Below are 60,948 nucleotides of genomic sequence, written 5' to 3'. Positions count from 1 at the left end.
TGGTATTAGCGTGATAGCTAGCGGTATAGGCGAACCTCTGCATACGGAACACTCGAGGCTCGATCCGTACCACTTTGGTGACACGAAGGTTAAAGTGGATATTGACTTGGAAGTTCCTCCTCCAGGATTTATTGAAGTTAGAGACGCAGTTGGTCACTCAATAAGGATTAGAGCTCAATATCTGAGATTACCCCCGAAGTGTTGCAATTGTGGACGCTTCAGACACTTTCTGAACCGCTGTCCTGAACCCATTCAGAAGAAGAAGCATTCAGGATATCTTTCTCAGCCTAGAACTAGCTCTCAGGTAGCGGCAGTTAAAACTAAGGTTATGCTAGCTGATGTTCAGTCGGAACAGGAAGTTGAATCATCGCCATCCTTCAGAAACAACTCAGGTCCAAGTAGAGACACTCTTCGGAGGAGGAAGTCTCGCTCCAGGTCGAGAGCCAGAGCTAGAGCTAGAAGTCTTGATGCTCATGCCTCTCAGATAGAAGGAGTATCAAGAGATTCTTAAATTACGCAGTCAAGAGACTACAGTGACCTCGCATGATCTCACTCAGGTTGCAGTGGTTACTCAGAAGAATGAGGACTCTATCACAATGCCCATCGATACTCCTGTTGGAATCAAGAATACTCCAGTCATTGGATCCCTTCATGAAAAAGAAGCTCCAGAAAGTCACCATCCTCCTATCTTGGAAGATCCTGCCAAGATCTCTCACCCGTTGGACGATGGAGGTCCGTGGCAAACAAACATATGGAAGAAGACTAAGAGGGCATTGAAACAAGGAGAATTGTGGTGATCTCCTGCCGCCTTCTCAACTAAAGCTCTAAGGTTCAGGGTTCGAGCTCAAGGTCTATCCTTGGGTAAGAAACCCCCCAGCTCTGAAAGCTCAGCTTCCCCCCCCCCCCCCCCTCCTCCTTGTATATATATGAAGATATTTTTCTGGAATATAAGAGGATTAAATAATTTAGATCGTCAGCAGGTGGTTAGAAGATGGGTTAACTAAAATCAGCTTTTAGCATGCGCCTTTTTGGAAACTCATATAAGAAAAGAGAATGCCAGCTCCATAATTCAATCAGTCGTACTCGGTTGGAGATCAGATGACAACTATCTTCACTCTGAAGGTGGTCGAGTTTGGGTAGTACGAGATCCGACTGTTTCTCTTATTGTCTATGCCAAGTCAGCTCAGTCAGTCACCTGTGGAGTTTTTATCGTGTTTCAAATGTGGCTTTCACAGCCATTTTCGTCTATGCTTATAATGATGCAGTTCAACGAAGAGAGTTATGGGCCGAGCTGAAAAAGTATTGTACTTTCCCAGTGGTTAAGAACCTTCCAGCCATAGTAATGGGCGACTTCAATCAGATTCTTACCGCCGATGAACTCTACTCCATCAATCCGTCCACTCTCCCTCTCAGCGGTATGGAATATTTTCAGGCGTGTTTGTTTGACAGCGAACTAGTCGACCTCGAATCTAGAGGCACTCTGTTCACATGGAATAATGGCCGGCTAAAAGACCCTATTCTTCGCAAGCTGGACCGGGTTCTGATTAACTAGAGATGGAGAGACCAGTTTCCTAAAGTCTTCGCTCAGTTTGATTCCCCCGGCGATTCTGATCATTCTTCTATCTTGGTGGACTTGAATGTGAAGCTAAGAAGTAGGAAGACCAGCTTCAAGTATTTCCCGTTCTTAGCTATGCACTCAAGGTTCTTGGAAGTTATCAGAGCAGCCTGAGATTCTGACATACTAGTGGGCTCCAAAATTTTCTCTCTGGGTTAGCGGTTAAATCTTGAAAAAAAAACGTGTATGAAGCTAAATAAAGAGGGCATCAGGAATATTCAATAAAAGAGGGCTTCAGGAATATTTAGATATCATAATTTTGATTCATTAAAGATACATATCATAATTTTGATTCATTAAAGATACATATGTAACTGACTATTATAAAAATTAACATTACTGCAACATGTAAGAAATTGACATTTTAAACAATATTATGGAGATATAGGATAAAGTTGTATATATTACTTTTCCTCTACATTATTGTTTGTTGTTTCAGTTTTTCTAAATTTTTGCTTATGTTTTTCATTTTTTCTCTATATTTTTGCTTATCTTTTTGTTTTTTATTTATATATTGTTTTTAAATAACAATAAAAATCAGTTTACTATTCAAATTGTTAGTAAACGTATATGTATATATATAAAGGAGAAAATACTAGCCACGTCATCAGGGACAAAGAACCACATCTCGCCACGTCAGCACCAACTTTCCTCTACTTTTTGCTTATGTTTAAGGGTCTTTCTGATTACGGGCCATCACATCATTTTGGTCAATTAATCGTTTTTAATATTTGAAATCTGGGTCTATAAAGGGGCCAGGAACCGGTGGGCTCTATTAATCCACCCTCTCTCTTGAGTGTTTTACGTTTCCTTTACCCAAATTTATTTATGTTGCAATCATTTCGCTTCGGTACAAACTCAACTAATCTGCATTTGTATGTAGTCTCGATAACCTTAATCTCGAATTCTTCATAAGAAAAGATCATTGTAACGCTTGCGATTATCATTAAGATCCACTACGCCTCATTAATTTTCCACCACACCGCCTTCTTTAGCGGTCTTCACAATCTGTCAACTATAAAAAGGCATTTATGGAGGGATGACTCTCACAAATTCATATCGCTTCTCCTATACACAAAAAAAATTTAAGCTCAACTAACCATGGCCACCTCCCAGCTTTCGCTTTCCGAATTGAAGTGTGGGCGTTGTAGTTAGATCGAAATCACACGCCTCTCCGTTTGGGAAGTTAGGAATGTGAAGAAAGGTGATGAACTTATGAGCTTCGACATGCTGCTATTGGATGATAAGGTAGTACCTTTGCTGATTGTGTTTCGTGATTATCATTGATTCATTATTCATTACGTACTACCCTTCCTTACTTTCCGTCTCAGATTAACATTTATATCTCTTACGCCAACAGGCAACTCTCAGACATACAAGCCTTTGTAACCATCATCAACCAAATGTTTCGAGGGTTCAGCATAATCAATACATGCTCTTCCTCAAAATCCATTAGAAAATAACTTCTCAGTTTCAAGTTCCTATCCACAAATCGCAGGGGATACAAAGCCTAGCATGCATATTGAGACAGTTCTCTAAGTTTCCGGGCAATATCGGCAAAGCTTACTTGGAAGTATCAGATGGCAAAGGCACACTTCACAGAAAGGATCAAGCAAATTACCCACTACAAGAACCCTTACATTGGCATCTGCCACCTACAGAAATCAGTCGACACCAGAACTTATATTGATGGTGTTTTAATGTAATGCAGAGGGGATATGGAGGTTGGAAAGACGTACTTGGATGGCCTCCAGTGGGAGACTGTAAAAAAAGAATCGATCGCTCCTGGAGCAATAATAAGAAAGATCTACACTATATTAACGTTGTGATGAAGAGTTGGTACCGAAGAAACGTATGGAAGCACAGCTGCCATGTGAAAGACATGGCAAACAGTTGTAAAATGCTAGTTAATAAGTTCATAACCTGTTGTACAAGAAAAAAAAATTCATAACCTTTATCTGAAACTGCTTAATCGACCACAACGACCGTAGCTACCTTCTTTTTTATACCTTGACAGTCAAGCTTTCATCCGAATCCAAACCCAAATTACGGTCTTAATTAAAAAACATAAAATAATAGCCCCAAACCCCTGTTCGGGAACGCGCTGGGCGCTAGTCGGACGGTTGGGTTGGGTTGGGCCTAGCGCATAGAGAGAAAATCGGAGAGTAATCGGAGCCTAGTTTTTTAATATTATTTTATAACAAATATAGATATATAAACAAAATATAGATATGAACATCAAAATACAGTTGTAAACAGTATAAAATGCCGTGGTGTAGTGGGTTGTGATAATGCTGTGTCAGTTTGAGGTCGCTGGTTCGATCCCTAGTATTAGCATTTTAAAATTTAAAATCACGTGGAATACAAGGAGATACAAGATGTGCAAGGTGTGGTGATCCGGAAGAATCAATAAATCATGTGTTTTTTGAATGTCCTCCGGCACGACAAGTGTGGGCACTATCTAAGATTCCATCGAACCCAAATATTTTCCCTTTGGGCTCGATATTTGCTAATATGGATCATCTGTTTTGGAGAGTTAATCCAAAAATGGAGGATCATCAGTTTGCATGGATTCTATGGTACATTTGGAAGGGTCGGAATAATAAAGTTTTTAGTAATATTGATGTTGACCCGAGAGAAACGCTAAACTTAGCTGAATTGGAATCAACACTTTGGGCGGAGGCACAAATTGTTAATGATTCCAGGATGGCCCCTGAAGCGCAGTTCAGAGTTAACTCACAGACTACAGGAAGATGGTGTTTCATTGACGGTTCTTGGAAAGACAAGGATTATTTCTCAGGACAAGGCTGGTTCAGCACGCTTCCGGAGTTTGAGGGTTTGTTAGGGGCAAGAAATGTAAGGGCAAGTCTTTCACCTCTTCATGCGGAGTTGGAGGCTCTAATTTGGGCAATGGAGTGTATGAAGAACTTACGACAGTACCGGGTCACGTTTGCAACGGATTGTTCTCAATTGGTGAAGATGGTTTCTGAACCAGAAGAATGGCCGGCATTTGAAAGCTACCTGGATGACATTAAGTTTTTGAGAAGAAGCTTTACCAACTCAGAGATTGTTCATGTTCCAAGGACGGAAAACATAAAGGCGGATCGCTTGGCACGTAGTGCTCGGACACAACCGTCTTTCGTCGTACACATGGATGCGGAGTTACCACATTGGTTTACAGAGTCTATATGAGTCTGTAAATTTTCTTGCTGTCAAAAAAAAAAAAAAAAAAATTTTACGCAAAAAAAAAATTAAAAAACACATAACAGAACATCCCACGTCGTTAAATCATAACAAGGAAAAAGGTTAAAGACATCTATAAATAATCACCACACAGTTTGAGTCTTCACTTGCAATTGGGCTTTGCATTTTAAGCCCACATTTAGCCATACAGACAAAATTACTTGGATATTAGGCGGATAAAATCGGTTTTCAAACCGATTAATCGCTAAACCGACCGGTTATCTGGTCAGCCGATTAGTTAAGGCGATTTGGCCTTAGTCGCGGCGTTTGCTTGCCGCCGAGCGCCTAGGCGGCCGGTTACGCGGCTAGGCGTCCGCGTTTTCGAACAGGGCGCAAACCATTGAAATAAAAGGCTTTTGTTACGAGGCTAAAATAATTTTCTACTAATGATATAACTTATAAGTTAGAAGCGGCCCACACCACCAGGCAAACCCAACACACTATACTGAATTGAATTTTGTTGTACAACTAAACTATACAGTTATATACAAAACAACAATTAAAAAAAAAAATCCCCAAAGGCGTATAACAAAAACGAACGCAGCAGATAAAATATTCTTGACAATACAAGCTTATTGCACTAAAACCAACAAACAGAATCAACAAATTTATTATCAATTTTTTTTAACATTTGTACCCGAGAAAAACAAATAGTAATAAGAGGTGCACATTTTGATTATGACTCAGGATGCACTACCCGTTCCAACAACAACTTCAGAATCGTTGGTACACTCTACAGGTAGAGCAAAACATGCAACCAAAACATAGGCCCAACAATACTATAAATTCAATCATCCATCAAAAAATTGACCCGCTAAATATCCAGAAAGAAGCAGGACTAAGTTACTATGTCCGTAAATGAAGGGTGCACAACACAACCGGCCTTCCTTATATTCAAAAGAGTAATGTCAAGCACAGTTGTGACAAGATATGAACCACGACAACTTTTCTTAGACATTACATATACAAACACATACTTGAAATCTATAACCCCGCGCAGAGCGCGGGCAACCCCTTAGTACATAATAAAATTGATGAAAATCACTAAAAACTGTTTTAGACTACTAAAACATTACTTATACATACTCGCTCTTTATAGAATAAAAAATTGTGGTGCATTTCTTCTTTTAAAATACTTTATGTGAAGCTGTGTACAATATAATAAAATTTCGAGTAATAATAATATATAAATAATATTATCCAGAGCATAGTTATTTTCCTTGTTTACAAATTATTGGGAGCAAGAATTTTGTCAAGCGGAAACAAAATGAACGCCCAAGAAATTCAGGCTCATTTATAAGATACACGGCCATATCCCTCTGTCCAAAAAAACCTCTCTATTATTTATTTTTATTTTTGGTTCACAAAACGCTCCCTACCGGATCTGAGCCGGAAGCGTGTCTTCTCTCTTCGTCTCCAGTTGGTTTCGCAAGAAAGATTATATTTCCATCGTTATATTATTTAGTATCGTATTTACATATATTTATTTTAATGATCATATATGAATTATTATCGTATTCTATGTAATTATCTATGTCAGATTTACCCATAAACCATGCCATCATTTATAGTATATTATCTCCTACTTTTTAGTAAAAATGATTGTAAAAAGAACATATGTCAAATCACTTTGCAAATAATATCTAGAAGATGTCTTTTCTATTTGTGAACAAAATCTCTTGGCGTTTTAGGTAGCTGTTCTTTTGACCAAATCTGATTCTTAGCTGTTGTTATTATCTAATATCTTATAAATTATCAAATAAATGCTTCAAGAGTTAATTAAAAAGGACAAAATACACTACCTAAAACGCCAGCCTACTATTTCAAACTTTATTCGAGTCTCATCTATATAATAGCTTCACCATCAAGACCTTAAAATCAACATCTCAAACAATTTTCAAGAGAAAAATTAATTAGAACTAGTTTAAAAGAAGTCACTAAGGTCATAAAACATGAAGTTCACACGAGCAATATGCATCGCACTTGTGATAGTCCTGGTGTCGTCTTTGGATCTGACCAGTGCAGCCGTGGAAGAGGAGATAAAAGTGGCGTGTGTCCAAACAGAACTTATCCCATGTTTCGTAGCAGCATTTATCGGAAGTCAGCCGTCAGCAGAATGTTGTGGAAAACTGAAAGAACAACAATCGTGTCTATGTGGTTACATACAAAATCCAACATTTGGTCAGTTTATTAAAAATTCTCAAAATGTCTTCACGGCTTGTGGTGTACCTTACCCTACTTGTTAAAGTTTTAAATATTTATAAAATAATTATTTAATATTAATAATATCAAGATCTTATGTAATAATATTGTTCACTAAGTCATGGTTTAACATGATTCAGTAATCAAAATCATGATATTCATTTTGTTATATAGATCGTTTTAAATTGAAATGTCAAAAAGGGTCACACACTTATACTAAACCCAATATGTCCCATCATAAGGACTGAGGAGGAGGATCTTGAGTTTTAAAATCAAGCATAGTTTTGTTAAACTCAGTTAGAATCCTAATAGCAAATGGCTATATTTGTTTATCTGTCGATTTTTTTTCTTTTTTTAAATCAACCAGTTAAACCGGAACTCAGTTTCGGTTACAAGTTTGATTCAACCAAAAGTTTCCTAATTCAAACATTACAAGTCTAAATTCGCTCGCCCACTTAACCAATGCAATCTGCTAGAATACTCCGGAATCTTTAGAAAATCATTCCCTGTTCTCAACCTTGATGTTTACCACATGAACGTGGAGTTTACCTTGTTGCTTCAGATGTCGGACTTCTCTTGACATCACAGGAGTATCTAGGTATTGATAATATCTTCAAACTTGTAACTTGACTGATCATGAAACTCTAGACTCGATGATTAGAGGAAGAGAGATAGTGAACCTTGCGGGAGTCTCCTGAACCATACTAATCGAGGGACATAGAGGAACGGACACCATAAACTGCAGGCAACACAGAAGCCACACAACCTCCGACAAGGCGAAATAATAGTTCCCGTCTAACATTTAACGTGAAAGTTCCGTTGCGAAAAATTGTTTTGCAAAATAATAGTATAGATATAGGTATTATCCTTTTCCTTCAAATCGTTGACATTTTTTAGTTGATTGATAGTTAGATCTTTAAAAGGTATTAAATAAAAAGGATCGGTGTATTTTGGTAGATACTAAAAGATTTGGGGTAGTATGTAGTTAATTAGTAAAAGATATTTAGGTTTGCGATATTTTAGTAAATATCGAACTGGACTTTTATTGTAAATACTCTTGAGGCAATTTTGTCTATCCTGTTACGAAAGTCAAAAAAAGGAGGAGCCGTAATGTTTGAAAATATAAAAAGATGTGGGGTCCGTTGCACTATTTGCACAGTAAATTTCTTTCTATTTATATGAACGTTTTTCGTTCATTGTAATGCATCCCTCAACCTTCTCTTCTTTCTATAATAAACTCTTTCTATCAGTGTTAAAAATTCTACGGGTATAAATTTTGCTCTTATTCAAATTCCCGCGATACAATAAAATTCCAGTTCTTTTTATAACACGTTATCAGCACGATCACTCTGCGATTTGGTAAAATTTATTTGTATCATTTATACCCTGGTATAATAGTCGGTACACCGCCTCTACTATTATTTATATCATGTTATAATGGCCGGAATACCGCCTATATTATTTACTAGTAATTTAATTTATTTATTGGCCGGCCGAGCCGCCTTATATTCTGTTTATTATTTATTGGTCGGCCGAGCCGCCTTATATCCTGTTTATTATTTATTGGTCGGCCGAGCCGCCTTATATTTTGTTTATTATTAATTGGTCGGCCGAGCCGCCGTATAATTTATTTATTACTCTGCATTGATCGGCTGAGCCGTCGCATGATTTGTTGTCATAACATAAATATTTCAATGTCATAATTTTTTACTTTTATGAAATTTTATAGATTTGATTGACCGTTTAATACGATATTTTCAGACTAATTTTTGGTGCACTCGATTTAACCCCAACGGTCACAAAGAAAATTTTTCAAAAATTTTTCCTTTCTCCAACGGTCATGAACAGTGATTTTTATCTATAAATACAACTCATTTTCACTCCATTTCATCATCCAAAACATTTCATCTTCTCTCAAAAATTTCAAATCGCTCTCCTCCGATTTTTCATTTCAAGAAAGATGATTCGCGCACTTTTGTTTTTATGTGCCATTTTTATTTGTGTTTCTATTTATGGTTTATTCGTTGGAGAATTTACTCCGAGTGAATTTAAGATGAATATCAGTTTAATTTTCTTTACATCGCTTCTCCTTGTAATTGCTTGCATGATTAATGTAAACGGTTCCTTTTAATATGAATAATATTCTAATAATTTTTATTTATGTGCTTTAGAAATACAAATGGCAAACATCGAGAAACTCCAGTTCCCGGCTCTGAAAGTAACCAGCGAAAACTATGTCAGATGGGTCACAAATGTGAAACCTTATCTTGTAATAAAAAAGATAACTGAAGCGATAAAAGTCGGTAACAAATCGCCACCCGAGCATATAGCCGAAGCGATAATCTTCCTGAAGAAGCACTTAAATGAGAATCTAACTCACGACTATGGAAACGTTGAGGACCCAGCCGTACTATGGCAAGCCTTGAAAGACAGATTCGATAATCAAAAGGAAATCAATCTCCCTCACGCTCTTGAAGAGTGGAAAACCCTGAGGTTTCAGGATTTCCAAAGGGTTAGAGATTACAATTCCACTATCTTGAGGATAGTTGCACAATTAAAATATTGTGGTAACCCTGTCACCGAAGCAGAAATGCTTGACAAGACATACAATACTTTCCACAAAGAACACAACGTCTTATCCCGAATTTACAGAAAATGTGGGTACACCAAATTTTCTGAATTGATGGTAACACTCATGTTGGCTGAAAAGAACGATGAGTTACTAATCAAAAACCATAATTCCCGACCTACGGGAGCCAAGGCATTTCCGAAGTGAATGCTACGACGGTAGAATATTCGGGAAGGAGAAACTAGACCAACCGAGGTCGTGGTCGGCGTTTCAACAACAAACGTGAAAAGCCTTACTATCCTAAAAGTATTAGATCTAACAAATGGGTTAGATCTGAACAACCTCCTAAAGGCAAAGAAAAGTGAGACTGTATGTTACAGATGTGGATGTAAAGGACATTGGTCCCGTACCTGTCGTACTCCCCTACATTTGTGCAAGTTATATCAAGAATCCATAAAAGGAAAGGCTAAAGAGGTGAATCTCACGGAAAACGTTGAAGGGACCTCATACCTTGAATCCTCTGATTTCGCAAATGAGCTGGACTAGAATACTCTTGAAGAGTACGAAAATGTTTCTAATAAGACTACTGAATAGTCCTCATTTGTAATGTATAATAATTATGTTTTTCAAAGAATAATGTTGTTTTAACAACAATATATGTATAATTATTGTGTGTTTTCTTTATATAATCAATGAATAAATTTCACGTTTCACTGTTGTTTAATGTTTATGATAATTTCAGAAATGGATCAAAACGCAAATGGAACAAAATCTAAGAAAGAGATTCAAGAGATATGTATACTAGATAGTGGAACAACGCACACTATCTTGAGAAAAAAATATATTTCTCAGATATAAAACCAAAAAGAATTATTGTCAATACAATATCAGGTCCTGCAGACGTGATTGAAGGAAATGGTAAAACAAACTTTACATTGCCAAATGGAACAAAAATTTCCATAAATAATGCACTATATGCTCCAAATTCCAGAAGAAATTTGTTGAGTTTTAAAGACATATATCGTCAAGGATATGATACTCAGTCTGTAACTGAAAATGGAAAGAAGTGTATATATATAACTTCTGATAAATTTGGCAAAAGACACATATTGGAAAAGTTTCCAGAACTTCCTTCGGGATTACACCATACTTATATCAATGCAATCGAATCAAATTTTATGGTAAAACAAAATCCAGAAGATTTTAATTTATGGCATGATCGCCTCGGTCACCCGGGCACCACAATGATGCGTAGAATCATAGAGAGCTCACATGGTCATTCACTGAAAATCCAGGAGATTTCTCAAGGGAATAAAATGACATGTGTTGCATGTTCTCTAGGAAAATTGATCGTAAGGCCATCGCCAACCAAAATCGATAAAGAATCACCAAAGTTCCTTGAAAGAATTCAAGGTGATATATGTGGACCGATACATCCACCATGTGGACCATTCCACTATTTTATGGTATTAATTGACGCATCCAGTAGATGGTCACACGTTTGTCTATTATCATCTCGAAACATGGCATTTGCGAGATTTCTAAATCAGATAATCAAACTGCGGACACAGTTCCCTGATTATAATATTAAAAAAGTTAGATTAGACAACGCTGGTGAATTCACATCCCAAGCATTCAATGATTATTGTATGGTAATGGGAATTGAAGTTGAACATTCGGTGGCTCATGTTCATATGCAAAATTGTTTGGCTGAATCTTTAATTAAGCGTCTGCAACTGATTGCAAGACCATTGATTATGAGATCAAAACTTCCAACCTCTGTATGGGGACATGCTATTTTGCACGCAGAAACACTCATTCGAATCAGACCGAGTGCATACCACAAGTATTCCCCACTACAATTAGCGTTTGGTCGAGAACCAAATATTTCCCATTTAAGAATCTTTGGTTGTGCAGTATATGTGCCTGTAGCACCACCACAACGAACAAAGATGGGACCACAAAGAAGGTTGGGAATATATGTTGGTTGTGACTCTCCATCAATTATAAGATACCTAGAACCACAGACTGGTGACGTCTTTACAACATGTTTTGCTGATTGTCATTTTGACGAAAATGTATTCCCAGTTCTAGGGGGAGAAAACAAAAATGTTGGAAGTGATATAAAATGGAGTGTACCATCATTGTTATATCTTGATCCTCCTACTAAAGAGTCAGAACTAGAAGTTCGACGAATTATGCATTTACAGAGTATAGCTAACCAGCTACCTGATGCATTTGCAGATACCAAGACGGTAACTAAATCTCATATACCAGCTGCAAATGCTCCTGCTCGTATCAAAATGCCAAATGAACAAGAAAAGGAGGATGACACATGAGAGCCAAAAACACGCCTGAAGCGTGGTAGACCTGTTGGTTCTAAGGATAAGAATCCTAGGAAACAGAAGAAAGCTGAAATATATGATGCACCCAAAATAGCAGAAAATATTTTGGAAGAAATAAATGATAAGGACTCTGATGAATCAGAGCATCATGAATCGAAAGATAATCATGAGATTTCTATTAATTACATCCATAATAAAAAGATATGGAAAATGAATGAAAATGATGACATTGGTGATGTTTTCTCATATCATATGTCAAATGAGGTAAATGAAGATACCGATGATCCAGAACTGAAATCCATATATGAATGTCAAAAGAGACATGATTGGAATAAATGGAAAGAAGCAATACAAATCGAACTTGATTCACTTAACAAACGAAAAGTGTTTGGATCTATTGTACTCACACCTGAAGATGTGAGACCAGTTGGGTACAGATGGATTTTCGTTCGAAAACGAAATGAGAAAAATGAGATTACAAGGTATAAAGCTCGCCTTGTAGCCCAAAGATTTTCTCAAAGACCTGGTATTGATTATGAGGAAACATATTCTCCTGTAATGGATGCGATCACATTTAGATTCCTGATGAGTCTAGCCGCTGATAAAAATCTTGAGATGCGTCTCATGGATGTTGTTACACCTTATCTATATGGATCATTAGATACTGATATCTACATGAAAGTTCCTGATGGATTTAAAATGCCAGAAGCATTAAGTTCCAAACCTAAAGAGTTATGTGCAATAAAATTGCAAAGATCATTATATGGGTTAAAGCAATCTGGACGTATGTGGTATAATCGTCTCAGTGATCATTTAATAGAAGAAGGATATGTGAATGACCCTATATGCCCATGTGTTTTCATTAAGAAAACAATATCCGGATTTGTAATAATCGCGGTATATGTTGATGATCTTAACATCATCGGAACTCAAAAGAAAATACAAAAGGCATCAGACTATCTCAAAGGAGAATTTGAGATGAAAGACCTAGGACCGACACATTATTGTCTTGGCGTACAAATAGAACATTCACAAAATGGTATATTTGTGCATCAATCCACATACACTAAAAGAGTGTTGAAACGATTTAACATGGATAAATCAACTCCTCTTAGCACTCCGATGGTCGTTAGGTCATTTAATATTGAAAGTGATCCATTTCGACCACCTGAGGAGAAAGAAGAGATACTTGGTCCGGAAGTACCATATCTAAGTGCAATTGGAGTGCTGATGTACCTTGCAAATTGTACACGGCCTGATATATCATTTGCTGTGAATCTTTTGGCAAGATTCAGCTCATCTCCAACTCGAAGACATTGGAATGGGATTAAACATGTTTTTCGTTACCTCCAAGGGACCATTGATTTAGGCTTGTTTTATCCTAAAAGTTCAAAAGGTCAGATGGTTGGTTTTGCAGATGCAGGATATCTTTCAGATCCACACAAAGCCCGATCGCAAACAGGATACATTTTTACGATCGGAGGCACTGCTATATCTTGGCGTTCCCAGAAACAAACGCTCGTGGCTACTTCTTCAAATCATGTTGAGATCATTGCATTCCATGAAGCAATTAGAGAATGTGTATGGCTGAGATCAATGAGCCGACACATCTGTTCAAGCAGCGGGATTGACAAAAATACAGAGCCAACTATTATATATGAAGATAACGCGGCATGTGTTGCTCAAACGAAGGAAGGATATATCAAAAGCGATAGAACCAAACATATACCTCCGAAGTTCTTCTCATACACTCAAGAGCTCGAGAAGAATAAAGAGATCGAAGTAAAATATGTTCGATCATGCGACAATGCAGCCGACCTTTTCATAAAATCACTACCTACCTCGGTATTCACAAAACACATCCATAACATTGGAATGCGTCATCAGAAGGATCTATGACTGCTTATTCGAGGGGGAGCTTATGTGGTTGTACTCTTTTTACCTTACTATAGTTTTTTCCATTGGGTTTTACGAGAAAAGTTTTTAACGAGGCAACAAAGACGTTGAGCGAGAGCGGATAGTGACACCGGTCCACAAGGGGGAGTGTTACGAAAGTCAAAAAAAGGAGGAGCCGTAATGTTTGAAAATATAAAAAAATGTGGGGCCTATTGTATTATTTGCACAGTAAATTTCTTTCTATATATACGAACGTTTTTCGTTCATTGTAATGCATCCATCAACCTTCTCTTCTTTCTATAATAAACTCTTTCTATCAGTGTTAAAAATGCTACGGATATAAATTTTGCTATTCAAATTTCCGCTATACATATTCCAGTTCTTTTTATAACATATCCCAATTTTTCGAATCGAAGAATAAATTTTACGAAAACGAAAATAAAACTGGTAACACATCTCTCTCTCTCTCTCCATCACCGCGCCCTCAGATCTGAGCCTCTGCCGGGTTCCGATATGGCGTCCTCCTCCGCCGTCCCTTCCCTCTTATCCATCGTCGCATGCGTCTTACTTCTTCTCTCTCCAGCTTCGGCCTCCGAGTCAGATCACAAGGTTAGATTTGAATCTCTGCCGTCTTTCTTTCTTAGCTTGTAGCTCGATTCGAGCTCGATCTCGCTGCTGCATGTTTGTTTTTTGGCTTGGATCTGTTGTGGAGGCAGGAGCCAGCTGGTTCTACACTGTGTTGTTTTAGCAGTAGCATTATGGATTAGGTTGATATGAAATGGTTTTGTTTTGGTGATGATCATTGTTCTCTGGTGTGATTGTTTGTTCAATTCGACAAGTGAGACCAGAGAGTGGAGTGTGCTCCTTCAGTTCCTTGTTAGGTTTAGCTTTTTTTTATGTTAATTAGATCTAATAGAGAGAGAACTAAGCGTCAAATGTTCCTATATTAATCTATGCTGTGATTTCCTGATCACATATCTAAGTTTTGGATTTAAAAAGAGAATGCTATGGTTTCTTGTTATAGTTTTAAATTTAGAGATCTGGATATGCAAAGGTGGTTGGTTGCATTGCGTCTTTCCCTTTGAGATTTTTTTTACTCTTAGCATAAATATTTAGTTCAACTCTTAACTGCAGTTTCCATATTTTTTCTGATTGATGTGACTTTTTGATTAAGCAGGTCAAGCAGTTAACATTGGGAATCTTGTTGTCTATTGTCTAATAACAAGGCAATATAGTCTTGTTAAATAACAACAGTCTTATATATTCTGAGGAAATGATTGTGTTGCAGTGACAAGTTTTGCAATGGTTTCCCTTTTAGTTTTTTCTTGGTGTCTTCGCTCTTTTGTATCCGCATTTTATGCCGATTTACCCACTATTTTTTCCCAACTTATAAGATGTTGCACTACAAGATCTCCAATATATGTTTACGCTTGATATTTGACTCTTTATTCTTTCTGGGTTTTGATTTACTCCTCTTCTTTGATCCGTTATGTTTTTTCCATGTGCAAGTGATGAAATTTGGTCTTCTGCTTTCTTTTTTCCAGTATCAAGCTAATGAGCAGGTTACTCTGTGGGTGAACAAAGTTGGCCCATATAATAATCCTCAAGAAACGTACAACTACTATAGCCTCCCGTTTTGCCGCAAAAATGAAAACAGCATTCACAAATGGGGTGGTCTTGGTGAGGTTCTTGGTGGAAATGAGCTCATCGACAGCCAGATAGACATAAAGTTCTTGAGTACGTTAGTCTTTATGCTAGTTTCTTATTTAAAAAATTTCGCTTTGTTGGGCAACAGTTATATTGACTTCGTCTGTTTTACTCCCAGAAAATGTTGACAGAAGCGTGATCTGTCATTTGGAACTTGATGAAGCTAAGGTCAAGCATTTCAAAGATGCCATCGAAAATAGCTACTGGTTTGAATTATTTATGGGTATGTATCACATTTACTTGTACATTCTACTGATTAATAAATGTCATAGGAAAAAATTGATTCGCTCATTGTAGAAGATTTTCTGTTTGTTATATTTGAAATTGAAAGTCTTCTTAACTTATCAAAGGAACTTAACTTGGTGTGCAATGAGCTAATGCTACAATATCACCACATATCCATTATTCTTACCTCAGTGTAAGTCAAACTTTTAGCGTCCTTAGTTTGCTAATATTTTGTCTTGTTTTTTTTGTAACAAATGATGTTTATGGCGTACGTGGATGCAAGTTCAGATGATCTGCCTCTGTGGGGTATGATATTTTCTTATATTCACTTTGAACAATCAAAATTTCAATTTTAGTTCTTGACATAAACTTTTAACTGTCTCATTCTTGTTATAGGCTTTGTGGGCGAGTTGGCACCTGGAAAAAATGGTGAAAACGGCAAGCATGTTCTTTATACTCATAAGAGTATTAATGTCAAATACAACAAAGACCAGGTGGGTTGTTTCTTTGCCACTAAGCAGTATTAATGATCTCATATGAATTTTTCTGTGATCTGATTTTTTTTGTTATTTGCATAGATTATTCATGTGAATCTCACACAAGACAACCCAATGCCGTTAGAAGCAGGGAGGACGGTTGATTTGACATATTCTGTGAATTGGATCCCAACCGACATCACATTTGCTCGTCGTTTTGATGTTTATCTAGACTATCCTTTCTTCGAACACCAGGTAAATCATAGCATGTTATGTCTTACTGTTTTCATCCTTCTGCTATCAGACATTATTTCATTCGCTTCATAATTAGATACCTATTACACTTAATGCTCCGTTAATGGATTCATTAATGATGCAGATCCATTGGTTCTCCATCTTTAACTCGTTCATGATGGTTATCTTCCTCACTGGTTTGGTCTCAATGATATTAATGAGGACTCTCAGAAATGATTATGCTAAATATGCTCGAGAAGACGACGACCTTGAGAGCCTGGTGATTTTCCTCAATCTATTATCTAGAATAATATCTGCAGAAGTTCTCTTAGTGTTACGACGATGTTGTCAATTTTGTCTTCATCGTTAGCGCAAGAGTGTGGAGCAACTTCTGACAGTTGGTATGCATTGATAACAGGAACGGGATGTAAATGAGGAATCTGGATGGAAACTCGTGCACGGAGATGTGTTCCGACCACCACGTGGTCTGGTTCTTCTCTCAGCTGTTGTTGGTACGGGTGCACAGTTGGCTTTGCTTGTTCTTCTTGTCATACTAATGGCAATCATTGGGACACTTTATGTTGGGTATGTATTACACTCCTACTTTCAATCAACTTCTCATGTTGTTATTTCTCACGGAGTAAGTGATTAGCTTTTGTCTGAAAATCATTCTGGTTTAACCTTGTTCAGGAGAGGAGCGATCGTCACAACTTTCATAGTTTGCTACGCTCTGACGTCATTTATCTCTGGTTATGTGAGCGGTGGAATGTATTCAAGAAGTGGGGGTATGTTGTTTCCATCTTTGTTGAAAACAGCAAGCAAACTCTCCAATAACACACCTTCCTTCGACTCATTCTCAAATTTCTCTTCGTACTTCTTTTTGTTCAGGTAAACATTGGATCAAGTGCATGATCCTCACGGCTTCTCTCTTCCCATTCTTGTGCTTTGGGATTGGATTCATCCTAAACACAATCGCTATATTCTACGGTTCTCTTGCCGCTATTCCCTTTGGAACGATGGTGGTTGTGTTCGTTATTTGGGGCTTCATCTCATTCCCTCTCGCCCTCCTTGGGACAGTCGTTGGTAGAAACTGGAGCGGTGCTCCTAACAATCCATGCCGTGTGAAGACAATCCCACGTCCAATCCCTGAGAAAAAGTGGTACTTGACTCCATCAGTAGTCTCTCTTATGGGAGGTCTCTTACCCTTTGGCAGCATCTTCATCGAAATGTACTTTGTCTTCACATCCTTCTGGAACTACAAGGTAAAAAGATCTCTTACACAGCTTACAACTTCAGTTAGAAAGAGCAAAACTCACCGTACATTTCTTGGCAGGTATACTACGTGTACGGATTCATGCTGCTTGTCTTTTTGATTCTTGTTGTGGTGACGGTCTGTGTGACGATCGTGGGAACATACTTTTTACTGAATGCGGAAAACTATCACTGGCAATGGACGTCGTTCTTCTCAGCTGCTTCGACTGCGGTTTATGTCTACTTATACTCGATCTATTACTACTACGTAAAGACAAAGATGTTTGGGTTTTTCCAGACCAGTTTCTACTTCGGATACACCTTGATGTTCTGTCTTGGCCTCGGAATCCTTTGCGGTTAGTTATCTTTTCACTCTCTCGTTCTCACTTTCAAAACTGGCATTTGGTTTGGTCTGAAGATTGGTTGGTAATTGAATGTGCAGGAGCTGTTGGGTTCTTAGGATCGAATCTGTTTGTTAGGAGGATCTACAGAAACATCAAGTGCGATTAGAGAGAGAGAGAGAGAGTTAGTGAAGCAAAAGCGTAAAGCAAACGCGGGAGAGAAGAATGTTGGTTGGTGGTGGCAGTTAAGTCTGTTAGAAAGAAGCTTCTTACGGGTTTAGATTATTACAAAACAAGGGAAAATGTGGAATGAGTGGAGGGAGGAAGACAAATTGTGTATGATTTGAGAATCCAATTTATATTCTTATTGAAATCCTCTCTTTTTTTTTGCTAGGGAGAGCTTTTTCTCCCCTTTTTGGTAAAGCAAAGCAGGATCTGCTCTCATTTAGTCTGAGATACACTTGTTGCCTGTTGGTTCGTTCATCTCTGTAGAGAGGTAGGCGGAAAATCCCGTTTCTAAATTGATTAAAAAAATTAAGGGCAAATCTCCAAAATAGCACGTTTCTAAGTTTATGTCATAAAAATGACCAAAATAATATTTTATCTTTTGAAAAATTTAATTTTTTTTTATTTTTCAAAATTTGAAATCTTATCCCTAAACTCCACTCCCCAACTCTAAACCCTAAAACCTAAACTCTAAATCCTAAACCCTAAATCGTAAATCCTAAACCCTAAATCTTAAATCCTAAACCTCACCTCTTAACTCTAAACCCTAAACTCTAAACGTTAGACCCTAAACTCTAAACCCTAAACCCTAAACCCTAAATCCTAAATCCCACCCGTTAACTCTAAACTCACTTGTCTAAATTAATTTACCATTGGGGTATTAGTATATATTTATCTCTTTTGGTAAAACATTAAGTGCTATTTTGGTCATTTTTATTTTTAAAGACTATATTTGTGATAAAAACTTTTTTAGTGCTATTCTATTCATTTTCTCATCAATTAAACCCATCCGCTCCAAAATATTTTGCCGATGCCGACTGAACCGAATACATTTTTGGTTTGGTACAGTTAAAAAAGCAACAAACTGGTGTATTAAAATGAAATTTTTTATTTTTGGTTTAAACTTTTGGATAAATGAATATCTTAAAATCTGCTGTTCGCTTCAGAATTTATAACCGGACCTGTACCAAGAATTTCAGTTTGGTCCGTCTAATCTACTGTGAGTTGTCCCAAGTAACACCACGTACAGCTCACATCAACAAGATAGTGTCAAGTGTGTCAAACACAATCACACACAAAAAGGAAACAAATCACAATTCACCAAAACATGAAGATGATAAGCCACCAACCCACAAGATAAACGCCACGTGGAAGATAGGATTCCACAACAGTCTCACCTTTTAATCTCTTCATGCCATTTCCACAAGCCATAACCCACAGAGAAACCAAGAAACCTTCTCAAATCCTCTAAAGAAAAGAAATGGCCTCCACAGCTCTCTCAAGCGCCATCGTCGGAACATCCTTCCTCCGCCGTCAAACATCTCCCATCAGTCTCCGTTCCCTCCCCTTAGCCAACACTCAGACCCTCTTCGGTCTCAAGTCAGGAACCGCACGTGGTGGACGCGTCACAGCCATGGCTACATACAAGGTCAAGTTCATCACACCAGAGGGAGAGCAAGAGGTTGAGTGCGACGACGACGTTTACGTCCTCGACGCTGCGGAGGAAGCAGGGATCGACTTGCCTTACTCTTGCCGTGCCGGTTCTTGCTCGAGCTGTGCAGGTAAAGTTGTGTCTGGTTCTGTTGACCAGTCTGACCAGAGTTTCCTCGATGATGACCAGATTGCTGAAGGGTTTGTTCTCACTTGTGCGGCTTATCCAACTTCTGATGTTACCATTGAGACCCACAGAGAAGATGACATTGTTTAAGACAGAAAGCTCCATAACATGCTGCTTTTGATGGTTTCACAATCATTCTTGTCTTTACATTTTGGGTTGAGTTTGTTGTTACTTTAGTATAATCTATATTGTTGTCTGTTGTAATTGTTCTTGGTTTGGACCATCTTTTGGTTAGATCAATGGATAACTGTTTAAAACTTATGGTAATGCAATTTCTGAAGAACTTTTGATGAGAATCTAAACCTTATCTTTGAACACTGGAAGTGCAGTTTCTTTGAAGACTATGATTGGTGCACCTTTGATGAAAATCTAACCTTATCTCCCTTTTATTTTTTTTTTTTTTTTATTTTTATAAACTCAAAACATTGTCTTTGAACATTGGAGATACTTTTTAATATATTTTTTCGCATACTTAATTTCAATTCCTCTATTTTGTAAGGAAATTGTAGAACCAAAACATTCAGGCAACATCAGAATAAGAGGAAAGAATCAACAGAAGAAAGAATAACTCATCCGAGATTTGATTATTCTAGAACTATACACATTGTTTGTAGCAGCTAAAGAATCTCACAATCTAAGCCCAAATAGCAAGAGAAGACATGAGTCCAGCTCCAAGGAACAACATCAAATAAGAAACAATCTGAAGCCTAAAGTTACAACTCATCCTCTTACTCAAGAAATCAGCAGCTATAAGATCCACCAAAGCCATGTACACAAGTATCCCTGCCGACAGCGAATCCAAGATACCTTCCGTGACCAACGCTCCAACGCTGTGAGAGTTGAAAGACGACGCCACAGCAGTCCCAATCCCGATCCCTATGGGCGTCGTGAGGGCGAAAAAACATGCCATTATGGTCGCTGACTTGTTCCTGAACTGCGCTTGGGAGATGCATCCACCTAGCGCAAACCCTTCAAAGAACTGGTGGAATGATAGTGCTGCGATTAGAGGACGGATTGTGCATGGAGATTGAGATACTCCAAGTGATATGCCGATGATAATGGAGTGTGACACGATCCCAAGCTCCAAAACCTAACCAATAACAATAAGATGTGATTCATTTATGGACTTTTGAAGCTGTATAAGAATCAAGAATCAAGATTCAAGAATCAAGAATCAAGAATCAAGAGAGAGAGTTTGTACCTGAGAAACAACAACATGCCTTGCACTACTTCCAAGCTCCAAGCCACCGTGCACGTGTCCGTGTCCATGACCAATGTCGATTTTACTATGACCATCACAAGAACCATGACCATGAGGGTGACTGTGTCTATGGTGAGCAGCATGAGCATGAATGCCAACAATGTGAATCCCACCACTATCTTCTTCTCCAAACACTTTCTCATCGTTACATCCTCCTTCACCAAGCAAGGGAACAACAATACCCTGCAACTGATCATCATCAGCTTCCCTCTCTTGCTTCCTCTCATAGTACTGAGTCCCCATGAAATCCACAAGCAGAGTGATCAAAGCAGCAACCATAGCAAAGAACCCCGGGAAAGGAAACTTAGACCAAGGGAACTCCGGTAAGCACGGGTTCTTCAAAGCCTCCGCGCCACCGGCTAACATGTGAACAAACCCAGTGGCGAGGATCACACCTGCTGCAAAGGCTTTAGCGGTTACAAAGAGGCTGCCGTCGGTTTGAAGGAACCGGCGGTTTCTGCCTATGAGTGGTACAGATACACCTGCAGCGCCAGATAAGAGAATCGAAGCAATGGCTACTAGTTTCAGTAGAAACGCTGCGGAGTCGTCACGACAAGGGTCTGACTCGGAGGCATTGCAGAGGATGGTTGATGATGAAGCAGCCATTGTGTCGGGAACTATCTGCAAAATGGACTCTGTTGCTGTTTTTTTTTAGCACAGAAGAGAACAAAAGTAAGAATCTTTAAACAGAATAGAACCAAACATAACAGAAGAAAAGTATGAATCTTTTAAGCAGATAAAACAGAACAGAACAAAAGTATGAATCTTTAAACAGGTAAGTTCGTGTAAAATTCTTATATTCAATGTGAGATTGCGAAGACCTTCACAAATCAAACTTCAAATTAGATGCAAAGACTTTAAATTAAGATGGAAAAAAAAAGTATGAATCATTCTTTCAATGGAGATTGTTGACAAGGTGTTCGATGAAATACCTGAGAGTGAGGCTCAGGAACGAGTTCCAAAGAACCTAAACAATAAAACCCAGAATCAGCTATTTTTCAATTCAATATCACAAATTGCAAAGGATGGGATCAAATCAGAGATTGACGAACATTGGGTGACTAAGAAGAAGATCTCGTTGGGATCATGAAAAAAAGTGGAGAGATTTGCGTAAGAGGATATCCCGGAAACATCCAACAACATGAATGAGTGGGAGGTAAGTACGAGAATCTCGATAGGTTGGTTACAGAAATAAAATATAAGTTGGAGAAAGGAACAAGTAATGTGTCGACATCCTGATGCAGTTTGGGCAACGGGTTTAGAGTCGACTTTTAAGAGAAGGGAGACATTTGGTAATAAATTCTCTAGAATGTTGTGGGCACACGCCAAGTATGTCGACATTTTTCCCTAACCTTCTCTTTTTTTTTTTTTTTATAAATAATATAATATAAACGATTAGTGGATTGTAAAAATATTGCAAATTGTCACCATCTAAAGATTCTCAGCTCATTAGCGTAGATCATCTTCAGCGTTGTATGTAACTGGTTTCTTTACTAAAGAAAAAAATTGGGTAAATATTCAGTTGCAACATGTTTTTTTTTACAACTTTACACCAAAAAATGTTTTTTATAACTACTCTTTCTGTTTCCAAAAAAATATTTATAAAATATTCACGCATATTAAGAAAGTAATAAATGTTTACAGTTGAATTTATTGTTTATTTTACTATACATTTTTCGATAACTATCAACCAATAATATTTAATCAATTTAAATATTTTCAATTTAAATATTTTTTTTAAATATACAATTTATCAACATTAACTACTAAAAGTATTTTAAAATTCTAGAAAATCTATTATTTTGGATCAAAAAATAACTATAGAAAATCCTACTTTAGAAAACAGATGGAATAGTTTTTAATAAAAAAAATTAAGTACACAATTAAAAATAATAAAATGTCATTAATAACTAATTGGTGAATGTTCAAAAGCACTCCATTAAAAGTTTTTTCCTTTGGAAGATACAATGCCTACCAAAGATCAAGCATTTTATGGCAATTAGTATTAGGATGTCTTTCGGTAAAAAAAAAATATATGTATAAGGCGACACTCGGTGTACATGCAATGGAGCAGAAGAGGAATCAATAAATCATGTTTTCTTTTAATGTCCATCGGTAGTCCAAACATGAGCTATCTCAAGGATCCAATCGAATCCAGACATCTTTTTACAAACGGTTTATGCAAATATGATTTACTTGTATTGGAGGATTCCACCTTCATGGGATAATCATTAGTTTCTATTCCTTTTATGGTACATTTGGAAATGCCTAAACAATAAGGTCTTCATTAACTTCGACATCGATCCAAGAAATACTCTTCAATTGGTAGAGGCAAAATCAATACTTTACAAAACAATAACACAACGTGTCACTCAAGGTAGAGAGGTGCAGTTGGCAACTTTACCCCAGATACCTGGTGCTTCACAAATGGATCATTGAAAGAAAATGATTATTACTCGGGACAAGGTGGTATAGCACTTTAGAAAGTTTTGATGAATTAATGGGGCAAGGAACACGAGAGCCATCTTTTCACTCATTCATTTGGAATTAGAAGCTCCTATTTGAGCAATGTAATGCATGAAGAACCTTCATAAATTCCATGTAACTTCTACAACTGATTGTTCTCAAATAGTAAAAATGATTTTAGAACCAAAAGAATGACATGTTTTTACAACATACTTGGAAAATTTTCAGAGACTAAAAGAAGAATTTTAATCACTCAGAATTGATACATGTATCAATAACGGAAAATACAAGGAGGACTCGAACGCAGAATACAAAGACGAATAGCCTGATACGCAATGTTCAGATTCAACCGTCGTCCATAATATAGAGTACACAGACGGATAGTCTGATACGCAATGTTCAGATTTAACCGTCGTCTATAATATAGAGTTACCAGTTTGTTTCGCAAAATAAGATTGACTTGATGACAAACAAAAAAAATTGGTGACAGTATCTCAGCGTTGATGATCATTTTAAGTAAATGCTTAAAATTAATGATGTGCGTGAGTTATTTTTTACCTGATCTATGTTTTGTAATTTACTTTTGTATAAAACAGAAAAAGAAACAAATATAAACTTTGATTTTTGTTATCTAACTCGTAATTGTGACTAAGAGTCAACCAACAGAGACAAACAAACTGACACACAGTTATAGTCTTCATTCAGTTCATACTTAGATAACAACCAACCAACCAACATTAGCTAGAAAGCAAATAAGCAATACACGCACATCATTTCATAAGTGACCTTGTCAAATGCTCTCTTGCCGTTGCCAGTGCCTGACTTATCGTCTGAAGCCAAACCAAAACAACACACACACGCAGATATGTAACAAGTTCATTAGTTATTTGTTACTTGAGATAGTTACATTTCTAACAAGAAAAAATATCACATTTAGAACAAGAAAATACCTGCTCGGATAGAGGAGCGTTAGGGTCAATGCTATTGATTCCTGCCTTTTCTGCTATCACATTTGCATCCGTCTCCAGGACAATACTGAACAGATATAATAAGAGTAGTAGTACTTGAGAGTATACAAGTAAGTAGCCTATGAAACGATTTATTTATCTAACGAAATGTTGAAAGGAGGAGAACATCTACATACCCGCCATCGATGATTTCGTCAAAGCATAGAAAGATGAGATCAAGATTGTCCAATGCCTCTCTCTTATCAGCATTGCCTCTGTAATTTAATGTTTAGAAAGAAAAGAAAGTCTAAAAACTTGAGGTAATATGGGAACTGAAGCTATGATAAGGCAAGACCTGAGGAGGAGATTCACTGCATCGAAGAGAAGCAAACTGGCTAAGACAAGCTCGTTTTCTTCTTCACCTCCCGTAACAAAGAAATGAAGATCTTGCACAAATTTGTACACAATGATGTTGTTCTCCAGTGCCGTCACTTCAACTGCGTATCAAGAACTAGCAATCAAGACAAACGAGTATATTACAAAACATAATTCACTAGGAAAAAAAAATACTTACCTTCGGTGCGAGCGTTTGTTTTCTGAGTCTTTGAGAAGACAGCTTTTTCGAATGCTTCTTTAGCCGTATTTGTTGGCCAGTCGCCAGAGTAGTACTTAGCGGCTATGCGCTTTCCTTCAGAATCAAGAAGCAGAATGTTCTTCACTTTTGGGGGTAACTCCTATGTGAACAAATAAAACACAAGAAAGCTTAAAGATTGTGAGATATTGCAAATCATAAAAGGATATGATCTAATGATAGAACAACGTTTGAGAATAACTTCAAATTCTCAGTTTTTACATTAAGAGAAGGCCTAATTATCCTTTTTCCTATGGATCCAGGGAAGTCAAACCGCTAAACATCTTCACCATATGCTATTCCAACCTTGCTACAAATACAAACTAACTTAAAAAATAAAATCAATGAAAACAAAAAATTCTAAAATTCTTTGTGATCAGTTTAACAACATTCAACCAACTCACACTAGCACCTCCTCCAATGACTTTTAAAGCTAAAATTCCTGATTTTCCACGCTATCAAGATAATGAACAAACTTTGAAGTTGGAATTTCACATGCAAGTTTTACATAAATCTATTTGGTTTTAACCACTTACTTGAAACTACTGCTAATTTTTTTTTAATTATAAACAATTACAAAATCTAACATATCGCATGCATTTCAGTTTTCTTTTGTTTCCATCGATTTTCCTAGACAACGTAAAAGCCATACCACAATCCAAAATTAGCAGAGAATCCAGAGAAACGTGAAATATGAAGGCAAGAAAGACTGAAAACAGATTTTTTTTTTTAATTACCATGGCTAAAGGAGATGAAATCGGCGGAGAAAGCTCTAGAACTTGAAAGAGAAGATCTCTCTCTCTCTAAGTAAAAATATCGAAGAGGAAATTCTTTGATACGTTACAAAATATTGTTTTTTGTCCACTTTGAGCTATGATGACTCAAAGAATCCAGAGTGCTACTTCCACACGTCACACTCTCCCGGTTTTCTCTAAACCGGATCCTGAACCAGTTATTAGACTGATACTTGGGCCTTCTCTAGAGCGTTATATATATCCGACTCCAATTTGTTGTGATAACACCAAATCTTGTTAGTTGTCAGCAAAGCAAATATTCTTCCACCAACGGATAGACGCCACATCACAATCTCATAACGGACTCTAACTAGGGATGTTAACGTAGGGTATAATAACCCACCCAAATCCAACCAACAGACAACCTAACCCAGTTTATACCCGACCTGCAAAAACCCAGAAACATCAAGGTTGAAATCCAAACCCAAATACGGTATATGTTTACCCATAGATACCAAAAATATTATCTTATTTATTCTAAAAAGATCATGTAAAATATTAATATCATTAATGTGAGCTTTAATATATAAACAAGATTTCGCAATTTTATAGAAAAACATGTTTTAGCGCAAAAACTCGTTTACGATTTTGGCGGGAAATTCTGTTTTCGATTTTGGCGGAAAAACTCGGTTTTGCGGTTTCGGCAGGAAAACTCGATTTTACGGTTTTGGCGGGAAAACTCATTTTTCTGATTTTGACGGAAAAACTCGGTTTTGCGATTTTGGCGGAAAAACTCGGTTTTCTGGTTTCGGCGAAGAAACTCTTTGTGGTTTTGGCGGGAAAATTCGGTTTTGCGGTTTTGGCGAACAAAATTTGCTTTGCGGTTTTGGCGAGAAAACTCGGTTTTGCGGTTTTGGCGGGAAAACTTGGTTTTTCAGTTTTGGCGGGAAACTCGGTTTTTTGGTTTCGGCTGGAAAACTCGTTTTGCGGTTTTGGCGGAAAAATTGGGTTTTGCGGTTTTGGCGGAAAAACTTGTTTTAACGGTTTTGGTGAGAAAACTCGGTTTTGCGGTTTTGGCGGGAAAACTCGATTTTGCGGTTTTCAGTCGGAAAACTCAATTTTAAGGTTTTGTCGGAAAAACTCGGTTTCGCGGTTTTGGGGTTTTGGCAGGAAATTTTGGTTTTGCGGTTTTGGCGAGAACACTCGGTTTTGCGGTTTTGACGGGAAAACTTGGTTTTATTGTTTTGGCGAGAAAACTCGGTTTTTCCGTTTCGGCGGAAAAACGCATATTTTGGTTTCTGTGAGATAATTTTTTTTTTTACGGTTTTAGCGAAAAAAATCATTTTTTTGGTTTTGACAGAAAAAATGTTTTTGCAAATTTTATATAATTTAATAAAAATGGTGAAAATATAATAATATAGCTGAAAACTCGTGGGTACACACTATTACCCTTTTGTATTTATCCAACATAAATATGAGTTTTAAAATTAATACCCATGGCCGACCCAATAAATCTTAAACGGGTAAAAACCCAACCCATTATTAGTGGGTTTGGGTAAACCCATGGAACCCATGGGTAGAAGTTACCCATGTTAACATCCCTAACTCTAACACCTCAATTTTTCTTGTGTAGCACTCTCTGGTTCACAAAATTTCAAAAGTGCATTGAAAAGTACAATCCACTAGAAGATTGGTAAAAATCCTATTTAAAGAAGGTTACAAAGTAAAGAGGTTTTAGTGATATTCATGTGAGTCACATGAGAAGAAGGCAATTAAACTTCAGCACCGACTTAGACTTCGTTTCCCTCGTCCTCAACAAAACCAGAAGAGTATTAATCTGAGAGAGAATCTATTCTGACGTGATGACTTGATACTATTATGTATTTTAGGGTCATGACTTGGTGTTCTCTTCTTCTTCTAAGGATGGTTGGATTGTAACCAACAGTGAATGATCTTCTTGTACAAACTCGTAAGAGGTGTTTTCCGACGTCTTCTATCGAAACTTAGGGACCGACAGGTCCTAACCGATGTACCGATTTTAATACCTGTACCGGACTAAATCGAAGTGTGTTCTATGATTGAGTTTAAAGTCAATCGAAGGCGTCGATTCTCAACATATATATGCATGGATAAATTTAGGGGTGGGCGTACGGGTACCCATTCGGATTCGGTTCAGATATATTCGGGTTTTGGATTTTCGGATTTAAAGATTTCAGCCCCATTCGGGTATTTCTAAATTTCGGTTCGGATTCAGTTCAGATCTTTTCGGATTCGGTTCGGGTTCGGATAACCCATTTAAATTATTTTTAAAATTTAATATTCATTATATGCTTAAAATTTCTAAGAATCTATAAAACAAAATAATACATTACATATAAATTTGTATACTATATGTCAAAATACCTGAAATTAACATATAAATTGGTTTGATTGAATATTTGGATAGAAAATCAATAGATATTTCAAATATTTTGGTGTTTTGAATATATTTTAGCTATTTTATACATTTACTTTTGACTATTTATGTATATTTTCAAGTATTTTAGACAATTTTAAAGTATGTTATATATTTTGAATGTTTTTAATATATATTAAATCTAAAAATAAGTAATATATTTAGGTATATAAATCTATTTCAGTTACATCGGGTACCCGAGATACTTCGGTTCGGATCGGGTTCGGTTTCGGTTTTTTATATACCCAAATTTTGAACCTATTTAGATATTTAATCAATTTCGGTTCGGATTTGGTACTATTTTTTCGGATCGGATTCGGTTTGATGCTTCGGATCCGTTTTTTTTCCCCATCCCTATATAAATTCAGCCTATTGGTCTTCGCTGACCAATCATACTCAAAATTTCATTTTGCTGACAATTTAAACAACTTAAAAAACAATTGTTCTTTAAACCAACAAAAGAACAATATTTGATTTAAGGTCGCGATCGCAGGTTACATGAACATCGAAACGAACATAATCATAATAAGAGAAGTTACTTTTTCAAAATTATTTCATCGTAGCGAAAAGAAACAAAATGGTGTGACTGGTAACCAAATTGGATTTAATATCTTTCATCGTAGCGCAAAGAAACAAAATGGTGTGAATGTAATAATATCTTTTACATTCCAAAAGATATTAAATCCATTTTGTTTACATTCCAAAAGATATTAAATCCATTTTGTTTACATTCCAAAAGATATTATTACATTCCGAAAGATATTAAATTCTTTCCAGAAGATATACGAGCCAAAAAATCTAGTACACCCTAGTCATTCAGAAAATTTATTTTGTTTCTTTTTTATAAAACAGAACATGTCCACATTTAGACCTTGTGGTCTTCCTTCTACCTTCGTGCTTGTTGTTGGCTTAAGTGCTTCGTGTATCTTTATTAAACTTTGTTTCACTGTATATATGATCCATGGATCATAGCTTATAACTGCACTTTTAATTTTAATTTTAATTTTAATTAGAAAGCCTTAAAAAAAAAGAACACGTCCACATTTTTCTTTTAAAAGTGAAATGTATGCAATTAATTAGAAGAGAGGCTATGCATATATGGCTCCTAAGTCCTAATGGACAGGAATCTCTTATATATTAATCGAAGATCTTTTAAAAGGTTATAACCTAAATTTTGTAAAAATGAAAAAAACCCCCATCCTATATGGCACTTGTGTATGCTTTCTAAATCTTATTTCAAGAAATTCTAGAGCACCTTATATAAACTATAGTCTAAAAATTATACTCTATAGCAAAATAATATTTCGCATGCTATAGTTGGTCGCATATATCAAATCTTTATTGTTTCGCAGGCTTTCCTTAAATAAAACATACGGAATTACCTAATGTGATAAAATATATATATATATATATATATATAGCAATTAATGATTTTGAACAATAAAGATTTGATAACAATATATATACTTTTTTATCATTTTTGTTTATTTTTTATTATTAAAATAAATTACATAATTACATTAATCATATAACAAAAATCTAGATTTTTTTTTGTATATGTTGTATTTTGAATTTTTCAAAACGAGTATAAATTAATAAAATTGTTAAAAGTCTCATCACATAAACTCTTATGATAAAGGTTTAAATTTTTTCTATATTAAGATACAATGATTATAAGACCATATGAAGAAATAATTTTATTTAGTAGGGGTTATTGGTTGCTGTATTTTAATGGATTTGAAAATCCAAACTAAATCTAGTGTTATTGGTTCTATGATTTTCAAACATGTATTAAAATCTGGTGTTATTGGTTTAATAATTCATAAATTCTATATTAAATCAAGTGTTATTCAATCCTACGGATTTACTAATAAATTTGATTTATAATGGATTTGAATGGATTTTTTTTGAATTTTTTTGTTAAAAATACAAAGACTCAGATCCGAGGGAAAACTTCCGGATTTGTAAATACTAATCCGAAAATTTTTAAAAATCTTTATATTTTACTTGGATTTATAAATACTACATGGATTTATAAATCAATCAAAATGTATAAACCAATGACACCTATAGGTTTTTATGTTAATATATATATTTCATATCGTTTAAATTAATCTATACATCGTATGAAAATGTATACTTATATTTTGATATTTGCATTGAACATATATTCAAAATTTAATATTTTAATTTTGAAATATTCATTGTTTTTTAAATGATTATAATTTATTGAAATTATCCCACATTAAAAAAAAAATCGTTGGTGTAGACTTTTGTTACACATATATGCAAATAATCATAAAATCATATGAGTAGAAACTTCATTTAATAAATATTCATATTAAAAGTGTACTATATATATATGTTAATATCATTTAATTTAATTATATATCATATACGATAGATAAGATTGATTTTTTTGATTTATTTACCCTAAAATGATTGCGAATAAACAAGAGTGATAGTTTGATTTATATGCACACGCCAATTTATTACAGAATAGTAACTGATTTCTTAGTTATTTAATATATATACTTATTATTTTATTATTTCATAATATGCAGAAAAACATAAAAAAAAAATATATAAAATATTTATTCTGCAAAAGGTGCAGATCTTAACCTAAGTATGTACCTCTTTAATTATTTTAAATTATAAGCATTTTCTAAATCTCAGGTCAAAACAAACAAACGAAATGAGAATAAACTTCAAAATTAATATTTATATCGAACAATAACCAAAATGAAAACGAGAAAAATATTAAAGATAGATAGGATTGGCACGTGAACGTAAACTTTTCATAACCATAATTAATTTTTAAATTACTAAATCATGATATAAAACCGAGCTGGCATAGTTTCATAAAGTAATCAAATAGACCCGAGATTTTTCGACCTAAACGTTAGGTTATTATGCGGTAAGTGATTTTTTGACCTAAAATTTTATTAAAAATGAGATCAGCTCATTAGTAAACAAGTTATGTAATTAACAAAAAGTCAAAAAATTGTTTAAAGATCAAAATATTAATTCAATCAAAAATATCAATTTATTTTTCCGTATAATATTTTTTAAATAATTTTTATATAAATTTATTTGCGCAGGTCTTATCCTAGTATAACATTATTTGATTAAATCCAATAACATAAAGAAAGATAATGAAAAAGAAAAGCTTCAAAAATAGTATTTAAGAAAACCATCTATGAAACTTAAATACTTCTTATGCGACAGCCAGAGTCGTGGTATAGGCATGGAAAAAAAGGCAACAGCCTTCGGGCCCCTTCTAAAATACTAACTTTTGGGGTTTCATTTCCTTTGTTATTTTGTGTACTTAGTTAAACAAAATGCATTTAACTTCATAATTTTGTTAGATGTACAAAAAGAATTTCTTTAAGATAATTTATTTCATTTTCTATTTGTTTTATTTATTGTAAATGTATCCATTATCCTACTTTATACATTTAACTGTTTTTGTCTTTCTATTGATTTTTTCATATATAAATTATCAAAAGAATTTAACTCATTTTATATATTCATATTTTTCATCTATTATATAAATTTATATACAGTATCATTTATCATATTTTAATTAAATTTAAATATTTTGTTTTACCATTTTATATTTGATATTAATGTATTTTCAATATATAATATAACATATCATTATAACTAAATTATAGTTCTTTAATAAACTAATATTTTGCTCTAAAACCCCTCGGCATTGCACTAGCGACAGCACACTATAATTTTTTTGCTCGGCTATTTTGTCAGAAACTTCTTCTGTTCGTATGCCATTTTGTGAACTCATCAAGCGTGCTCTCATCTGCTCTATAATGTTTCAATACAAACTCATGAAGCATAGACCATAGCCCTGTCCGTTTTAAAGACGCCGGGACCAGCGGCTGCGGCCAATAATTACACTGTAACGGAAGTAAATTCATTGATGCTGAAACTAAAACAGACGCAAACTGATAATAAAGGGAAGGAAATTGGAGTTGCCGCAGTCGCTGATATTTTTAGCGTCGTGTTTACTGGTTTTTATTTGCCGCGGCCACTTAATAATCAGATCCGTTTTATCTTGACGGTGCTGTGTTTTCCGTAACCATAGAGAGAATTTTGAGTCGCTGCGGCGTTTGGCAGCGTTGATAAAACGAACAGGACTCATGTAAAATCTGGATATGCTCTTTCACCTCCTAATTCCGCTGGTGGCCTCACCACTTTGTCCATTTTTGGAGAAAGGAAGAATGCAAGTGTCTTTCTTTCGGTTTTGCTATTCACTAAGGCTCGATGCAAGCAACTCCTGTATATTCCGTTGGTTAGAGCCTATAATTAAGAAAATCCCGAAAAACAGGAAAGTGCAAAATTGTTAAATTCTTGTATTATTCAGTAGTCTCAGTTCTCAAACTATTTATAGCTTCTCTGAGAGTTTTATTGGAAATCATATACTAAATAAAATTTAGAGAAATTAAAGTCTCCAATTTATATATATACATGTTAAAAACACTTCTCCTTCATGCATTGATCAAAGCTCCCATACAAAACTTGTTTCAGTTTCTTGTATTATTATTAGTCACCATTTCGCAAACTATTCGAGAAGTTCCAGATATGATATATATAGATATCTAAATACACAGAAAAACAAGATTAAAAGATAAAAACATCGAGAAGTTCCAGATATGATATATATAGATATCCGAAAACCTATCGCTTTAATTTTATGCATTGATTAAACCTCCTAAAATATTTTTAGAAAACAAGTGTTTAAATTTGCGGATTTTATTTCAAAAGTATATTTGCTCTTTCATTCATTGATATTAGAAGAAAAGGAAACGTTACCATGAAAGTGTCGCCAATGTTTACCACCAGTGCTTGAGGGTTAGGAAGTATTGCTTGCCATTGGTTGTCCACGAAAGCTTGAAGACCGTTGATTTGGTCTTGTTGAAGTATGGTTAGAGATGTTGGATCGCAGTGCGGTCCTGACCCTAGTACAACATTAGGTTGCTTGCACTGTGGATAGTAATTCAATCTAAATATCGACTCATTGTCTTCGAAAAACTCTTTGAAATGGCTCCTATTGATGCCAAGACTCATTCCAAGAAACTCCATGATCTTCAGTGAAAGATCGCTCATGGCCTCCGCGTATTCTTGATAAACAATCCTGCATATATGCATGGAACAAGATTTACGTACGATATTTACTACATAACATATAAACGAAAATGAAAAAAGTAAAGCAAATAATCAATCGGGACCGAAAAAGAGTCTCTCATATACCCAAAATCTTTGTATTCGTCACCCATCTTCTTAACGATGAACTCTTTAACATCTTGGGAGTGGTTCTCACTCTTCTCCCCTGGGGAGAATGCAAACGACAGCGTTTCCTTCCATGGGAGATTTTTTCTGAATCTTCCAACAAAGCTACTAGCATAACCCGAGCTTTCGCCCCACTTTCTCTGAGCCTTCTGTTTCTCACAACTCGGTGACTTGAAGAATTTGTCCATTAGTGTACATGCACCAGACAAGAGCTTCTCATCGATTCCATGGTTGATGACTAGGAAGAAACCATGTTGCTTTGCCGCTTCCGCCACTAGTCTTGTAGCCTCCGAGACCAAAAAAGGGTTGCCAGAGAGAAAACAAGCGAGGTCGATGAGAGGAACTTGGAGGATCGGGACGTTTTTAGAGGGTTTATCATGGTCGGGCCATACAAACTCTTGAGGTATCTTGTCTGATTTATTATTTAAGTCAGCTGAATCAAAGATCATCAATGGGTTGTTTTTGTTTGCATCTTCATCGAATGTTTGAGGGAGCGTTTTGATGGATTCCATTTCATGTGTGAAAATGAAATGATAAGAAAAGATGTTTGATATCAGAAAGAAACAAGAACTTAAAAGGCTTTTTAAAAGAGAAAATAACGTTTTCAAAGGGTTGTTTTTGGTTGCATTTTCATTGAATGTTTCAGGGATCATTGTGATGGATTCCATTTCAATTGTGAAAATGAAATGATAAGAAAAGATGTTTATTATTTGAAAGAAACAAGAACTTAGAAGGCTTTTAAAGGAGAAAATGACGTTTGATTTAAGCTTTTCTCAGTGTTGTCTGGTGTAAATGGGGAGGAGAAGAGCGACATCCTTTATATATTATTTAAAAAGCATAACATATATGCTATGGTAATGTGTCAACATTAGAACAATTTTTAGAGTTACTATAGAAATATGTTTTAATTAATAAAATAATTACAATACATCTCATTCGTTATTTGATCTAAAATCTAAACAAAAACTATATTTTTCATTAGATTAACAATAAAATTAATTAGTAATATACCAAAAAAATTCTTCTTTCTTTTTTCAAATAAAAGTTATAGAATTACTTAAGGGCAAATGTCCAAAATAGCACATTTCTAAGTTTATATCACAAAAATAGCATTCAAAAACTAAAATGACCAAAATAGCACTTTTCTAAGTTTATATCTTATCCCCAAAACCTCATTTCTCAATTCTAAACCCTAAACCCTAAACTCTAAACCCTAAACCCTAAACCCTAAACTCTAAACCCTAAACCCTAAACTCTAAACCCTAAACCCTAAACCCTAAACCCTAAACCCTAAACCCTAAACCCTAAACTTTAAACCCTAAACCCTAAACCCTAAATCCTAAACCCCACCCTTTAACTCTAAACCCTAAGTTTGTGACTTTTGATAAAACATTAAGTGCTATTTTTGTGACTTTTGACTTTGAGTGCTAGTTTGAGAACAAAAACTTGATTTAGTGCTATTTTTGTTTTTTTCTCATTACTTAATATGATTTAAAATATATATGACAATTAATTATATTGATTAATAAAGATTTGACAACAATTTATTTATCATTTACCATTTTTTAATTTTATATTATTATACTTTGAATATTTGATAATTATTAAATTATACTAAAATTATTAAAAGTTCCACATTAAAATTTTGTGTTTAATAGTTAATTTTTTATTATAAATATATAAATGATTATAACGCAATATAAATAGAAATATTCATTTAATAAATATTCAAATTAAAAATATATATAATTATTGTTTAACTTAAATTATATATCATATAAATGTTTTTTTTAATGAAAATTTTAAATTTATCAATAAAACTATGGGCCATTTACAAAAGAATGAAAGAAATGCTTATGAACTAATCAACTTGTTCAACTGAAAGATGAAGACGTATGCCTTAAGTGTCAAACACTTCGAACCAGCGTAGCAAGGGGCCCTCCAGTTTGTGAGGAGGCTTATATCTTAGTGCTAGAACTCTATTCCTGATTGCTTTATCAATCACTCGAATAAGCTGAGCAGTCCCTTGAATACCTTTTTGATGTCTGCGTGCATTTTTCTCCCTCCAAACATGATAAACTGTAGTTTGAAATACCATTCTTATGAACCCTGTCCATCCATGTTGATGCTCCTGCCTGAAGAAAGTTCATAGTATATCTTGCCAGTCCGGGTTTAATCCTTGACCCTATGAGCCCTCCTGCCATTCTATCCCATACCGTATAGGCATAAGGACAAGCTAAGAACAAGTGATCCCTCGTTCATCCTTCTCACTGCATAAGATACACTCTTGCTGTATACCCCAAAGCCTTATTCTATCACATGTGGAGAGTCTATTTTTTACAGCGAGCCAAGAAATGAAAGAGTACCGAGGAACACCCTGCACAAATCATATACTGCTACTCCAAGGAACTTCTTCCCGCTTGCTTCTGACCTGATCCCAAGTAGTTGAGAAGTGTTTATTATAATTGTCTGGAGAATGTCTCCAGAGAATTACATCATCGCTGTGCTGGATGGTTGGGACGGGTACTGCTTGTATCTTAGCATGTAGATCCTGAAAAAGGCGACTTCTGTGTCCTCTAACTAACCACTGATCAAGCGATACAGCTTCACATACCCTCGCATTCCCTATGCCACACTGAGATAGCGTGTGTCCTGTAATATCAATAAGTTTGTCCATTTTCAGCCAGTCATCAAACCAGAAAAGTGTGTTTTGCCTATTTCCAGTCTGAACCCTGAAGAAAGGGTATGCTATGTGTCTCAGTTTTAAAAGCTTCCTCCAAATCCAAGACCTCTTGGCATCTTCTTTAGCATCCCAAAACGAACTATGTCTCAAGAGGTTGTTGAACCCAAGAGACCCAAAAAGAACCTGTCAAAGTAAACAGCCTCCAGATCAGAGAGAGAGAGAGCAAATACTCTAGCTGACTCACGAAGCCTACGCAGCCCAAGGCCTCCTTCGGTTTTCGGGTAACACAAGCCCTCCCACTTAACCTTCGCTTTATGAGACTGATGAGGAGATCTTGACCACAACAAAGCGCTGCGAAGACTTTCAATAGTATCAAGACAACAAAAAAAGTTCTCATTAGTCTGATGGTATAGTCAATTATCATTTAAAATTTTATATATATATATATATATATATATATATATATTTTTTTTTTTTTTCTTTTGACAGCAAACGTCTCTTCTATTACTCAAACTTGAGGTGGTCTGGGAAGCCAGACCGGAATAGAACAACCAATAAAACATAATGATCTATGAAAAGAACGTGCATTTCTAGCAAGCGCATCGGCAATCTCATTCTGCGTCCTCGGAATATAGGTAATCTTGAAGTCTGAAAAACACAACCGAAGAGTTTGAATGTTTTCCAGCTCAGTTGAGAAGTTGGGCCAATCTTGTGGCTGTTCCATCCACTACAAGAAAACAGCGATATTCTGACGGACATTCCGACGGAAAATGAAATCCTCGGAATATACCGAGGAATTTCCGAGGAAATTCCGAGGAAACACAAAATTGGGTTTCCTCGGAATTTCCTCGGAATATACCGACGGAATTCCGAGGAAACTACAGTCCGTCGGAATATTCCGAGGAAATTCCGAGGAAAACTCTGTTCCTCGGAAAAAACCGATGAATTCCGAGGAAATATTATAGCCGTTGGAGAGCCGTTGGGGGATTTTACAAAATTCCGAGGAAATTCCGACGAACTAGTTTTGTCCGTCGGAATTCCGTCGGAATTTCCTCGGTATGTCGGCAGGATTTAAACTATAAATACAAGCACTCCTCTTCCTCTTCATTCACTTCATATCTTCATCCTCCCTCTTACTCTATTTACACACGAATTTGATTCATAAAAAATATGTCTTCTTCAAATTATTTTCGTTCTTGGATCGATCGACCTCATTTGGATCCGAACACGAGATTGCTTACGGAAGAATACCAACGAGGTATAACTGAATTCATGGGGTTAGTTCACCGACAACCGGAAGCAAAAACAGGTATGTTAAGATGTCCTTGCTCTAATTGTAAAAATAGAAAGGTTATTAAAGAGTGGGATGTTTGGACTCATCTATATTTGAGTGGGTTTACACGAAGTTACAAAATTTGGTATCATCATGGGGAAACTGATTATGAACATGGTAGTACTAGTGAACCTCAGCCAGCGGTTAGATTAGAAGAACCAATTAGAACGGATGTAGATTATGGTGTAGGTACTGAGCAGATGGTAAATGATCATTTTAGAGGGGAAGATTTACCCAATGCAGAAGCTAGGAGATTTTATGATATGTTGGATGCTGGAAAGCAACCATTGTACGAAGGTTGCAGAGATGGTCATTCAGCTTTATCATCTGCTACAAGATTGATGGGCATTAAAACAGATTATAATTTGGCTGAAGACTGTGTGGATGCGATTGCTGATTTTGTAAAAGGTATTCTACCCGAGGATAATGTAGCTCCTGGTTCATACTACGAGGTTCAGAAACTCGTAGCTGGTCTTGGTTTATCGTATCAGGTAATAGATGTATGCAGCGACAACTGCATGATTTATTGGAGGGTGGATGAACAGCGGGTTACATGCAAATTTTGTGGAAAGCCTCGTTATAAAGATACAATTGGAAGAGTTCCAGTGCCATATAAAAGGATGTGGTATTTACCTTTGACGGAAAGGTTGCAGAGGTTGTATCTGTCTGAACGCACAGCGCAACCAATGAGATGGCATGCGGAGCACTCAACAGATGGTGAGATCAGACATCCTTCAGATGCAAAAGCGTGGAAGCATTTCCAATCAAAGTATCCCGACTTTGCGTATGAGAGAAGAAATGTCTACCTTGGATTATGTACTGATGGTTTCAGTCCGTTTGGCAAGAGTGGAAGACAGTATTCTCTATGGCCCGTCATTCTTACACCATACAACCTCCCCCCAAACTTGTGCTTGCGACGAGAGTTTTTGTTTCTCTCGATTCTCGTTCCCGGACCAGAGCATCCTAAGAGATCACTTGATGTGTTTCTTCAGCCACTAATATATGAGTTGCAACAACTATGGGCTCAAGGTGCTGAAACATACGATGTTTCGTGTAAAGAAAACTTTCAAATGCGGGCAGTACTAATGTGGACAATAAGTGATTTTCCAGCATATGGTATGTTGTCTGGATGGACAACGCATGGAAGGCTATCATGTCCATATTGTCAAGATAACACTGATGCTTTCCAACTAAAGCACGGAAGGAAAACGTGTTGGTTTGACTGTCACAGGAGATTCCTACCACCTGATCATCCATATCGTAGGAGTAGGAATTTGTTTACGAAGAACAAGAGGGTGTTTGACAGTCCACCTCCGGAAATTTGTGGGAAAGATTTGAAGATACAACTAAGAGATTTTGGTGCAGAAAGGACGCCAGAAGTCGGTGGACATGAGCGTTTTCCGGTAGATGCTGTTGGAGAACTACATAACTGGCACAAAAAAAGTATTTTCTGGGATCTGCCATACTGGGAGGATCATCTGCTAAGGCATAATTTAGATGTCATGCATATTGAGAAGAACTTTTTTGACAATCTCATGAACACGATCCTTAATGTTCAAGGTAAAACAAAGGATAATTTGAAGTCAAGACTGGATTTAGTCGATATATGTGCTCGTTCAGAACTTCATGTTGATGAGAATGGTAGGGCTCCTTTTCCCATATACCGACTTGATGCAGCGGGAAAAGATGCGTTCTTTGATTGGATTTCAAACGATGTGGAATTTCCAGACGGTTACGCATCAAATTTGCGTAACTGTATCGACAGAAAGGAAGGAAAGTTTACTGGCTTGAAAAGCCACGATTGCCATGTAATGATGCAGCGCCTCCTTCCGTTCGCCTTCAAGGAAATATTACCACGAAATGTTCATGAAGCAATTGCAGGGATAAGTGGTTTCTTCCGCGATTTATGCACGAGATCAGTGACTCTTGAAGGTATTGAAAATTTGAAGACTAACATAGCCGTGATTCAGTGCAACCTTGAGAAGATATTTCCTCCCTCATTTTTTGATGTTATGGAGCATCTTGTTATTCACCTGGCAAGAGAATTGGAACTTGGTGGTCCTGTGCAGTATAGATGGATGTATCTGTATGAGCGGTATATGTTCCATTTGAAGAAGATGGTGAAAAATTTAAGTAGGGTGGAAGGTTCTATAGTCGCACAGATGATCAATGAAGAAACTTCAAACTTTGCCGAGTACTACTTTCCAGCAGAAGTTCAGACCAAAAACAGAAGACCTGCTCGGCATGATGATAGAGGCGAACGGGCAACATATCATGTTACGGTTCCAGACATTTTCACAGACGTTGGACGACTTAGCGGAAAACCAAAGGACCGTCGACTTACTGAGCAGGAGCGCAGTCATTTGCAAACATATTTGCTCACCAACTGCGAAGACGTTCTTCAATATGAGAGGTAAATAAATGAGCTTACAAATTTTTATTTTAACAAGTTGAAATTTAAATCTTAATTAATTACATTATTGTCATCATATACAGGATTTTCATGGCAGAAAAGCGGTTCGAGTATAGATACGCCACAGAGGACGAACTAGAAGAAATGAAGCAGAGAGAATTTACTGGATGGATGTTTACTTATGTGAGTGCTTTAAACAAATTAAAATATATTTTATCACATATTTATACTAATTCACATTTATTGATATAATATATATATATGTGCTATTAATAGGTGTCTGCTGGTTTGGCCAGAGGTGAAACATTTGACGATTGGATACGTGAGATGGTCGTTGGACCAAACTTTGTTGTGAAGTCATATCCGAGATTTTGTACTCGAGGATATGCATTCACAACTCAGAAGAGGAGACGTTCGAGTACGACTTATGATGCTGGCGTTTGTTCTGCATCAGGAGATGATGTATACTACGGACACATACATGAGATTTTGGAAATCAAGTATTTGGGCATGGTTGGATTGCGCTGTACTGTTTTCTATTGTGATTGGCACGACAACACCCCAGATCGAGGTGTGAGAACAGATGCATTTGGTGTTATATCAGTAAATTCGAGGCGAAAGCTGCAATATTATGATCCTTTCATTCTTGCTTCCCAGGCCGATCAGGTAATTAAATGTTAATTATTCAGAATGATTCATCATCATGTGTATTAATTTATAATTTTTCTAAATGTTACAGGTTTGTTATATCAAGTACCCCCGGGTAAGGAACAGAGATGATCCATGGGTTACTGTTACAAGACTCAACCCGAGAGGCCGAGTTCAGGGAAGTTCTGAGCTGGAAGACCCACTACAACCAAGCACATCCGGCAACTGTAGTGCAGCAGAAGATTTAGCTGGAGTTGGCCTTGTAGTCGATTTAACCGACTTTGGAGAGGAAGCCGTCGTTCACGTAGAGGATGAACCAGTAATTGGAGAGTTTCACCAAGATCCAGATTCAGATTCATCTGGTGATGATGACTCGGAAACAGACTACCATTGAACTTATTTTTTTTTTTTTTTTAAGAAATACCGAGGAAATTCCGAGGAACACTTGATATAACCTCTTTCCTTGGATAATAGTTATTTGGTTTATCTAGCAAGGCAAAGCTGAATACGAATTAAAAGCTACACAAAACACAACCAAATAAAACAAAGAAACCATGTAAAAGAAATACGAACTCATAATTAAGAAACCTAAAAAAAAACTCAGTTCAAAATTAACAGAAAATAAGACCATAAAACGTTAGAATAGAAAAGAAAATAAAATAGCCGGTGATAGCTCCTACTCCTCGTCTCCTGCTCCAGATGTTCCTGCATCGTTGGGTCTCTTGGACCTCTTTCTTACCATGTGTGTACCACTCGAACCCGAACCAGAGCTGGATGGAGAGTTGTCCCGATGAACTACATCATCCTTTTGGCAACGACACGGCCTGATACGTGAAATGGCAGCCCAGATCTTGTGTAGCATGTCGTTGTTTGTCTTTATGCTCTGATCTCTCCAATGTTGTTGCTGGCGCGAAGTGGCGTTCGGTGGAAGCTCTTGCAGCTTGTACTGGCTGGAGTCTGATGGGAGTAGCTGATGGGGTTGTGAATCATCTGGAATGGCTTGTGCAGCCTCATCTTGTCCTTCTTCATCAACCACGCCCTTGCCTTTGGTCTGATATTTTGGCGTGAAGAAGGATGGCTTGTCTACTAGTGCGGTAGCAGGGGGTAGAAACTCAACTGCAGCCTCTGAAAGTAGAGCAGTCAGGCCGATCTGAGGCAGGTGGCAGTAGAGTGTTTTCTTCGCTCGGTCCTGGAATACGTAGACGTAAGGACCATCCCGATCGATCCTCGAGTGGGGACCAGCTATGAACTCCTTACTTACTAGAGAAATGACATCCAGGTAGTTCCAAGCAATGTTGTTCGATCTGTCCAGTGCTACCTGGTGGTTCTCACAGTCTACACCCACATGTCTAAGGATCCGAGTAATCACTGCACCAAATCCACATGCATTGCTCTTGGATTTGGTTACTTTCCCCTTGTATCCTGCTAAGTTTGCGGCCAGCACCGCTCCCATGTTGAAGGCAGTAGCAGGTGGGAATGTAGAGTTTCCAAATGCCGGTAGCAAATGCCTCACACCTTGGTACAGGAGGCACAACTCCCATTGCGTGACTGATGCGGCTGTGGTTGTCCCGTATAGCAATGAGCCAATGAGGCGTGTCGCATATCTCAGTACTGGGCTCCGGATAAGTGACTCCTTTGCCTGAGAAGATCTATAAACCCCTGTGCCAATCGTTTCCCAGAAGTTCAACAGCTCTGAAGTCCAATAAAGACCATATGTCCTCTCCCCCGCACTCAATCCAAATAGTCCGCAGAGGTCTGTGAAAGATACCTCATAGTATACTTTCTGCACTACGAATGCCAGAAAACCTTCCTGATGGCTATCATCGGGACGGGTGACGTATGCGGATGCTATGAACTGGCGTACCAACTCCGGATAAGTGGGTTCCTTGAGGTTGCATAGTTGGCCTAGACCCATGTTCTGGAACAGTCCTTCAATGTCTGCTTTGATTCCCAATATTGTCATCGTCTCAGGACATGCTAGTTGTGTAGCCGGAACGGCTACCTTCTTCATGTTGTTGTAGTGGGTGGTATCAGACTTATCCCACTTCTTTGGCCTTTGCTTCTCCAGCTGTGACGAACCCGCTTCTTGTGTGTTTTTCTTTGCTGATGTTTTCGTGCGCTTCATTCTCTACAAAATAGAATCATTGCTCTCAACATGGTTATAATCAATTAAGAAGGCAAAGCTGAACATGAAAATGAAAAGCAAAATCGAGTTGTGATAAAAAAAAACGAAATTGAAAAAAATTCTCTATCCCTAAATCATCTCAAATCATGTTCCAAACTCGTTGATCACAGACAATTGTGTTCTATTCCATGTTTAAACATCTGTTTCATGCATATTTGATCAAGGAATCAACACGGAAATAAGAAATTCACAAAACCCAAAAAATTGCTCAAGAACACGATTTCAGAATGTGGAGATTCGCGGAGTATACCTGTCTTAGGGTGAAGACGAGTGTAGGAATCAGGTAGAGCTCGAAAAATCAAGTGGAATAGAGCCCAAAATTGTTCAAATCGGATGATTATAGAGAGAGAAAGGGGGGGGGGCGAATTATAGGGGAAATCGGAGGGGATGAGAGTTCTAAGGTTTAGATCCAAAAAAGGTCGGGTTTTGCCTTATAATTCTGTTTTCCGAACACGCATCGATCGATGCGTTTTGTTTCTATAACGCATCGATCGATCACATTCTTACGGCCCGGGCCATCTTGGTAATCGATCGATGCGTTTTTGTTCTATAACGCATCGATCGATGCGTTTTTAAAAAAACATACAAGATTTTCCGAGGAAATTCCGAGGAACAATTCAGATTGTCGATCGATCGATGGGATACTCTCATCGATCGATCACAATCTTACGGCCCGGTCCATCCTAGTAATCGATCGATGCGTTTGTGTTCTATAACGCATCGATCGATGCATTTTTAAAAAAACATACAAGATTTTCCGACGAAATTCCGAGGAACAATTCAGATTGTCGATAGATCGATGGGTTACTCTCATCGATCGATCACAATCTTACGGCCCGGTCCATCCTAGTAATCGATCGATGCGTTTTTGTTCTATAACGCATCGATCGATGCATTTTTAAAAAAACATACAAGATTTTCCGATGAAATTCCGAGGAACAATTCAGATTGTCGATAGATCGATGGGTTACTCTCATCGATCGATCACAATCTTACGGCCCCGTCCATCCTAGTAATCGATCGATGCGTTTTTGTTCTATAACGCATCGATCGATGCATTTTTAAAAAAACATACAAGATTTTCCGAGGAAATTCCGAGGAACAATTCAGATTGTCGATAGATCGATGGGATACTCTCATCGATCGATCACAATCTTACGGCCCGGGCCATCTTAGTAATCGATCGATTTGTTTTTGTTCAAAAACGCATCGATCGATGCGTTTTTTTAAAAAAAATTACGTTTTGAAACCCCAAACACTAGTTCGTCGGAATTTCCTCGGAATATTCCGAGGAAATTTCGAGGAAGAAGAGGGTTTCGTCGGAGTTCCCTCGGAATAATCCGAGGAAATTCCGAGGAAATAGGGTTTTTAAACCGAAAACAACGTTTTGCCGTTTGAATAACACCTATATAACCCTTATTAAGTGTCTTACGTTCATTATGAAGTCAAAAATTTGTTCCTTACCGTATAATTAACACTTTTCCGATTGTATGAACGAAATCTCGCAACATAAGAGAAACACTTATACCTTTTAACGAACGGTAAAGGGAATACTTTCAATTAGTTTTGAAATTTGTTATTTCATGGTTTATGCTCATGTATACAAAGAATCCTCAATGGTATGCATTACAATTGTATAAGAAATGAAATACGGCAAAAAAAATTGATGTTTTGAAACCCCAAACACTAGTTCCTCGGTATTTCCTCGGAATATTCCGAGGAAATTCCGACGGATATTTTACTATCTGTCGGAATTTCCTCGGAATATTTTCATTTTACCGGGCAAATATTTCGCGAAAATTGAAATTAGAATTCCGACGGAATTCCGACGGATAATGTCCGTCGGACCCTAGGTTTTATAACCACGAGCCCCTTCTTCTTCCCCATTTCTCTCTTCTTCCTCTGCGCGACTCCTCTCTTTCTCTCCGGCGATTTCCCCCTGAAATCCGACGATATCTCCGGCGATCTCCCTCTTCTCTTACACAAATCATGTAAGGACCCTATCCCACTCTCTTAGGTTCTATTTGTTAGGTTTTTGTGTAGTTTTGATAGATTTTTGTTAGGGTGATTGGTTAGGATTGTGATTTGGTTGTATAATAGGTTTAGAATTGTGATTTGGTTGAATAATTTGTTTTGTTGAATTGATTTAGAATTTTTTTATAATTTTTTTATTTTTTGTATTTATAAAATCAATTTTTGTATATAAAATCGATTTTTGTATTTTACAAAACGATTTTTCTATATAAATTCGATTTTTTGGATTTTACAAAAAAAAATTTCTATATAAATTCGATTTTTTGGATTTTACAAAACATTTTAATTATTAAACAATTTTTATTTATTAAAACTATTTTTGTTTATTAGAACTATTTTTATATATTTATTAAAAAAATTTAATATATATAAATCTTTTTCTGTGATTAAATTATTTGGGATTTTTTTTAATAAAAAAAATTAATTTATATATTTCTGTATTTATTAAATATATTTTTTAATTTACAGGTCTCATGATGATCAGACCCGGCCTCGACAGCGTCGTGGTCGTGGTGGTACGGGGAGCCAGTCTCGGGATTCCAGCCATTTTCAGGATTCCCCTTCGCCCCACAGCTCCAACCATACATCTCCCTCTGCTGCACCCGCTCATGCTCCTCTCGCTCCCGCTGCTGCATCCGCTCCTGTTCCTCCGGGTCCTCCGGGAGTGATGAGGGTTGCGGAGTTGGTTCAACAGCCCGGTCGTGACCATCTTCCGTATCTCACTCCGTATCCACATGGACGGGGTCAAACATGGTAATTAAACATTTTTTTTCTTTAAATTTGGATTCATTATTAACCGTTTGTTCTTTTAATAAGGTTCAACCGATCCGGGAACGGGATCAGCGCATGGATCAACCGTATGATGTACTCGGCCCTCGACAGTGGACATCCGACTTTCACTCACTTCCCAACCGACAAGCAGGTTCTGTGGTTTCGTCAGTTTGCGGTAAGTATTCTAATTTTTTACTTATATTTTTAATCTTTAATATAAATTTTCTACTAATTGTGTTTTTTTTTCAGCAAGAGTTCAACTGGAATTCCGATGAGACGCTCTTTATCTATCACCACTTCGTCCATAAAGTAATGGACAACTATGGGAAGCAGATCCACGAGTGGAAGAAGAAGTGGGAAATCAATAAGGTTCGATTTAATTTATTAAACAATTTTTTAATTTATTAAACTATTTTTTAATTTATTAAACTTTTTCTTTTTTTTTTAATTAAAAGGTCCCAAAGTCGATGAACGATACGGTCTGGAAGGAGTTGTGTGCGCATTGGGATAAGGAGGAGACGAAAGAAACTTCTTCCACCAACTCCACCAACCGCAGGAGCGACCGTAAAGGGAAGGGCATCTACAAGCATAACTTGGGTGCTCAATCTATTGCCACTCTCGGAGATCGCATGGTAAGTTCAACCGCTTTTTCTTCAATTATTTGAGTTTCAGAATTTAAATTTATTGTGCATTTCTTCTAATTTCTAATGTTTCTTTAATTTTATGTTTTTTTTCAAGGCGGAAGAAAATGATGGCGAGCCGGTCGATGATCTCGCCCTAATGAGGAGGGCGTATACCAACAAGAAGACCGGCCAGATTGATGACGGTCTTGTGAGGGACGTGGTCGACCTGGTCCAAACTCAGGTGGTAGACGAAGTGTCTCAGCTTCAAACCGAGGATGACGCTTCGACGGCTTCGACCAACTTGTCCCGGTTTCGAATCAACGAAATCGTTGAATCCGTAAGTTTTTTTTTTTTAAGTTCAATTCATTTATTTCTTGGTTTAAATTTCTAAATTTGGCTTTTTTCTATTCAGTCGGTTCCAAAGAAGAAGGGACGTTTGTTCGGTTTGGGTCGTCGCACCCGGTCGGTTCCTCCTTCTTCTGCACCACCGCCCTTTGTTGATCCAGAAGTACTTACGGCTCAGTTGAAGGACAAAGATGATCGAATATCTTTGTTGGAGACCCAGATGGCGGCTCAACAGGCGGGCTATGAGGCACAGAGGAGGCTGAACCAGCAAATGATGGAGATGATGCAGAGGATGTACCCGAACGAGGTGTTCCCGGACGTGCCAGACCCGTAGTTTTTTTTTCCCCAATCTCGGAATGTTTTATTTTTATTTGTGAAACTTTGAATATTAATTAGTATGATTTCAATTTTACTTTTAATTTCATATTTTCGAATTTAAATTTCAGAAATTTTATTTTTTCAAAAAAATTAATATTTTTTACATTTCGAGGAAATTAATTATATTTTTCACTACATCGATCGATGCGTTTTTGAACAAAAACGCATCGATCGATCCGTTTTTTTTTAAAAACATAGCGAGGGACATTTCCCTCGGAATTTTCCGAGGGACAACTCCCTCGGAAAATTCCGAGGAACGGATCCCTCGGAATATACCGAGGGAACAGTTCCTCGGAATAAACCGAGGAAAAAGTCTGTCGGTATACTCCTATCGATCGATGTATATATGTCCAAACACGCATCGATCGATGAACTTCCGAGGAATTATCCCGACGAAGTTCTACCTCGGTATATTCCGAGGACTTTTCCGACAAACAAGGGATCCTCGGAATTTCCTCGGAAATTTATTTCCTCGGAATTCCGTCGGAAAATTCCGAGGGATTTCAGAGGAAAAAAGAAATTCCGAGGAATTATTTCCGACGACGTATTTCGTCGGAATTGCGTCGGAATAACGATATTCCGACGAAATTCCGACGATTTTTTCCCTCAGAATCCTTGATGTTTTCTTGTAGTGATCATTGCTATCAGATCCTTGCAGTCCGTCCCAAACTCTTGACAAGTCGAGTGTTGTATCATGCTCTCCATTGCCCACTTTAAAGCTTCCAGTTCCGAGTGTAACGATGTCTCCCTCCTCTGTAAGTTCCTTGACCCCATGAGTTGTATCTTCCCCATTGCATCCTTCCAGACCCATCCTATTCCACTAAATTGAGCTGTGGAAGTCCATGAACCATCCACCGTGCAGATATTACCCAAGCTTAAGACTTGTGGTTCTTCAATAGTCTGTACATTTGGCAGAACCGGCATCGAGTCTCTTGCATTGTACCAAGCTTGGCACTCACTCTCTGCATACCTGACTAGCTCCAATGGATCTCTGTTTATGCCTCTAAACAACTTATCATTCCTAACTTTCCAGATAAACCAAATTATCCAAGGATAAGGGTCTCTGTCCTCTTCTGGTTCCAGAATATCATTTTTCCTCCAAAAAAGGAAGTCCATATTAGCGTAAATACTCGATACAAGAAAGATTCCAGAGCTCGATGGTGTTTGTGATAACTCCCATGCTTGTAAGGCCGGTAGACACTCAAAGATAGCATGAGTAACGGTCTCTTCTGGCGCTCCACATCTTGGGCAGTAATTGTCACATCTCATGTTGCGTCGTACCAGATTTCTTGTTACGGCTATCTGTCCAGATATTAGTTGCCATATAATATGGCAGATCTTTTGTGGCGCGTTCACCTTCCAAGCGAAGGCTTGAAGTTTTATGATGATCGGCTGTAGAACTTCTAACTCCTCTTCATCTTTCATCAAGTTTGTCGCAACCCAATATCCCGATTTGACAGTATATTGTCCAGTCTTTGTGTAACTCCAGCAAAATGTATCACGTCGATGAGTACGACTAATGGCCAAACTCTGAATCATCGGGATGTCTTCTTGAGCTACATATTGCTCCAGTAATCGAGTGTCCCACTCTTTGGTGACAGAATTAATAAGGCTGCTTACAAGCATCTTAGGATTCACTGCTGGAGCTCGGGCACTCGCCGGCCTAGCTGGCATCGTAGGGATCCAAGGATCTTCCCACACATGAATTTCGTACCCTGAGTGCACCTTACTTCTAATTCCCAGAAGCAATAACTTCCTCGCGGCAGATATACTTGTCCATACATAAGATGGAGTATCTACAGTGCCCATTCGCAACGGCGAACTGAGACGGTAATATCTTCCTCGGAGAACTCTCGCTACTAGTGAATCCGGAAATTGCACAAGCCGCCATAGCTGCTTAGCTAGAAGAGCTAGATTAAATTCATGGATCATACGGAAACCAATTCCTCCCTCTTCTCTAGGCGCATACATCTTTTCCCATTTTGCCCAGTGAACTCCTCTTTTCGGAGGATTCGAGCTCCACCAGAACTGTGCAATGGCACTTGCTAGGTTCTCACATATCTCCAAAGGAAGCAGGAAGCTGGACATAACATAGGTCGGGAGAGCTAGTAATATCGATTTAATCAAAACCTCCTTCCCACCCTTAGATAACCATCTACCAGTCCAGCCATTCACTCTATGTAGGAGCTTCTCCTTGAGGAAGGCAAATAATTTGCACTTTGAACCACTAATATCCTCTGGGATTCCTAGATATGAGCCCATCCCACCTTCATTTTGTATACCAAGAGTGTCCTTTATCTGCTGTCTAACATTCTCTGGGACCCTTTTACCAAAGAGTAATGAGGATTTGTCAAAGTTAATGCGTTGACCTGATGCTTTCTCATATTTCCTTACTACTTTCATAACTTATTCACATTCACGGGGCTCTGCCTTACAGAAGAAAAGGCTATCATCAGCAAAGATAAGGTGGGATACCGAGGGACAAGCGCGAGCAGCTCTCATCCCCGTTATCTTCCCTTGATTCTCTGCTTGATTAAGAAGGCTAACGAGCGCTTCCGTGCATAGAATAAATATGAAAGGAGATAAAGGATCTCCTTGTCGTAAACCTCTCCCTGGGACTATGTTTCCCCTTGGTTCACCATTCATGAGGACTTTATACTTGACCGAAGTAATGCAACGCATAATCCAGTCAATCCACATCTCGGAAAAGCCCATCTTTCGCATGACTGCTTCAATGAATGACCATTCCATCCTATCATATGCTTTACTCATATCAGTCTTTATAGCCATTCCTTTAACCCTTCCTCCCGACTTAGTTCTCAAAGCATGGAACATCTCCTGAGCTATCATGATATTATCCGTGATCTGTCTACCTGCAACAAAGGCTGACTGGGTCTCTGATATTCTCTGTGGGAGAACCTTCTTCAATCTTTGGCATAAGACCTTAGATATTATCTTGTAGCTGACATTACATAGACTAATAGGTCTAAATTTTGTCATCTCATTCGGCTTTGTCGTCTTAGGGATTAAACAAATATTTGTATCATTAAGGCCCTGTGCCATTGTTCCGTCAAAAAGGAATTGATTAACCATACGAGTTAAGTCATCTTTGACAATATCCCAGAACTATTGATAAAAGAGAGCTGTCATTCCATCTGGTCCTGGGGCTTTTTCCGGACGCATAGCGAATAATGCTAATTTTACCTCCCATTCAGTTACAGGGGCTGTAAGGTCGGCATTTATTGATCCTGTGATCGTTGTTGGAACCTCTGATAGTGCCTCAGCTATATCCTCTGGGTCAGAGGATTCAAATATTTGCCTAAAATAACTAGTAGCAATGGCTACTAGCCCCTCCTCATCCTCCACTATATTTCCATTCTCATCCAGGAGTTGCTTTATCCTATTCCTTGCTCTTCTTTGCTTCACCAACGCATGAAAATATTTTGAATTCCGATCGCCCTCCCTTAACCAAAGAACCCTACTTTTCTGTCTCCAAAACATCTCTTCTGCCTTAAGAGCAGCAGATAGTTCCTTCAGAGCTTCAGATATTTCCTCTGTAGTAGCATCATCATCCAAATACAGTCCCTCCACCTTCTCCTTTAGCTCCTCGACTTGCTTTGCCGAATTCACATTGTTTTGTCTCCTTCATTGACTCAGTGCTTTCCTACAGCTAGCAATATGCTCCATTATATTCGCATCTGGAGGCAAATCCTCTGACTTCCAACCTTCCAAAATGACATTCCTTAGTTCCTCATTATCCAGCCACCGCTTATCAAATTAAAATTTTTTCTTTTTCCTAACTGGCTTTGTGAGAATATCCGCAAGGATCGGACGATGATCCGATCCCCACAGCCTAAGGAACTTCGTCGCGGTGTGAGGGAACTTTTCATTCCAATCCTCATTACCCAGTGCTCTATCCAATCTGCATCTAACAGTTACTCCTCTTGATCTTTTCCCCACCCATGAAAGCTTATTCCCAGTAAATGGAAATTCCAGCATTCCACAGTGGCTTAACATCTGCTTGAAAGGTAAGAAAGAGCTATCAGATCGGTTTCTCCCTCCCTCTTTCTCGCTGTGATCATATATTTAGTATTTCAATTAACCATTAAAATATTTGTACATTATTTTATTGTGCCTAAGAGCACGTTCAACGCTGTCTCTTAAGTGCGTATTTAACGCTTAAACGTGATTAAAAGAAATAAAAAAAAACAAAACCCGAAGCCACGTTCCTTAATTAGGGGCGCTATGATACCGTATGTTACGGGCACGTGTCACACAATAATTGGAATGGGCAACGGTGGAGACGCGTCTTCGTTTCATCTTCTTTCTTTTCTCTCTTTTGGTTTCTCCGTCTCGACGACGAGAATGGCGATTCCTCTGGCTCTCGGTGGCTCTTCTCTCGTCGACTCCTAGGCGACGTCTCCTCTCGTCGAGGAAGGAAAAAGGAGACGTCTCAATCGATGACTCTGCTCGAGGAAGGATGACGGCGATTTGGATGGAGAGCTTGAGTCAGTGGCTCTCCTCATCGATAAGGCGATGTCTCAAACGGTGGGTCTCGTCGACGAAGGAAAGCAACGATCTGACTATTGGTGGCTCTCAGAGACGTAGATAAACGCCGCCGAGTGTTAATCTTTTTTTTGGTTGTTGATCAGAAGGTAAAAATCTTTTCACTTGATTCTGTCTTAAATTAAGCATGTCTTAATCTTTGTTTTGGTTGTTGATTTGTTTTTTAACTTGTTTCTGTGTTTCAGTCGGTACATGGATGGATCAAGACGCACGATCCAGGTTCAAGACGAAGATAAACGGCGTCTGTTGCTCAGGCGTATGAAACGGTAATACTTTGTTCATTTGGTTATGTCTTTGAGTCTTCCAATTATCCATGATCCCTTTTGTTCTTTCATTTTCTAATTTATTTTTTTGTTTCTTTCTGTCTTTGAGTCGCGAGATGGATGGATGAAGACGCATGATCCAGGTTCGCCAGACCAAAGGCGTACTCTTGTTGATAGAGGAAAACATTTATCTTTGCTCTGTCCAATAGAGTAAAGCATTGTCTTAGGTAATTGTTAGGTAAAGCATTGAAATGAATTGACTCCTCGGTGATAAATGCTTTGGTTAGGTTTGCGTTGTGTTTAGGTAATAAATTGATGGTTTTGTGTAGTTAATGAATTGATGTTAAGGTTTGATAGATAGAGATGGTGTAGTGTGATGAATATGTTAGGAATATGTCAACTCGGTTTAATAGATATAGATGGTGGTTGTGATCAATGCGTTAATCCTCCTCTTTCTTCTATTAAACTCTTCTCCTTTCTCCTCTTTTCGTCTCTTCTCAATTCGTTGCTTATGTTCTTTTATCTTCTCTCTTCTTTGATCAACGGAAATGGATTACAATCCGTTTACGCAGTCATCAAACTTTGTTGGACTACTTAATAGTCAACAAAGTATTTCCTTTGGTTCATCTCAAGTTCCAACTCCAGTCTCGGAGGATGTTGGTGAGCGCCGGGAACGAGATGGATAAACTCAATTTAATGTTTCAGAGTTCCAAGAAGCAGAAGACAACGAAAGTTCACATGTCGATCTCTTGTATTCTATAAATATGCTTTCAAATATCAGCAATATGATGGATGCTCGAAGAAAAATTCGTGATAGACAATTGCATCAACAGCTGAAAGATGATTTGATTGAACATATATGGCAAAAATTCGGACATAACGAAGGCAAAAACTGAGCTGTGATGCTTCTCTCATATTATTCCACTTTGTTTGAATAATCTTTGTTTCATGTTGTATTTACAAATCAATGTTTAAAATGTTATCTTTTAATATATTTTATTTAAGAATTAATTTTTTTAAAAAAAGTTTATTAATTTTTAATTTCTAAGAATCCTTAATTAAGAGACTAACATTTGAACACATTAAATGCTGCCGTCTCCTGGCCAAATCTCTTAGCACACAATTACTATTAAAAATTAGTTATGATACCCATAATGGGTTTTTGGGTTGTACATGCTCTAAGACGCAGATTTCAATATAGTTTATATATTGAATCGAGAAGGAATCGTACACCATTGACGAGGGAAAACAACTTATTCATACCCGAACTAGGGGTCGCTGAGAAAATACATACCCCAACTTTTACTACATGCCAAAACATACATTCACTAATCAAAAATTTGAAATTCATGCCTGAAATAAGAGTCGATAAAAAAATACATATCCCAACTCGTATTGCATGCCAAAACATACCTTCACTACTCAAAATTTTGAAATTTATGGCAAGTCTTTAGAAGTCAAAGCTAATCCCAATCTATACTATTATTTTCGAAGTAATTTTTCGCAACAGAGCTCTCACATTAAAAATTAGAGTGGCTAAAGTCTATGTTACCCTTAATGAATTTTTTTATATATATATTCTATTATATAATAAAATGAATTTTATATTAAAAATCTTATATATATTTTTTTAAAAATAATTATGATGATTCTTATATATTATGTTGTTATCTTAAATAATATTTTACTATTATAAAAGTAAAAAAAATAAAAGAAGTGATTTTTTACAATATTATATTTTTTTTAAAAAATAAGATAATTCTTATATATTGTGTTGTTATCTTGATGTAAATATTATTTACTTATAATATTTACTTATACAAATATATCTTAAAATCACTTCTTAGAAAATATCCTTATACAAATATATTGCTTCATTAATATTTACTTAGATATTATTTTTATCTTAAAATTTAACTTTCATAATAGTAAAATAATATATAAGATTTTTAATATAAAATTCATTTTATTATATAATAGAATATATATATAAAAAATTCATTAAGGGTAACATAGACTTTAACCACTCTAATTTTTAACGTGAGAGCTCTGTTGCGAAAAAATTACTTCGAAAATAATAGTATTGATTGGGATTAGCGTTGACTTCTAAAGACTAGACATAAATTTCAAATTTTTGATTAGTTAAGGTATGTTTTGGCATTCAATAAGAGCTGAGATATGTATTTTTTTATCGACTCCTAGTTGAGGCATGAATTTCAAATTTTTGATTAGTGAAGGTATGTTTTGACATGTAGTAAAAGTTGGGGTATGTATTTTCTCAGTGACCCCTAGTTCGGGCATAAATAAGCCGTTTTCCCCCATTGACGACAAGAGGTTTGCTTATTCTTTTGATTTTGTTAAAAATTATGTCAATATTTGTGACCCAATCAAAAAAATCACTGTGGCTGTATATGGCAAATATAAAAGAGAATTGATAGAATAACAATGAATGAGATAAAGTGATGTAATATAGAAAATATAATAAGATAAATAAAATATAAAAAATCTGAATAAATTTATTTTATATTTGTTTTTTTTATCAAAATTGTATAGAAATCCCCTAGAAATTATTTGAGAAGTGATTTTGCTTTTTGTCATCACCATAATGATTTTGAAAGAAAAATGACGATATGACATACTAACAATGACGATATGGCTTGAAGCTAATTGTGACATGGACATTTACATTTAATGTTGATTTATATTTTTAGCAAGTTTTAGGATATTTTAATAAATCATATAAATCATCATTAATATAACAATAAATAATATAATACTAAAATATAAATATAATAATATTTTATAATTTTTGAAATAATATTTAGTTAGGGCTGGGCACAAGACGGGTACTTGCTATTTTGTGTGTACTTGCGACTTGACTTGCCTTGTACGAGTAATGAAATTTTTGACTTGTACTTGACTTGTTAAAAACGAGTACTTGGTATTTCAAGTACTTGATCAAAAATAAATTACTTGCAAGTTACTTCTCTTGCTCTATTACTTACTATTTACGAGATTTGTGAACTATTTACGATTACTGGTGAGCTATTTACGAATTTTTTGGAATATTTAAGAACTACTTACTAAATAATACTCTATTAGAAATATACATAAAAATTTGTTTTGTTTATTCTACTTAAAAATTTAGTTATATGAGTTGTTTTAACATGTTACTTGTTTAGAGAAGAAATTTTTGTTATCGTGAAAATTATAAAATATTAATATATCTAAGTATGCATATATATTTTTTATTTGTCTTCTTTATGTAATAATTGACTAGAAGACAACGAGTATTTAAAAATCAAGATAGATACGAAACAAGTAACAAGTATAAAAACATCAATAAATATTTGTGTCCAATCTTAAATGCAATAAAAAAAAGACAAATATAAACAAGTAATTAATTAATCATGTAACAAATAGCAAGTAATGTGGCAAGTAACAGGGCGTAACGAGTCAAGTAATAAAAATAATAATGATACTTGATACTTGACTTGGTCTTGCAAGTAATGAAAATTGTCAACTTGTTAGTTTCCTTGACAACTCCTAATACTTGAATTTTTAAGGCGGGTACGAGTCAAGTAGCGAGTTTAAGGCGAGTAACAAGTAATGATGCCCGGCCCTAAATTTAGTTATAGTTTTATAATTATATAATTTTTATTACTAAAATAATTCTTCCAATTTTTTTGCAGTTTTTAAAAATATTGTAATTTTCTACCTAATACCATAATTTTTTTTCAATGTCTAAAAATTATAGAAGTATTAGTTATTTTATGTTTTGATAGTTATATACCTAACAGTTTTCTCTTAATTTTATAGAATTGGATATAATATATTTTAACCAAAAGAAATATATTAAAACTTGGGGAAATTTTACGTTTACCACTTTCATGGTACCACTATTCATTTTTACCACCACTAAAATAACATTTTCAAAAATACATTCTTCAATAAGTAGCAAAAGACTTTTATATTCTTGTTTTCTACATATATAATAAATTATTATTTAAATATATATATATATATGTATATATATATTTATGTTATTTCGAATTATACTTTTTCAAACTCGAACTTTTTTATAAATTTTTTTTTTCAATTTTTCTTTTCGAAATTTGTTTTTTATTTTTTTTTCAAAATTTATTTTTTTGAAAATCGAAAATTATGTTTGAAACTATTTTAAAACAAAATTATATTTTTTAAGTATTTATTTATATATTTATTAGAATCCTAATTTCACATTCCAAAAATCATACTCCACCCCTCAACTCTAAACCATAAGTCTAGATTAATTAATCCTATGGGTATAAGTATCTTTTACATTTCATTAAAAGTGAGGGTAAAAGTGATTAGTGTAGACATGAAAAATAGTTCTATGAATGTGTTATATGTGGCAATTTCCGTTAAAACGTTTTCCAAGATTAGAATTTTAAATTAATATCTTATTAAATGTAAATTTAACTACGAATTATTTATTTTATCTTAATTTTTACATATAAAATCTAAGAATTATGAAATTTTATTTTTAAATAGAATTAAATTTTGGGGAAATTTTATGGTTACCACTTTCATGATACCACTTTTCATCTTTACCACCACTAAAGGGACATTTTCAAAAATATTTTCTTCATTAAGTGGCAAAAGACTCTTATACCCTTGTTCTCTATATATATATATAATAAATCATTATTTAATTAAATTAAAAATTAAAAACTAAAAAAATTAAAAAATAATTTTTTTTTATATTTTCGAATTAAACTTTTTCAAATTCAAACTTTTTTATAATTTTTTTCTTTGAATTTTTTTTCGAACTTTTTGAAAATCAAAAATTACGTTTGAAACTATTTATTAATTTTTTTTTATATTTTTTAAGTATTTATTTATATATTTATTAGAATCCTAAATTTTACATTCCAAAAATCTTACCTCACCCCTCAACTGTAAACCCTAAGTCTAAATTAGTTAACACTAGGGGTATAAGTGTATTTTACCATTCATTAAAAATATGGGTAAAAGTGGTTAGTGTAAACATGAAAAGTGGTACTATGAATGTGGAATGAATGTGGTATTTGTGGCAGTTTCCCTTAAATTTTAAAACTTTTATTTCTGCACATGGTGTATGATGTTAGGAGTTTTGAAGGCTCCTAAGACAAATGTTGTAGTATAGTGATTGTCGAACCAGTTCTGAGGGATATCAAAGCAATGAGAATGCAAGCACTCACTTAATCTAAGTGCAACCAATGATTTAGATGAGTTTTAAACTACTACTAATACTAGAAAGCAATAACAGAATGATACTTTCTTGACTAAGGGAAAAGAAAACTCATGGGCATAGGGATTAGACCTTGGGTGATCAAGTATCGAATTAAGGATGACAAATGATCAATCAAACTATCAACCTTAAGCCTAGACACAATTCTAAGCAAGCTCTATGTCTAGATAAATGCTCATTTGCTAACATATCTCAAACATCAAATGTCTTTGGTTGAATAATATGAAAGCAATCATTACTAACAAGTCTATTAGCTATCTTAGCACCTTTAACAACAAATGTCTTTGGCAAAGTATACTAAAAGCCTAGGAGAGTTGTTTCAGATATTTCATCAAACACCTTTCGGGTGGGAAATGCCTATTGATCAACTTTTGAGTGGCCAACTCAGAAGATGCATTAGGAATACTCTACTAGCAAGGAACAAGAATGATCTACACTAAAACATCCCAGAACTAACATAATCACCCTTAATCTCCCTAACCCATGAATTCAAAAGGTGATTACTCACTAATCTCCATGATTCCTCTTAAACCCATATTGGATTTCAGATTAATCATGTAGAGAAATAGATAAGAAATCAACAAGAACACAAGAACATAACAATCAAAATCCAAGAGATTGAACTTCTCAAGAGAGTTTTTTTGTATTTCTCAATAGATCAAGGGATAATCTCCTCCTGGTGGCTTACAGAGTATTAAAACAGAGTACCAAAATGCCCTTGAGAAAACATGAATTCGGCCAAACAAATAAACGTGGAGCGACCTCGGCACGTCGCTGCGAGAGGTCGCTCTCGGGTCGTTTCTTCGCGAGCGACCTGGCTGTGTCGCTCCGAAGACGTCGCTCCCGGGTCGTTCCTCGTGAGCGACCTGGCTGTGTCGCTCTGAACTGGTCGCTGTGGTGAGGTCGCTCTAGGAGCTGGAGCGACTTCGCCTTATCGCTCTGAACTGGTCGCTCTAGGAGCTGGAGCGACTTCGCCTTGTCGCTCTAGGAGGTCGCTCCGAAGCGTATAGGGCGAGCAAGTTCATGGCGTCGCTCCGGTAGGTCGCTCTGGCTGGAGTGACTTGAGATAGTCGCTCTGGGCTGGTCACTCCAGGCAGTGCTCGTCCAAAGATCACTCTAATCACCTCCTTTGAGCTCCAAATGCACCCAAGTGTCTCCAGGAACTCCATGTGGTACTCCAATACCTGATAGAGACATATGTATGCAAAATGCAACCTAGACATGACTAAATCCTAATATATATGATGAAAATGCACATGAATAAATGGATAAACAATGTGAATATCAACTCCCCCAAACTTATTCTCTTACTTGTCCTCAAGTGAAATTTCTAGAACTCATAGGGAGAGAAGTTTGAAGGTGGGAGCTCATAGCCAAAAGAAACACACAAAGCACTCAAATCAACATTTAAATTCAGCATTAGTACACCCTATCTTATTATACTCTAGCTTCTCTAGGCCTATCTGAACTCTTTTCATCCCTACACTCATAATCATGCATTCACACATACAAATCAGCCAACTCTCAAGTTCATTAAGCATAGCATCAAGTGAATTCTTGCAAATGGTCAATTGGTCCAAATCATTTGGTTGAGTAAGGGAAGACTTTTATTCAAGTGATTCAAGAGGTTCAAAACATATGATCTTTAAGGTGGTTTACTCTCGAAACAAGTAGACTTGACATTGCACATAATATATCTAAGGAAGGGATCAACTCATGCATACAATGCTCAATCTCCATTGTTCTACCCTTTTCCCAAACATACAATTACACAATCATTCCCAAATGTCAAACCCAACTCACATCTCTCACCAAAAGATCCTAAGAACATTAACTCCTTCTCTTTGAAATCTACAAGGGATTTTTCACAACCTCAAAACATTACTTAGCTCCTAACAACTTTGCTAGCCCCCTTTTTCTTTCTTTTTCTTTTCTTTTCATATTTTATTTTATTTTATTTTTTTTATTTTTTTAGATGGGGGCCAAGACTTTTCATAACTTGAGCTAGAGGTTTTTCTACTTATCCCAATAAGACAATTCACTTAAAGACAAAGAGTCATTTCTTTTCCTTTTTCATTGCTCCCAAATCATAATCACAACTCTCACCCCCCACCTATAGCTAGACAATAGAGTGCCCAATCTAGCAAGAATGAAGATCAAGCATTGTCGTTCCCGATACTCTCAACATTATGCACATGTAAGACTTTCCGAAGAAGGCCTCACTCATCAAACAATGAAAGCTTAAAAGAAGGGAAAGGTTTTGGGAGTGGTCTACCACTAGATTTTGTCAAAATAAGATTGGCATAAAGGATGTGACAACTCAAGTGTGTATAGCCATGACTCAGTACACAAGGGACCATGAGCAAGAAGCATTAAGTTCGTTCAGTTCAAATAAGGTTGTAGTTGGCTTCAAAGACTGAGTTTCAGCAATCAACAAGTTTCAGGAAGAGTCTTCAAGGCTCGAAGCATACAAGTGTTTTTGAGAGGTGCATAAGCTACTCAGGTGCAAACTAATGTTCTTTGCAATGCATTTCAAATCATTGCTCCCAATGCAAGTAAATGCAACCTATATACTCTAGACTCTCCTAGAAATGCAAATGATGCAAACTAAATGAATATTTTTTTTTATGCAAATATATATGTATAATGCAATGCATGAGACTCAAAATCATCAAAGCAAACGTGATCAAATACTTGGTACCTCCCCCAAACTTAAATGACACAGTCTCTGTGTTGTCAAGGAGAGAGAGAGATACCCAAAAAGAGAAAACTAATATGCAAAAACAAAATGGTATATACAAGGGAAAGTAGTGGGTTACCTTCTATGGAGACTGAGTAGAGGGAGATGCTCCCTCCTCGTCGTCCTCAGGTGGTAACTCTTCAAGGTGCTCATCAGCAAGAGTGCCCATCTCTTCAATGTAGAAAGCTTGCCCGAACACAGTTGGTTTCTTCATTTTCTCCTTGATGTCAAAGTGGAGAACATGCCCTTTACCCAAATGGAGATCAATCGTGCCCTCTTTGACCTTAACAATTGCTCCTGCTGTATCTAAGAATGGTCTTCCAAGAATCAATGGGTCCTGAGCCTCCTCACCCATCTCAAGCACCACAAAATCTGTAGGTATCTCATACCTTCCAATCTTCACAGGTAGGTCCTCTAGGATGCCCACAGGGTACTTCACTGAACGATCAGCTAACACCAGAGAGAGTTTACACTTCTTGTACTGAGTGAATCCAAGCTTCTTTGCAACAGACAAAGGCATCACGCTGACACTAGCTCCCAAATCGCAGAGACATTTCTCAAATACCATAGGTCCAAGAGCACAAGGTAGTGTAAAGCATCCTGGATCCTCTAACTTCTTTGGAACATCAAGCCTTTGGATGATGGCACTGCACTCATGGGTAAGTATCATCATGCCTTCCATTTCCTTCTTCTTTGCAGCTACAACATCTTTCAGGAACTTGTTGTCTTGAGGAATCAACATGAAAGCATCGATGATGGGCATTGCAACCTGAGCTTCACTCATTTGCTTCTCAAACAAAGCCTTGTACTTCTCTAGCAGCTGTCTCTTGAATCTACCGGGGAATGGTTGTGTGGGTTCATAGAGAGGAGGAACAAAAGAATTCTGACTTGTTGGAGCAAGAACTTCACCATCCTTCACTGTTTTCTTCTCTTCCCCAACCTT

General features: G+C 36.5%; 6 protein-coding genes across 8 annotated transcripts; 2 read left to right on the top strand and 4 right to left on the bottom strand.

Annotated features, from left to right (window-relative positions):
- The first annotated feature begins 14,235 nt into the window (after positions 1-14,235).
- Positions 14,236-18,479, top strand: LOC106428084 (transmembrane 9 superfamily member 1-like). Its single transcript, XM_013868827.3, has 12 exons — positions 14,236-14,479; positions 15,415-15,607; positions 15,696-15,800; positions 16,091-16,108; positions 16,199-16,296; positions 16,381-16,533; positions 16,658-16,792; positions 16,931-17,097; positions 17,203-17,297; positions 17,401-17,774; positions 17,846-18,119; positions 18,206-18,479. Exons 1-12 carry the CDS (start codon positions 14,384-14,386, stop codon positions 18,271-18,273), a joined length of 1,776 nt encoding a protein of 591 aa, XP_013724281.1. The 5' UTR covers positions 14,236-14,383; the 3' UTR covers positions 18,274-18,479.
- A 731-nt stretch (positions 18,480-19,210) lies between these two features.
- LOC106406012 (ferredoxin, leaf L-A-like) lies at positions 19,211-20,206 on the top strand. Its single transcript, XM_013846590.2, has one exon. The coding sequence runs from the start codon at positions 19,591-19,593 to the stop codon at positions 20,035-20,037; it is 447 nt and encodes a 148-aa protein (XP_013702044.1). The 5' UTR covers positions 19,211-19,590; the 3' UTR covers positions 20,038-20,206.
- Positions 20,207-20,505: 299 nt separating this feature from the next.
- Positions 20,506-22,513, bottom strand: LOC106406011 (fe(2+) transport protein 3, chloroplastic-like). The gene is made up of 4 exons (XM_013846589.3): positions 22,261-22,513; positions 22,141-22,175; positions 21,149-21,849; positions 20,506-21,037 (listed from the first exon to the last, which is right to left on the bottom strand). Exons 3-4 carry the CDS (start codon positions 21,812-21,814, stop codon positions 20,582-20,584), a joined length of 1,122 nt encoding a protein of 373 aa, XP_013702043.1. The 5' UTR covers positions 21,815-21,849; positions 22,141-22,175; positions 22,261-22,513; the 3' UTR covers positions 20,506-20,581.
- A 1,770-nt stretch (positions 22,514-24,283) lies between these two features.
- On the bottom strand, positions 24,284-26,221 carry LOC106404714 (coatomer subunit zeta-1-like). Its single transcript, XM_013845399.3, has 6 exons — positions 25,990-26,221; positions 25,196-25,355; positions 24,977-25,118; positions 24,819-24,896; positions 24,625-24,709; positions 24,284-24,504 (listed from the first exon to the last, which is right to left on the bottom strand). The coding sequence occupies exons 1-6, from the start codon at positions 25,990-25,992 to the stop codon at positions 24,445-24,447; spliced, it is 528 nt and encodes a 175-aa protein (XP_013700853.2). The 5' UTR covers positions 25,993-26,221; the 3' UTR covers positions 24,284-24,444.
- Positions 26,222-32,072: 5,851 nt separating this feature from the next.
- LOC106428078 (gibberellin 20 oxidase 4-like) lies at positions 32,073-34,976 on the bottom strand. Of its 3 annotated transcripts, XM_013868822.3 has the most exons (4): positions 33,713-34,976; positions 33,275-33,596; positions 32,604-32,761; positions 32,073-32,305 (listed from the first exon to the last, which is right to left on the bottom strand). In XM_013868822.3, exons 1-4 carry the CDS (start codon positions 34,417-34,419, stop codon positions 32,206-32,208), a joined length of 1,287 nt encoding a protein of 428 aa, XP_013724276.2. In that variant the 5' UTR covers positions 34,420-34,976; the 3' UTR covers positions 32,073-32,205. The 3 variants fall into 3 exon arrangements, with proteins under 3 accessions (XP_013724276.2, XP_022570494.1, XP_048626052.1); XM_022714773.2 differs by having other exon boundaries at positions 32,240-32,761; XM_048770095.1 differs by having other exon boundaries at positions 32,240-32,738.
- Positions 34,977-36,137: 1,161 nt separating this feature from the next.
- LOC111211815 lies at positions 36,138-51,181 on the bottom strand. Its single transcript, XM_048767687.1, has 6 exons — positions 50,966-51,181; positions 50,369-50,779; positions 49,824-50,218; positions 48,034-49,487; positions 36,679-36,794; positions 36,138-36,617 (listed from the first exon to the last, which is right to left on the bottom strand). The coding sequence occupies exons 1-6, from the start codon at positions 51,179-51,181 to the stop codon at positions 36,138-36,140; spliced, it is 3,072 nt and encodes a 1,023-aa protein (XP_048623644.1).
- Between the last annotated feature and the right edge of the window lie 9,767 nt (positions 51,182-60,948).

This window comes from Brassica napus, chromosome C9, assembly GCF_020379485.1.
Source record: "Brassica napus cultivar Da-Ae chromosome C9, Da-Ae, whole genome shotgun sequence".
In the NCBI taxonomy this organism is placed as follows: domain Eukaryota; kingdom Viridiplantae; phylum Streptophyta; class Magnoliopsida; order Brassicales; family Brassicaceae; genus Brassica; species Brassica napus.
Note: the sequence above shows the minus strand (reverse complement) of the source record. Positions and strands in the feature narration are given on the sequence as shown.

What these genes read in the sequence shown, in the direction of transcription:
- LOC106428084 (XM_013868827.3), top strand. Translation starts at nt 14,384, where the DNA reads ATGGCGTCCTCCTCCGCCGTCCCTTCCCTCTTATCCATCGTCGCATGC. An exon ending in ATTGGGACACTTTATGTTGG is followed by an intron (nt 17,098 to 17,202) that starts GTATGTATTACA and finishes AACCTTGTTCAG; the next exon opens with GAGAGGAGCGATCGTCACAA. An exon ending in AATGTATTCAAGAAGTGGGG is followed by an intron (nt 17,298 to 17,400) that starts GTATGTTGTTTC and finishes CTTTTTGTTCAG; the next exon opens with GTAAACATTGGATCAAGTGC.
- LOC106406012 (XM_013846590.2), top strand. Translation starts at nt 19,591, where the DNA reads ATGGCCTCCACAGCTCTCTCAAGCGCCATCGTCGGAACATCCTTCCTC.
- LOC106406011 (XM_013846589.3), bottom strand. Translation starts at nt 21,814, where the DNA reads ATGGCTGCTTCATCATCAACCATCCTCTGCAATGCCTCCGAGTCAGAC. An exon ending in GGCATGTTGTTGTTTCTCAG is followed by an intron (nt 21,038 to 21,148) that starts GTACAAACTCTC and finishes GTTATTGGTTAG; the next exon opens with GTTTTGGAGCTTGGGATCGT.
- LOC111211815 (XM_048767687.1), bottom strand. Translation starts at nt 51,181, where the DNA reads ATGTTAAGCCACTGTGGAATGCTGGAATTTCCATTTACTGGGAATAAG. An exon ending in ACCACAAGTCTTAAGCTTGG is followed by an intron (nt 36,795 to 48,033) that starts GTAATATCTGCA and finishes TACTATTGAAAG; the next exon opens with TCTTCGCAGCGCTTTGTTGT. An exon ending in CCTTGGGCTGCGTAGGCTTC is followed by an intron (nt 36,618 to 36,678) that starts GTGAGTCAGCTA and finishes TTACTTTGACAG; the next exon opens with GTTCTTTTTGGGTCTCTTGG.
- LOC106428078 (XM_013868822.3), bottom strand. Translation starts at nt 34,419, where the DNA reads ATGGAATCCATCACAATGATCCCTGAAACATTCAATGAAAATGCAACC. An exon ending in GACGAATACAAAGATTTTGG is followed by an intron (nt 33,597 to 33,712) that starts GTATATGAGAGA and finishes GCATATATGCAG; the next exon opens with GATTGTTTATCAAGAATACG. An exon ending in AGAGCATATCCAGATTTTAC is followed by an intron (nt 32,306 to 32,603) that starts ATGAGTCCTGTT and finishes ACGGACAGGGCT; the next exon opens with ATGGTCTATGCTTCATGAGT.
- LOC106404714 (XM_013845399.3), bottom strand. An exon ending in GACGAAATCATCGATGGCGG is followed by an intron (nt 24,710 to 24,818) that starts GTATGTAGATGT and finishes ATATCTGTTCAG; the next exon opens with TATTGTCCTGGAGACGGATG. An exon ending in ACGCTCCTCTATCCGAGCAG is followed by an intron (nt 24,505 to 24,624) that starts GTATTTTCTTGT and finishes GTTTGGCTTCAG; the next exon opens with ACGATAAGTCAGGCACTGGC.